Here is a 52,272-nt window from a genome sequence, read left to right as displayed (position 1 = left end):
GCTGCCGCCTGTCGCGCTGCCCCGCCCGAGCTCGCTGCGCCTGCTGCTGCCCCGCTGCTGCCTCGCCGCCCGGCCACGCCACCGCGTCGCTGCTGCCACCCCGCCTGCTTCGTCGCTGCCCGCTGGTCGTCGAGCACGTCGCGTCCCGACGCCCGCTCGGCGACACCGCCGCGACGACAAGCCACGGCGCCGAGCCTGCCACGCCCTTGCCTCCGGCCAAGCCCGGGCCGCTGCCCACCTGCCCGAGCTGCCCGGCCTCCCCAGCACCACCTCCCCTCCCTCGTGCGCCTATTTGAGGCCGAGCTCGGACCCTGCACGCGCGCGCCCAGAGCCACCCCGCCATTGCCGTGCCGCCGCTCGACCTCGCCGTCGAGCTGCCCCCTCCGCTCAGCCTCCACCCTGCAGTGTCCCTCGGCCTCCAAACCTCAGCCCCGCACTCGCCTCACTCTCCTCTCCCTTTCCCGTGCACACAAAGCCCGAACGCACGCCGGGAACAGAGTGCCGCTGCCAGCCATAGCGCCGCCCCCACCCCTGCCACGCGGAGCCCCTCCTCCGCTCATCCTCGCCCCCAACCGTATCCCCAGCGAGCTTCGTGGCCTCTCACTGGTCCTCCCAAGCCCGCTCACCACCGCCCCCAAGCCACCGGTGAGCTGCCGCCACGGTACAGACCGCCGCCGGCCGTCTGCTCCAGTGGAACTCCACTCCCCAACCCTCCTCCGCCCGAGATAGCCCTCGGAATCGGTCCCCCACCTCACCCCGAAACTCTCCAACCAGTCCTTGCCGCCCCTCCTTCACCGGAGCGCCACCGCCGCGGAGCTCCACCACCGCCGGCCGCCCTGCTCTGTGGAGCCGCCGCCTCGGGCCTCCTCCCCGCGAACCGAGGACACCCAGAGGTGCGGCTCAGTCCCCTCTCCCTTTTCCCCAACTTCCCCCTCGCCGCCGGAGCCGAACCTCACCGGAAACGACGCTGTCCGACCCTCCTCTGTTCTGCAAGTCCATCAGGGACCTCTAGTGAGAAGAAACAAACTTCCAGGGGCCTAAATGCAAGAGTTCTTCTCCTTTTTCTTTTGTTTTCAAAAACAGCAAACTTGTAAATTCCGTATAAAATTGTAGAAAAATCAGAAAAAGGCAAACCAAAATGTTTTGGAATCCTTGCAACAAGACCTACAAATTTTGTTACATCCACTTTTGCATTTTACCAATAGTTTATATCTAGATTAAATATTAGTTTAATCCACATTTGTATGTATCTCAAGTTCTACCCATTAACTAAGGCTAGTTTTTGGACAGTGTGCTACAACTTAGATGAATAGCTTACTGTAAAAATTTGAGAACATTTTGACAATTCTAGCTCTAGGTTTCATTAAATCTTGGTTTATGCCTGTGTTAAATAGAATTAAATCCACAGGGTTCTTTATTTGTTTTCTTGAGCTGAATTTTTTACAACAGTCTTATCTTTGTTTTTAGATGCTATAGAAAAAGTTTGGTAATTGTTAGTAAGTTATAACTAGTCCTTTTGAATTATTCACGAATAAACTTTGTAAATCAAAAGCCCTAGTTTCTTTTATTAGAAAAATCTCATGTTTTTATTAGAGCTTGATTTTCAGTACTAGTACTTACATGGTTTGATCTATACAAATTAATCTTGTTCCTAGCTGTGGCTGTGTATTTTGTTTTTCATAATTTTTCTGCTGGGTGAAACTTTCTGAAATTTATACAGTAGGACCTACACTTGTTGAAGTACAATACATAAAAATTTCAACCCTATAAGCACTGTGTAACTATAGTTTTGGACAGCACGTGTATCTCTAGTGTTTGTTAAAGAAAATGACTTTTGGTATGTGTTGGTAAATGATGGAAACCCCACAGTGACTCTATGGTCTAATAATTGTTGTTTACTACTCTATAAATGATTGCCCAATAAAGAGAACATAATCTCCAACTTAACTGGAGTTGTGTTGGTTTGCAACTTTATTAGTGAATCAAATTATGAATTGAGATCATCACGTAAACTCATGCATATGCATCTCGTGTAGATTCGACTACTCTCGCCGACGGTGCGTACGAGCTGGTGTCCGAGTCCGAGAGTGAGCAGCGTGAAGCCCAAGCTAATCTAACTGAAGCCGCCGAAGACCCGAACCAAAGTTCGGAAGAGCCCAAGGCTAACTTTGCTTAGCAAGGCAAGCCCCGGAGCATGTCCTACCTATTCTAAATTTATGCAACTATTCATATTCCTGTTTATTTGTGCATTTAAGTTGCAGGAATTGTTTGGAACCTTAGTTGCATGATCCTAGGTACCTATGTTTGAACACTAGTATGTGTAAGTCGCTAGTTGGCTATGCTAATGGTTCGGTAGAAGTCGAGTGATTGCCTGTCACTCGCGAGCTCATAGGAGTTGAATGCTTACTACACACTGCAATATAAGGATTACGGGCGGGGTTGTTGTACTTGTGATACCCCGTCTGTTTAGTCAAAATGGTTAAGGCCGCGGTGTGTGGTAGTGGTGGTTAAGCGTTTGAACGTACTAACCACATGCCGAGAATATGGTAATCGGTAAGCTTAAGTACCTGATGGAACCGGCCGTGGAACATACTCCCCACTGTCTGGTCTATGGTCACGCACGGGTGCAGGGCACCCTAGGACGGTGGGCCTGTTTCATGCCCGGGGAAAAAGGGGAAAAGTCGCGTGGGTGATTGCATTCCCCATGCGTGTGTTTAGGTCTGCCTGGCCAGGTTAACAAATTCGATTCGAATCGTCCGTCTCTCACGGATATTGAGACTGCTTAACCCTTTTGCCACATAGAGTAAGAAGTGGAACAATGATGATGAGAAATATGGTTGAATGATGAAAAATAATTGCTTTCCACCATGTATGCTTTAGGATAGATGCGAACGTAGAATGGTTAAGCCTAATAGAACTTGAAAGCTAAAATCGGAAAATAAGGACTTACTGCTTTTCGGCAAAGACAAACCCCTCAAGCCAGAAGCCTTGCATGTCTAGTTAGAGGGTTAGTTATATCCTAGTCGGGTAAGCCTTGCGGAGTATTAGTATACTCAGCCTTGCTTATGGCTAAATTTTTATTTCAGGTAATACTTTTGAGGACATGATTGCTAGCTTGACTTGGCCGTGTACCTTACCCCCTGGTTGGTCGGTGGAGTGGGATACGACTCCGGCCAACGATGGCAATGCCGAGTGATGTCATGCACGGGCTTCATCATGACATCATGTATCGTCGTTTAGAACTCGTTTTATTTCCGCTGCAGTGAACTCTGAACTACTTTCATTTCGAATGTCAAGTACCTTTCAAAGATTTCGAACTTGGTTTGTAATAATTAAGTTAAGACTCTGTAATGTAATATATTTGTGAAATGTTGTACTCTCTGGACTCACCTTCGTGTGGGTTACATGTAAGCTTTGGGTTCGATCGACGCTTAGGTGGATTCTTCGGGACTTTACCCGACAGCACTGCCGAATTACTCCGTTTGAAGTGCGTGTTAGCCAGGATTGTCTTTAAGATGATGGTTAGCGCACTTGAGCCGGATTAATTAGGGTGGTACTGCCACATCACCCCCGGGAGCAAGGTTGAAGGCTCGAGGACGTCGAGCAAGCTTCTCTCCCACACCAACGCCGCCCGGAGGGCGAAGTACGCGGTGGCGGAGTTTCCCCAAAATCCCGCGGATCTTTGGAGGATCAAGATGCACCCCGAGCCGGGGTATATTTCTCTGGTAAGTTTTGGCTTCGAACTCGTCGTGCGTCGTGTAGTTCCCCTTTCCTGACCCCATCTTGGGTATGTTTTACAGGGGTTGAGGTGCGGCACCTCGAGGCCCCCGGTCCTAGAACAGCGCCTAATCAATCGCCTCCACGCGGAGAAGATGAAGAGGCGGAAGGACGCGGCGGAGACGAAGACCGAGAGGAAAAGGAAGAGGAAGGCGAGGCACGACAAGGCGTGCAAGCTCGCTCGCGCGGAGGGGAAGCCGCAGCCCGCCACACCCGAGACCTCGGAGGAGGACGAGGAGGAGGCCTCGGACGCCGAGGACCACGCTCTGAGGAGGGACGGGGAGGGAGCGAGCCCCCCACCGTTCTACCTGTGGGACGAAGAAGAGGGAGCGACCGTGGCGCCAGAGGAGCCGAGGGCCGTAGCGGGGCCATCGGCGAATCCCTCCCTCGAGGGTGCGGCGTGGGAGTCATCCCCGCCGGCGGCTGACGAGGAGACGCCCGCGCCCCAGGTGCTGATCCGTGGCGACGAGGCTGCGGCGGGAGAGGAGTCGTCCGTGCTGGCAGCCTCGAGCCACCAGGCCGACACGAGGGGGGCGCCTTCGGGGCAGTCTTCGAGGGACAACACGATGCCCCGGGCTCAAAGGAGCGCCACGAGGAAGCGGAGCATGAGTGCTCGATCTGGGTAAGTATTTTGGATTTCGTTTTTGTTACGTATTTGGTGGATTTCTCGATCCTGCTCAACTCGCGTCTCATGATTTCCAGCCCCGGATCCGTTCCCAAGGATGCAGTGCGGCTTGCCCCGGCCAAGGCTCTCAAGACCGGGCCACACAGCACTCCGCACACGGCACCGCAGCCCCAGCCCGCCGTGGATCTCGAGGCGGCGGCCGCTAGGCTACGGGAGGCCATGGCTTGATGGGCCCATGCGGCGCAGCAAGCCCGGGCACAGGAGGAGGAGGGTGACGCCGGTCAGAGCGACGCCGGCCAGCGTGGTGCCGAAGCGGCTGCTCAGGCGGCCGATGCCGGCGAAGAGGCCGGCCAGGGCAGTGTCGGTGGCGCTGCCCAGGCGGCCATCGAAGTTGAGGCCGGTCAGGGCGACGCGGCCAGCGCCGCCCGACCGGATACGAAAGGAGAGACCGGTGGGGGCGCGCAGGAGCACCCTGCCGACCGTGTGGAGGAGACCCTCGTCTTCGAGCCCTCGAGGGCCGAGGGCGGGGGCGTCGCGGAGGAGGGTACAGCGCAAGAGGCACCGGCGGTGGAAGGAGCCCCTGTTTCGGGGCCCGCGGAGGCCCTAGACGAGGGTACCGTTGCGGTAGTGCCTGAGCCAACGGCGCAAGGGGGGTGTGACAGCGGTGGTGGAGCTGCCAGACAGCAGCGAGGAGTACGGGGATTCGATGGACATCGACCCCGCTGCTGCGGCGAGCGCTGCCGCACACATCGTCGAGTTCGCGTCGGCCAACGCGGGCGTGCTCGAAGCGGGGGCGTCCGAGGGGAGCCACCTCGGGGCGATCGTCCCGTCCGGGGTCCCCTCGGAGTTCCTCCGCAAGGAGCAGGAGGAGGAGGAGGCCTGGAACAAGCAGATGGGCGTCGGTCGCGAGATCTTGCAGGCCCTTGACTGCGCCTTCCAGCTCCACCAGAATGCGGATTACCAGGTCAGCCAGGTAAATATTTTCCCCCCGGAAATTGCTCGGATTCGGTTTTAGCTTTTACGCGTCTTCACCCACGCCCTCCCCCTTTGCAGCAGCTGAGGGAAATCTCGCGCGAAAAGAGCGCCGAGATGAACCGGCTGTACTCCCAGATGAGCCAGCTCGGGCAAGACAACACCGAGCTGGTGCTCAAAAATATCGACGCCAACACAAAAATGGCCGATCTGGGAGCGCGTCAGCAGGCGCTGGAGGAGGAGCTGGCGCGGGTTGCTGGTGAGAGAGACGTCCAGAGGGCGGCAGCGGAGCAGAAGGCCCGGGAGGCCGAGGCGCAAAATGCCGAGCTGCAGCGCCTTCGGACGGCACTCGAGGAGAGAGCTCGCGAGGCGGAGGTGCAGAGCGCTGAGCTGCAGCGCCTCAGCACGACGCTCGAGCAGCAGAAGGCCGAGCTCCTCCATAAAGAGGTGGTCGTGGTCGCGCTCACCGGGACCCTCCGGGAAAAGGGCGAGGCCCTCGAGGGGAAGGAGGTGGCCCTCCAGAAGATGGGGGCCGCCCTTAGAGAGAAGGAAGCCTCCTTGTCCTCGCTCGAATAGGCCGCCCGTACCCAGAGGGAGGAGGCGCAGAAGAACATGACAGGTGAGTACCTTCGATTTTTCGTCGATTTGTTTTCTTTCGTGGCTAATGTCGATTTCCTTTGCTCAGAGCTGAGGCAAAAGGTGGCGGACGAGACCGCGGCGAAGGAAGCGGTCCACACCGCGCTCACGGCGGCACAGATGGAGTTTGCCGAGCTGGAGCAGACCGCCGTGAGCATGTGTCAAGAGCTCGAGGGGGAGGGTGCCGTCTCGGGCAGTTCGGTGATCAGCCACCTGCGCGCGCTAGGCGGTCGGATTGCCGAACATGCCAAGAGAACCTTCCGCCTTGGTGTCCTGCGGGCTCTCACCGTGGCCTCGACGCATTACCTCATGTATCTCCAGAGGGTGTCGTCGGGGTACGTTGTTCCCGATGATGCTGACGCGGACGCCGCATCGGCCATCATGGATGAAGCCGACACAGCCGCGGAGGAGTTCGCCACCGTTCTCACCGAGAAGCTCGAGGCAGACATCCCTCCCATCGCCGAATTCGACGCCCCTGAAGACCCGCAAGGGGGGATGGTAGCCTGTAGGAAAGTTGGGCCTCGAAGCCCATTGTAAATAGATTAGTGTTTATATCATAGTCGCGCTTTGTAATCGCATCCTATGAATATAAAAGATTTTGTTTCGTAATTTGAATGTGTGGCCCGTCGAGGCCTTGTGTGTTTGAGCCTGTGTTCCTTTACTTTATTCCCGTGTTCTTGTATGCGACTTGGATGAACGTCTGCGAGGGGGTTCGCGTTCATAAGCAATGTAGGCGTAGGGTGGTGAGGGGGGTGCCGTATCCCGGAGGCGTAGGCAGCCCCACCACTCGGCCGGCCCCGTACCGTAGTTGCTTACGCCTCGCGTCCGTTTTTTCCAAGGATACGAGAAACTTAGGGTCGAGACGGAAATATTTCAAAAAACATTGGCGACTTTTTGGGGACGTACGGGGGTTCCCCCCGTGGTAGCCCCCGAGGGAGGCTCGGCTTTGCCGAGGGTAAAGCCGAGCGTGCCTCAATGTTCGTGTGCACCCGAGCCCTCGAGGGTCCGGAAGGTTCCCAAAAAGCAATAAGTAAAGCGTACTTCCTTATTATTTCGGGAAATTGAAAATACGAGTACGAACAATATACAAATAGCTTGAAATGCTAAGGATAGAAGCGACGTAGCTGTTGTATGTTCCAAGCATTGGTGAGGACTTCGCCGTTTTCGTTCGCCAGCTTGTACGTGCCGGGTTTGAGCACCTCGGCGATTATGTACGGTCCTTCCCATGGAGGTGATAGCTTGTGGCGGCCCCTATTGTCCTGTCGAAGCCTCAGCACCAAGTCCCCTTCGTTGAGGTCTCGGCGCCGGACCCTCTGCGCTTGGTACCTTCGCAAGGACTACTGGTAGCGCGCAGAGTGGAGGAGCGCCATGTCTCGAGCCTCGTCCACTTGGTCCAGCGAGTCTTCGCGAGCTCGCTGGTTTCGTTGCTCTTGGTATGTCTTGAGCCTCGGCGATCCGTACTCCAAGTCAGTGGGGAGTATAGCCTCGGCGCCGTAGACTAGGAAGAACGGAGAAAAACCCGTGGCTCTGCTCGGGGTCATCCTTAGGCTCCAAATGACCGAGGGTAGCTCAGTGAGCCACCTTCGGCCGAACTTGTTCAGCTTGTTGAAGATCCTTGGCTTTAGTCCTTGGAGGATCATGCCATTGGCACGCTCCACTTGCCCATTCGTCTGTGGGTGTGCCACAGCCGACCAGTCCACACGTATGTGGAAGCTATCGCAGAACGCCAAGAATTTCTTGCCTGTGAACTGGGTGCCGTTGTCGGTGATGATCGAGTTCGGGACTCCGAACCTAAAGACAATGTCGGTGAAGAACAGAACTGCTTGCTCGGATTTGATCTTGCCGATGGGTCGAGCCTCTATCCATTTGGAAAACTTGTCGACCGCCACCAGCAAGTGGGTGAAGCCCCCGGGCGCCTTCTTCAGCGGACCGACGAGGTCTAGTCCCCACACGGCAAACGGCCACATGATGGGGATGGTCTGCAGAGCATGGGCCGGCAGGTGTGTTTTTCGAGCATAGAACTGGCAACCCTCACAGGTCCGCACAACGTCGGTGGCGTCGGCGACCGCGGTGGTCCAGTAAAAGCCTTGCCGAAACGCGTTACCCACGAGGGTACGTGGCGCGGCGTGATGGCCGCAGATGCTAGCATGGATGTCGCGGATCAGCTCCATGCCTCGGGGATGTAGCTCATTGTCGATTAGGATGAAGGACTTGGACCTCCTGGCGAGGCGTCGCGCCTGAGCGCGATTCGAGGGTAGGACCCCTCGAATCATCCAGTCGAGGTACTGGACGCGCCAATCTCCCGAAGTGGGGGCCTCGTCAACTTCCATTGCCTCGGCCTCGTCGGCGGAGGTGGTGCCGAAACCAATGTCCATGGGCTCGACCTCGTCCGCCGGAGGGTTCCTGCCGGAGGGCCCAGCGGACGAGGGGCCTGACTCCGTCGGGTTCCTGAACTCGACGGAGGGATTAATGATGTCTTGAGCGAAGATATTCGGGGGGGCGGTGGTCCGCCCCGACGCGATCTTGGCTAATTCATCGGCGTCCTCGTTGTACTTGCGCGGGACATGATTAAGCTCTAGGCCGTCGAACTTGTCTTCGAGGCGGCGCACTGCCTTGCAGTACGCCTCCATCTTCGGGTCGTGACAGCTAGATTCCTTCATTACTTGATCGACGACGAGTTGAGAATCACCGCGTATGTCGAGACGCTTGACGCCGAGCTCGATGGCGACACGGAGGCCACTGAGGAGGGCCTCATACTCCGCCAAGTTGTTTGACGCAGGGAAGTGTAGGCGTATCACGTATCGCATATGTTCTCCGAGGGGTGAGATGAAGAGAAGGCCGGCACCGGCGCCGGTTTTCATCACCGACCCGTCGAAGTACATAGTCCAGCATTCGCCCTGGATTTGTGATGGGGGTAGCTGAGTGTCCGTCCACTCAGCCACAAAGTCAGCCAAGATTTGGGACTTGATCGCCTTGCGAGGGGCGTAGGTGAGTGTTTCTCCCATCAGTTCCACAGACCATTTGGCAATTCTACCCTCAGCTTCCCGGTTGCGGGCTATCTCTCCCAAGGGGAAAGACGAGACCACGGTGACGGGATGAGCCTCGAAGTAGTGGCGCAGCTTGCGCCGAGCCAAAACCACTGCGTAGAGCAGCTTTTGAATCTGTGGATAGCGTGTCTTAGTTTCTGACAACACATCGCTGATGTAGTACACCGGTCGTTGGACGGGCAGAGCATGGCCCTCCTCTTGTCTTTCGACCACGATCACCGCGCTGACCACTTGGGTCAGTCGCGGCTACGTATAGATAGAGGGGCTCGCCGTCCGTAGGTGGTGTGAGAATGGGAGCACGAGTGAGCGATGCCTTCAGCCTTTCGAGGGCTTCTTGAGCTTCGGGGGTCCACGTGAAGTGCTCGGTTTTCCTCAAGAGTCGATACAGGGGTAAGCCTTTCTCGCCGAGACGCGAGATAAAACGGCTAAGGGACGCTAGGCATCCCATGACCCTCTGTACCCCCTTTAGGTCTCGGATCGGTCCCATCCGAGTGATGGCCGAGACTTTGTCTGGGTTGGGTTCGATGCCCTGCTGTGAGATAATGAAGCCCAAGAGCATGCCTCGAGGCACCCCGAACATGCACTTCTCGGGGTTAAGTTTTACCCCTTTGGCTCGTAGGCAATCGAATGCGATCCTGAGATCAGCAACCAGGTCGTCCGCCTTCCTGGATTTCACAACGATGTCATCGACGTATGCCTCTACGCTGCGCCCTAGATGGTCTCCGAAAACGTGGAGCATACACCTCTGGTATGTGGTTCCGGCGTTTCTGAGGCCAAAGGGCATCGTGACGTAGCAGTACATGCTGAAGGGTGTGATAAAAGAAGTCGCGAGCTGGTCGGACTCTTTCATCTTGATTTGGTGGTAACCGGAATAAGCATCAAGAAAGGATAAGAGTTCGCATCCCGCGGTAGTGTCTACAATCTGATCGATTCGTGGCAAAGGAAAGGGAACCTTCGGACATGTCTTATTTAAACTAGTGTAATCTACACACATCCTCCTAGCTTCCACTCTTTTTCTTCACTAATACTAGATTAGCTAGCCACTCGGGATGGAATACCTCTTTGATGAATCCGGCCGCCAGAAGTTTCTGCAACTCCTCGCCGATCGCCCGGCGCTTGAGCTCGTCGAAGCGTCTTAGGCGCTGCTTCACCGGCTTGGAGTTGGGTCGGACATCAAGAGAGTGCTCGGCGATCTCCCTCGGTATGCCAGGCATGTCCGAGGGGCTCCACGCAAAGATATCTGCGTTGGCGTGGAGGAAATCGACAAGCACCACTTCCTATTTGTCGTTGAGGGTGGCGCTGATCTGCAACGCTTTGTCGTCGGAGTGGCTCTGGTCGAGGGGCACCTTCTTGATACCCTCGGCGGGTTCGAAGCTCTCGGCGTGTCGGTGCGTGGAGTCCAAGGCCTCGATCGCCATTTTGTCAAGGGTGGCTGCGAGGGCCTCGTCCTCAGCTTGGGCTTCCGTGCGCTCAACGCACTCGACGTCGCACTCGTAGGCGTGCTCGAACGAAGAGCCGATGGTGATGACGCCCTTCGGACCCGGCATTTTGAGCTTGAGGTAGGTGTAGTTGGGGACGGCCATAAATTTGGCGTAGCAAGGACGACCAAGGATGGCATGATAGGACCCTCGAAATCCCACCACCTCGAAAGTGAGTACCTCCTTGCGGAAGTTGGCTGCTGTGCCGAAGCACACAGGCAGATCGATCTGGCCGAGGGGTTGGACTCGCTTCCCTGGCGCGACACCGTGGAATGGTGACTTGCTGGGGCGAAGCTTGTCCAGTCCGATCCCCATGAGCTCCAAGGTGTGGGCGTACATGATGTTGAGGCTGCTGCCTCCGTCCATGAGCACCTTGGAGAAGCGGGTGTTACCGATGATGGGGTTGACAACGAGCGGATATCGTCCCGGATGCGGGACGTAGTCGGGGTGGTCCTCGCGGCCAAAGGCGATGGTATCCTTCGACCAGTCGAGGTAGGATGGCGTGGCTTTGGTGACGGAAAAGACTTCGCGGCGCTCACGCTTGCGCTGCCGAGAAGTCATATTCGTCGTTGCTCCTCCAAAGATGAAGAAGGCGTTCTCCAGTGGGGGGAACTCGTCATCTCCACCTTTGTCGCCCGCGTCCTTCTTCTTGTCTTCGTCGCGATGTGCGACGCGGTTGTAATACTTCTTGAGCATTTCGCACTGCTCGAGGGTATGGTTGACCGAGCCCTTGTGGTAAGGGCACGGCTTCTTGAGCATGTCGTCGAATTAGCCACCACCACCTCGAGGGGGGCCTCGAGGCCCTTTGCGGTCTGGGGCGGCAGCGAAGGCCTCCTCGGAGTCCTCTGCCCGCCCCGACTCACGCTGGTTCGGTGGGACCGGTTTCTTTCCCTTCCTCCCCCGCTTCAGTTTCTTGGCGGGGGCGTTGGGCTTGACGGTGCTGCCCTCCGCGGGCGCATCGTCCTTGCGCTTACTAGATTTGTCGTCGAAGATGGCACCAACAGCCTCCTCGCCGGCGGCGTAGTTGGTGGCAGCGTCGAACAACTCATTGGTGCTGACGGGTCGGCTTCTCGCAAGCTCGTGCACCAGGTTCCTGCACGTCGTACCCTCGAGGAAAGCGTTGATGACCTCGACATGGGTGACGCTGGGGAGCTCGGTGCACTGCTTGGAGAAGCGTCGCACGTAGTCACGCAGGGACTCGCAGGGCTTCTGGCGACACCCTTTGAGGTCCCAGGAGTTCCCAGGGTGCACGTACGTGCCCTGGAAATTGCCCACGAAGATATGGACCAAGTCGGCCCAGTTGTGGATCTGATCCGCAGGCAGGTGCTCGAGCCAAGTTTGTGTGGCGTCAGCAAGATGAAGAGGAAGGTTTCGGATGATGACCGCGTCCTCCATCGCACCGCCTAGCTGGCACGCTAGGCGGTAGTCGTTGAGCCAGACTGCTGGGTCAGTCTCCCCCGAGTATTTGACAAGGGTGTTGGGTTGTCGAAAGTGCGGGGGAAAAGATGCAGTTCGAATCTCCCGGCTGAACACCCGGGTGCCCGGAGGCTCCGGTGACTCACCCCTGTCGTACTCAGGGTCGAAGCGTCCACCCCGTCGAGGGGTGTACCTCCTGCCGTTGATGACGTTGCGGGCGTCGCCGTCGCCAGCGTGCCCGCGAGTGTCACGGATTCGCTCCCTTACGGGAACTCTCCCGATGCGCTCATGCACCGAAGGTGCCTTCGCACCGGGCACTACGGCTGCCTTACGCTTCCCTGGTGGGGGTGTGTGCACAGAAACCTCGCGGTCCTGGTGCGCAGTCCCATCAGGCTGCTCCGGGGCTTTCGAGCGCATACGAGACACAGAACTCTGGGCCTGCTGCACGGCAGCCTGCTCGATGAGCTCCTGTGCCTCGCGGCGCAGGTTGCGGCCCGAAGGCGTCGATGGCTCGGGCATGGCTTGAAGTAGATAGGCCGCAGCGACGAGTTTTTCGCCGGCCGTTTGCAGTTCCGGAGATTTGTCGACATTGTCGTCGGCCAGGATGCGCTCCCGGGCAACACGTCCCGCCGCCTGGGCATGTGTACCACGCGCGGTGAGCTGCTGCTCGAGTGCGATGCGCAGCTCCAGGGTTCGTTGACGCTGCTCGTTGAGCTTGGCTTGAAGCTCTTTGAGCTGCGCCAGCTGAGCCTGTTGCGCCGCCGAGCTTGACGAGGAGGGGGCCGCAGGCGGGTCCACCGGTTGCTTTGCCCGCGCGTCCGCCCCGGTGTCCCCGTCGTTGCTTGGGGCGTGGTCGTTCTGTTCATCCGCAAGGTCCACCATGAAGCATTCCCGGGAAGGATCGAAATCCCCCCCGCTGGAGTCTTCGGAGCAGGTGAGGTAGTAAGCCGTCGCCAGTTGGAACGAGCGAAGAGCGTCGGGGTCGCGAACCCCGATGTAGTCCTCGGCCTCCTCGACCTTGAAGTTGTTCATGAAGAAGTTGACGTCGTCGGCGATCGAGCTCGCCGTCTCGGGGTAGGATTCGTCGAGGGATGACGCGATGAGGTTGCGGATCGATAGAAGATGATGACCCGGCAGATCCTCATATTCGGTGAAGTTAGTGCTGATTGAAGAGGCGTAGGTGCGAGCGGCAGTGTTGCGCGTCCCGAAGGGGAAGGGTGAGGGCGAAGTCGAGCCCCCCCTGGGAGGCACTAGCGCGGCTGCAGGTGATGGTGCCGGCACAGATGATACCGAGGCACGTGATGACGAAACGGTGGCCCCGTTCGCCTCGATGCTGAGTTGCGACATGCCAGCCTCGACCCACGTGGGGGGGTTGTGACGTGCCGCGCGACGCCGCTCCGCGCGTGCTTGTCGTGAGCGCTGACCCGAGCGCCTGTTATGCCAGGCCGGTGAAGTCGGGTGATGGGGTTGCGTCTGGGCGAGAGGAGCCGCATGAGGTAGCCGTTGCCGGTCGCTCTGAACTCGAGACTCCCGAACCAGATCACAAATGCAGCAGGAAGCGGATCCGAGACACCCATAGGGTATGGGTTGGATCTGCTCGCCATCCCTGGAGATCAAATGGGAACAAGAGAGAAAAATGTCACGCAGCGGCCCCTACCTGGCGCGCCAACTGTCGGTGTCCCGACCCGGGGGCCCGGATCCCAACTAGTAAATACTGCGTGTTTCCTCGTCCCAGATGATGATGCAAGAGGCAACACAGTAACACACGGTTTATCCTAGTTCCGGCCGCGGGGCCGTATGTCCAGCAAAGGGGGTGTGCGAGGGCACTGTATTATCTTGCACCCGGAGTGCTTGTAGTAGGGGGTACAAGCAAGGCGAGAGAGGGAGAGAAGCTGCCAAGTCTCAATTAGGAGTGGAGTCGGTTGAGATGAGTGCTCAGTAGTCCCTGAACGTCCTCTTGAAGAGAGAAGCCAGAGAGACCAAGCAGACTAGAGTCCAGCAGCCCCGGCTAAAGGAAGCCCACCCCCTCCTTTTATAGTCACAAGGAGGGGCGGCGTACATGAGTGGGGCATGGAAGTCGCCGTCCTCCCCTGAATCGTGGGGTACAGTGGTCGGACACTGTAGGAAGTACACTGTGGGAAGGCGGCGTGCGTCGCTGTCGTCCCGGATTTCGTCCTTGGTACAGCGAAGATGACGCCGGTCGTCCAGTAGTGTCCCGGCGGTAGAAATGGCGCGGGACAGCCCCGAACCCCCTGGTCGGAGTGCGGTCGTGTGCACTAGAAGGTCCGGGGGACACGTGGAGGTCCCGGGCTCCTAAAAAGGGGAGGTCCGGGGCCCCGGCCGTGTACGCTGAGCGCTCCGTTTGGGAGGACACGTGACGTTACCGGACCCCTTCCCCAGTGGGAGGTGAGTCCGGATGGTCGGTGTCGGCAGAACAGGAACGGGGGCCGTGCCGGGCCCGTCTTGTCTCGCGTTGCATGTCCCACAGTGCCGCTACAGCAACTAGGGCAGCGGAAGCGGTGATCGAAGTCAGCGGATGGGACCCCGGTCACATCCACTGTGGGAGTGGTGGCCTGACGCCGCCCGTCCTTTGAGCCGTGGCGGAGTGGCTGGCCTTTAATGCCTTCGTACGGCGGTCGGTTGGGGCGGCGGGGCCGTTTGACCCTTGTGCTGAGAGACGGCCTCGAGCGAGGCGGAGATGAGTCACCGCTCGAGGGTAGATCCGCTACCCTCGAGCGAGGCGGAGGTGCGTTGCGTGATCGAGGGTCCCGAAGGGAGCCCTCGAGCGAGGCAGAAAATGAGTCACCCGCTCGAGGGTAGATCCGCTACCCTCGAGCGAGGCGGAGATTGTCCAGCGGGCCCGAGAGGGACCCTCGAGCGAGGCGGAGATCGTTCCGCGGGTTCGAGGGGGATGTGAATGGGCCGCGTGCTGGGCTTCATTGAGTCCTTTCCTTTCTTCCAGATTGGAAGGAGGCCGTGGGCCTAGTTGCCTTAATAGGTGTTTGTGTTTTTAAAAGTGGTCTTAGTACCCCAATTAGGATGTCCCTAATTGTGATACCCGACAGCCAACAGTTGGCTAAATTATTAACCTTGCTCTAATACCTGCTCGGCACCGTATCCTATGGAAACCAACCATCTTGTGTAAACTTTGGAAACTCCAATCCAGATCACATAATCCTCATTTGAGGGCTATGAGTAAAGGTGGGTTATTTTAGCACTTAAACCCTCCCACTCATCCCATCCTAATCATATTTTTTTTCAAATCACCCCCTCCATTCGGCCCTAGCCCACCCACCGAGCCGACCCTCGCAGGTGTCGCGCGCCGCGCACAACAGGATGGACACGCCGCAAGAGTCCAACAGCGCGCGGCCTCCTGGGCAGGCTCGGACACGAGGGCATGAAGGCCAGACTCCATGGCTGCTCGGGCGGACCTTGCCGGCCTCACGCAAGGACAGAAGCGGCGTGCGGACGAAATCTGGGAGCGGCGCCTGACGAAACGACGGAAGCGGCGGCGGACGAAACGACGGAAGCGGCGGCGGAATCGATGCCGGCGACCCTTGGCGGTCAAGCACTACGAAGCGACTACCGGTTTTTCCAACCGGTACCCGAAAAGTGGTACCAATGGCTAGGGTCATCAGCACCGGGTAAAAGAACCGGTGCCTAAGGCTCTCTTACCAAAATATTTTTGTCAAAAAGGTTGCCTAAGGCTCTCTTACCAAAATATTTTTGTCAAAAAGGAATATTTTTGTCAAAAAGGGTGGCCGGGATTCGAACTCAGGATCTCTGACTTCACATGCACTTTTCTTACCATCTCACCTACACATCACTTCTGATGGGAAGAGAGATATTTTCCTTTTAAAGTAATCCATGGATGAGTCTAAGGTACCGGTTGGTAACACCAACCGGTACCTAAGGCTCATCCATAGGCACCGGTTGGTGGTACTACCCGGTACTAATGTAAAAATTACCACCCGGTGTCTATGGAGAGCCTTAGGTTCAACCGGTACCTAAGGCTCGTCCATAGGTTCCATTTAGTATAGGTACCGGTTTATCTTCACACCAGTACTTTTGGGGTGGACCTTTGGCGTGTTTTCTAGTAGTGTAGGATGGGATGAGTGGGGGGTTTAAGTGCTAAAATAACCCACCTCTACCTATAGCCCTCGGATGAGGATCCTGTGGTTTGGATTGGAGTTTACAAAGTTTGCATAAGAGGGTTGGTTTTCATAGGATATGGTGCCTGCTTCCTCTTAGCTTGTTTCAAAAGCGAGTAGTCAGTTTTCTTGATCGTAGGTTCCTTTTTTATTTTTCCTGGTCGTCCCGGGCACGTTGTGTACTAAATTTTTTTCTTCTCTTAATACAATAATGCGCATCTCCCCTGCTTATTAGAGAAAAAAAAGAAATTGTAGGTTATACTGCCCAGGGATTGCATTGTTTGCCCTCAGAAAGCATTGTTCAGAGGTTCAGTAAACATTTGTCTTGTCGCATAGGAGGGGACGTCAAGGTTCTTTAGGTGCTCAATATTCTCTGACCACTAATTAAGACGACCAAATCGCTCGCCTCATGGTACCCTTGAAGCGACGTACAGGTACAGGTAAACCCTACTCATGCATGATGATGAGCCTCTCGTGAAACCGCTGCAAGAAAACCAGCAGCCTCCGGTTCGGTCGATGCATGCCTGCCGCCACGATGAGCGATCGAAAGCAATCGATCGAACACGCATGGATGGACGACGATGCATCTCTGATCACTCTTCGACGACTCTTCCGTCAGCATATTCCATGGCAGCTGTTAGCAACCCACTGGACGATCCATAGCTAACAACGGGACGCGAGCAGCGGATTCCATGCAGTGGCGGATGCAGGATTGGAGGCAAGGGGGGCTGAAACAATAGAGATATTGATTTGTGTGAAGATTTAATAGTGATTTAGAGATCTTACTACAGTATTTTACGTGTAATTAGAGGAGCTTAGGGGGGCTTCAGCCCCCTAGCCCCCCTCCTGTATCCGCCCCTGATTCCATGGCCGGCGTTCTCTTTTCTGTACCGAGACCTAAATTTGGGCCAGGGTTTTGCACCTTGCAGGCACATTTCTCTTTCTGCAATGCAAAGCCAGACAGCAGACGACGATGGCCGAAAGGGAGGGCCGGGAATGCGCAGTTGCAGTAAACTAGTCCGCCCGGCGGCGGCGTTTGCATACATTCCTCGCCTTTTAGGGAGATGCATTTCGAAAGCGTGATGCTCGCCTAATCATGGAAGACTTTCGCTAGCTCGGTGCGCCTTAGCTTGTTTTGGTAATGAAGATGGGGCAGGGCAAAATTTGCCTGCTCCATCAAAAAAAGGGAAAAGTTTGGTTTACACTCTTGAACTTTTGCCTGTTCCACAAAAAAGAGGGGGAAAGTTTGGTTTACACTCTTGAACTATCGCAAAAGTCTGATTTTTAACGTTAAACTACAAAACCGGATAAGATAGACCATTCAACTATCAAAACTGGGTAAATTTGATCCTTCAGATGGTTTCAAAGGTTGTTTTGTATTTTTAAGAAAAATAAAAAAATTCTAATAAAATCTATAAAATCAAAACTAATTCATTTTAAAATAGAAAAATATGAAATTAGTTTTTAAAAAATAATAATGTAATCTATCTATTATTGCTCTATTTGAATCTTACTTATTAAAAAATAATAGGTATAACTACAAGCAACCAAATACTATGAACATAAAAAACGGATTCGAATAAATGACAAGTATAGTGCCAATAGATATTGTCAGCGTAATGGGAACGGGTCCCCATAACCCCGGACTCAGCCGCAATTAAGAAGGACGGGCCCGCCGGCCGCGTCAGCCGGCGACGTCAACCAAGCACGGCCTTGGGGCCCACCACGACGTCCCCGCCTAGGGAGTGGGCGCCCATCCAGAACGGGCTGGGCCTGGCCCGGCACGCGGAACCCGGAGAGACGGTTCCTTCCCCTCGAAGACACCTGCCTGGTAAAAAGGACTTTTACCAGGCAGTTACGGCGCCTCGCCGCTGGATTCCATGCGGAGCCCGAAGGGGTGCGCGGCTTCCCCGTGAGAACATCATGTTTACGTGGATGCCGCGCGCTCAGAAGATAAGCTGTCCCATCTCCTTGAAGATGAGCGGTGGCTGGGACCCACCTCCATTTACCGAAAACCCGACATAGTAGTCGTCGTCGAAACCTTAGGCAGGACCCAAAGCTGACAGAAAACGAAGGAAGCGGACACCACCACACCAAGAAAGCCACCGCCATGCAGGACCCTTCGCCGCGATGCCGCTGCAACAACACACACCTCCCGACGGAGTGAACAACATCGGATCCGGGCCACTTGCAGACTGCCTCGCAGTCGCCGCTGCGACACCACAACGCGCGGGGGCCTCGCCGCATCCGCCGTTGGACTCCACCTCTCGTGTCACCTCGAAGAGAACACCACGCGCGGGGGCCTTGCCATGCCCGCCACAGTACTCCCCGCCCCGGATCCGTCTCAAAGGTTACCATCGGATTGGTGAGCAAAGATGCCCCGCTCCCTCAGATCTCCGCAAACCACCAAGCCGTCGCCGTAGGTCGACTTCGTCTCTTTGCTTCACCCTCACATTTAGCCACCGCCGCCAAAGCAGCAAGACAAGGAAGTCGCTTGCGCCGTCTTATGACGTTGTACCCCACCAGGTGGCCCCAACCAAGCTGAGCAACCCGCCATAGTCCGCTGCAAGCCCAGTTGTCGCACGATGCCGTTGCCGCAAGCGCCGTCCTCCAACGCAGTCCCACGCCGCACTGACCGTTGCAAGCAGCCAACCGACCACCAGGCGACAACCCCTGGCCGCCACCAAGTCAGTGATCACCTTCGCGAGGAGATGTCGACTCCGACTGAACCCTCAATGGACAAAGGACCGGCAAAGTCACAAACCGAGCTAGGTCTCAAGAGACGAGACGACGCCTCCAAAAAGGGCACGACGCTGAAAGCGCCACCGTCGCTCGTCCAGAGGACAAGGTTTTCACCCAGAGAACCCCGTGCAGCAGGGTTGTCGCTCCAAAATGACGCCCCCAACAGGGAGAACGACGTCAAGGACGCCGCCGTCATCCCACCAGCAAACGCCGGCAAGGGCTTTCGCCCGGAGCATCCCAAACCAAAGCTGCACACGCACGGCATAGCAAACCGGCACCAAAGCCGGTGACAGCCCCTCCAGGACGACACCGCCACTGCACCACCACGCACCATGCCGCAGGAACCCCACCTCCGCCTTGCTCGCCACCAGCAGCGCCGAACATGGCGCCGCCACTGCTCCTCGCAGGCCTGCACGCCTCCGCTCCCGCAGTCCACAGGCAGCCGCCGCCGCGCCGCAACCGCTCCTGCCGCCTCCGCGACCGCAGCCCAAGCCCCCACCACGCCCGCCGTAGACCGAAGCTGGCCGTGGCGTCTGGCCACGCCGCCTCCTGCGCGCGTCCGCCTACTGCAGCCCCAAGCGCATCCGCAAGCCGCGGCGACACGCCGCCCGCGCGCAACCGCGCCAAGGACGGCCAGGAGAGCCGTGCACCCCCGGCGGAGGCCGGCGCCGAGTCTCTTCCCGCCGGGCAGCCCCCCTTCTCCTCCTCCGCCGCACGGGAGCAACCTGCGTCCGTGTCGAGCCCACGATGCACACAGCACCACGCCGCCGCCACCACGCCACCTCCTCGGCGCCGAGGCCCACCGCGTCGCCAACGGCATGAGGCGGCCGCCTTCGCCGTGCACCTCCGCGCGCACCACAGCACCCGCGCTGCCGTGTAGATCCGGCCCTGGGGCGCCGGATCCGCCGCCCCGGGTCGTCGCCGCCGCCGCCGCCCAACAAATCCGGCGCCGGCACACCGAAATCCGGGGGCGAGCGCACCCCGGAAGAAGGGAGAAGCCCCGCCGCAACCGCTCCGGTGCCCTGCTCCGGCGGCGGCGAGGTGGAGAGGAGGCCTAGAGGGTGGTGGCGGCGGTGGGGCTGGGGCGCCGCCCGAGTCACCCCCCAGGGAGACGACGCGGGGGCCGAAAGGGGATCTGTTTCATCTCGTAACTTTGCTGCTTTCAGTTTTCTGTGCTGCAACTTGGACACACTGCACAGAAGATGGATCGATGATTGGACAGTACCTGCATGCCCGTGTCATGTGGCTCTTCAGTTAAGCTAATGGCACGCAACCTTCCCTTTTGACTGGAATCAGATCTGCCCACGACGTTTGCGAAATCTGGCCTCTGGCGGCCAAAATGTGCTCGTTTTGGGCTGCAGATTGGTTTCCAGATATTGCCCAGATAAATAAGCACCGTATCGATCGATCGCCTCGCCTCTTGCAGCGACAGCGATGGTTGGATCATGTCGTCCCGTCAGCAAGGGATGCGCGCATGATGATCTGCTGGGTGCTCACACGAGTTCTTGTCCGGAACACAAAGAGACGATGCGATGCCATGGCCTGGCCGCTTTGCAGTGTCCAATGACGATGCGAAACCTCGCGCACATGGGCGGGCGAGCTAGCTCTTTCTTTCTTTCTGGCCAGTCGTCCAAGTTGCTTGGTGCGAGACCCTGGGACGACGAAGACCGTTACCAAACTGTGTACGCTGAACCCCTGGACTGAGAGAGTGGTTTCAGACCGTTAGGCCATGATGCAGATGTATCTGAATGTAATCCTTGCATCATGTACGAAATTAAAGTCTGTTCTGACCACTGCTTGGTTGGGGAAATGGTGGCACGTATCTAGAGTGAACAAGTGGGAGTGTGTACGCATGCTTCTCATCTGCGTATCATACATGTATGCTTTGCAGGTTCGCCCGGCCAACAGATCGCAGTGACCGGGGTTACTTCTGCGTCGCAACCTCGGCTAGCTCTTCGTTTGAGCTTGGCCATGGCAATAGCAAAGCTGGCCCCCTGGAGGCCTGGAGATGCGCTCACCTTAGTTCCGCGGCAACAGTGGCATCCTGCTATCCTTGTAAATGGATCGATCTAGATGAAAGTTAGGGCGACTGTTAGTTAAATCTGAGAGGAAACGTTGGGATAACAATTATTCTGTTCATCTTCTAGAGAGAAGTACAAGTTATATAGCAGCTCAACAGATGATGAGAACTCTAGCAGTTCTGCGTATATGCAGATGCCTTGTAGCAATATACAAGTCGGAGTCTCGAACAGAAACATGTTCTGTTGCATATGTATCTGATTTGCCTGAAGAAAAAAGGGTAGATAATATTATTATATTTCCTGATTATTCTCTATATGCTACACTTTGCTTTCAATAATTCAAAAGCATGACCAAAGCCTTTGGTCTCTAGCAGTCTAGATTATTCTGCGTTACATCATCTTTACACACTCTAGAGTCTAGATCAGCTGGCTACATTTTCGTTGTACACGTAGACGTAGTACGCTAGCCACTGCCGACATGGCTAGTTGGCTTTGGCCGCCGCTGCACCAGAAAGCTCCGCCAGAATATAGCTTCCGACCCTGCCTCCGCCACCGGTTTCGGTGACGGCGATGCTGCGGCTAGCTTTAATTTTTTCATGTGGAATGAATGGAATGGTGGAAGGGTACGAAATGTGCGCGCCCGCGTGCCACCGCTGACTTGCCAGGCTCCAGGCCTATAGGAAAGTGATAAGATCGCGATGCCTGATGCCAACGCACGCCACGCCAAGGTAGCAGCACGCACCGGGGGAATGGCGTAGCGGCAGCAAGCGATCATGTTCATATCCATCCATGGCGCCTGGCACTCGGCTCGAAACACCGGCGCCACTCCATTCCATTCCACTCCATTCCATTCATGGGCAGCGCTGAGGCGGCGACCCGGCCTGCAACTTGCTTACACACCACGGCAACCAATGCAGTGCCGCACGTACGCCGCCCCCCATCCAGGGCCCCTCGTCTTAGCTTAGCTTAGCTAAGGAGGAGGAGGAGCCGTTGCTTTCAGCAAAGGGACGGGAATACCGGCCGGTAGATCAAGTAGCGCGCGATGCTGGCCGTTTCCAGAAGGATTCTCGTCCTCCGCCGGATTCCCAGAGCGCGATCTTGATCGGTTCAGCAGCCATCGTTGCTCTTCAGGCAGTGACAAAACAAGCAGGCAGTAGGTAGACGGCAGCAGTGTATAGGATGTTAGGTAGAGAAGATGGTATATACCAGCACTACCTGAAAACTGCTATACATAGGCTGTCATTACTACACTCTTCACATACCAGAGCTCGCATTGGAACAGTTGATCAAACAACTTGCGATGACAACTTGAGTCAAATTTCTTCAGGAATCTTTCCTTTTTTTTGATGTAAGGAACCCTTCCAACTTTGCGAAATCATGAAAGAAGCAGGCAATCCAGTTTTTTTGCCATCAGCGAGCATTGACAGGGAAGTGAAGGTTTTCTGTTTCTTGAAATTGTTCTGTACACTGTACTCAGTACTATTCAATGAAATTCCGGCGCTCCAAGTTTCTCTGTCAAATGTCCATTTCCGAGCTTTAGCAACCCATGTGAAGTACAACTTTTTTTTGCAGTCACCCTTGGAGTGGCGGGACCAATGGGATATGCTCATGTGAAGAGAAGAACTGCTTTATTCGTTGGTCAAGGATCAAGAATGTGCAATGAACCAGTCATTTCACGAACTTTGGCGTTCGTAGTCAATGCACCATCGTGTTAACTAAACTCTTTCAGTTCCATGTTCGGAACTTGCTGAAGTTGCTGAAGGTCTGGTATTAAGGATTGGGAGACAAGTTTCTACTTTTTTTTTTGAACCGGAAACACAACGAGGGAGACCCCCACTGTAAAGATTTTTATTAAAAACAAGTTAAAGAGCAAGTTACAAGAAGATACTTACAGAGGAGAGCTAGGCTGTAAAACAGAAAGAAAGAAAAGGAGTAGAAAGGCCATATGTACAAGGATTCTAAACAGTAGTGTTGAGCCAGGTTAAAAAAGGATTCTTAAGGGAGACTTTCATCCTATGAGCTTGATTTCGGCATTCATCCACAAAATTGCTTTTCCATCTGCCAAAGCTAACTGAACAATTTTCAAAACTTAGACCATTTCTTTGCTTCCAAATTTGCCATGCTGCAATAGTGAAGATCTCCATGAAGAAGGTGCCATTGAAATTGTGCTTAGCAATCTCCAACATCTGGAAGAAGGGGGTTCCATACTGCCATTGGATTCCTATCGTTTGCCAACATCTGATCGCAAAAGGGCAAGTGAAGAAGAGATGCATAGCTGTTTCTTCTCTTTGCGAGGTACAGAGGACACAATTATAATTGTTCCCTTCAATTTTGAAATTTTTTCTTTTTAGTAGATTTCTAGTGTTGAGTCTATCCATTAGCAGTAACCATGTAAACACTCTCAATTTGTTGCAACACCTTGATTCCCAGATCCAGAGAAAGGGCCTTGGAGGTTGAAGGTATTTGTACATGTGGTTATAGAAACTTTTTGACGTATATTTTTTTGTACCCCAAATGTAGCTCCACTTATCTTTGTCCTCCTCTCTCAATTGGATGCCCTGTATGATTCCTTGTAATTCTATATATTCTTGATGTGCTTGCTCAGACAGAGGGAGGTGAAAGTGGCTGGTCATGTCAGTGATTGATAGAAAGGCAGCCACTGAAATTTTTTGATTCTTAGCAAAGGAGAATAGCCTTGGCAGTTTTTCTTGGAGATAGTGTCCATTCCATACATCTAACCAAAACAACACAGATGTGCCATTCCCTACAGCACAACTAGCCACACCTCTGAACTTATCACTCAGGTGAAGTAAATCCCTCCACCAAAAGAAACCCTTATCTGCAGTAGCGTGAGGGATTTGTCCTTGTTGAATAATAGGATTGCCAGACCATATTAACCCATGGAATGTCTCTTTTATTGTAAAACTTATCAAGGTGTTTTAAGAGCAGTGCATCATTTTGAGTTCTGAGATCAACAATTCCCAATCCTCCTTTGTTCTTAGGCTTTAGTGTTTTGGGCCATGCCACCAAAGATTTATTCTTTACATTGATTTCAGAGCCCCTCCATAGGCAGTGTTTCCTGGCTCTATCTATAAATTCCAAAACTGCAATGGGAATCTTCAAACTACACATTGCATAGGTTGGCAAGGAGGAAAGCACCGAATTAACCAGCTGTAATCTCCCAGCCTGGGTGAGAAAGGAAGATACAGAGGTTAGGGTTTAGGGTTAGCATCACCGTTTTAATGCACAGTAGAGATTCTCTAATCGAATTTGAGCTTCTTGCCTCCAATGCAAGTAGTGTCACCTTTCAGGGTTTCGGCGCAGAACTGAAACATGAATACCTGATAGCCTGCACAGTTCAAGCAAGCTGAGAATGTAACATTAGACAAATACAGTTCACACAAATCTTGCGTAAAGTACAAGGACAATATGAGATTCTATGGTCCCTTACTAGCCGAGATCATTGTAGACCTTACCTGTCATAGCTCTGCCACCTCTCTTTGAAGACCATATCAGCTGCCGTAGGCAGTTCATTTCCACCAAAACAAAAGATCAGCAACTGGGAGCAGAATTTTCCATTCTGTTATTCCGGCAGAAATTTGAGAGGGCACATGGGTCAAAAGCAAATGAGTTTCAGCATCAGTCCACATGAACTTACACTTGAAGCTCCTCCTCCAACGGTCGTATTCCATGATTTAACTAGAACAGAAGTCAGAAGAGATGAATGCAGGTATAATGTAGTTATACCTGCATTTGTAAAACATGCACATCAGACACCAGAATATATATGTAGCTTTCAAGTGAATTTTTCAGAATGATATGGAAACTTGAAGTTGTGAATAGTCAACTGTACTAATATGTCTTCGGGTACGTGGTCCTAAACGTCGAGTGCATAGAGGGGCTCCCAGAAGACCTATGTTATAAGGTACACAGGTACATGCAGGTATTCAGAAACAGAGTGATCTAGGATATAACATTAGTACATTATGATATGGCAACATTTGTTCTGAAAGATATAACTTCAGAATATTGTAAGAGGCAAAAATCAAATGGATTTATGGCTTTATACATTCACTGGCACATTTGTTCTGAGAAATAAAATTGTAGAATACAAAGAGATAAAGATTATCTTTGACCACTACTCATGTCGGCAGATCAGAATAGATCCTAAAGTAATCCATTACAAACATATCATATTTACAGTATCATGCTGCAAAGAAAGAATAAAGCTCAAATCCCCCTTCTTTACAGATATAGAAAAGAAGAAGCTACTTCTCAGTGGAAAATTTGCATCAGAATTGATAGAATGAGTGCTGAAACCCCACATAACAATCGTTAAACAAAAAGAAGAAGTTCCTACTTATGATGTTTGCAGATGAACAGAACATGATTCTGAATTCTAGATGACAGCATGCAGTGAGATAGACCATACACTTGTACCACAAATTAGCATCTTGGGAATCTAATATTGAAATTATTATCTTAGGAGCAGACACTGAACAATTATTGCATTTGTGAAGAAAATCCCCCACCACCTTCTATCATTGCAGTATAGTATGCTCGTCCCACCAAAGCTTCTACCCTGGTCAACAAAACCTCTTTGTTATTCATATTACTTAGAGGGTTCATCCTTGTTAAAAGACCATCAACACAATCATTTTTCAATATGCTACAGAGCAGATAGACAGAGAGATAACAACCAATAAGGCTAAACGTTGCTCGTGCAACCTATTTGGGGAAAAAACTGAAAACTGAAAATGAAGAAAATAAGGCGTTAGTCTAGGAGATTACAGACAAGTCAAAAGGCAATCTACTTTTTGGCCATGAACAACTATTTAATAGGTCCTAGATATAGGGAATAAGTGAATGTGATACATCAGATTTTATTCACCTACGTGGAATTGCAGTGAGCACCTATATAACCCCGATACTTCAACACGACCCCGTATCACGTATCCGATACGTATCCGCGTATCCGTATCCGATACTCCGATACACCTTTGTGCCTTTAACTTTTGCAGAAATTTGACGTATTCACGTATCCGTATCCTTCCGATACCGATATGCGTATCCGTATCCGTGCTGCATAGGTGAGCACTCCTTCCATTGGTGTAGGTGCAGAGGGTGGACAACTCGAAATATTTTCAGTGATGGCAACCCATATCATTCTTTGCAGTATAAAGCAAGATACCATGGCGTCCAGAGCTAATTTTCAGTCATCACGAATGGTGGCTCATTGGGGACCTGCAGTATATATAGAGCACCAGCCTGCACCCTTCACTTCACCCAAGCTCATACTTCAGGCCAAGTTAGCTCGTCTTCAAGATTGCCAATCTTAGCTAACCATGTCAAGGGACCCACTTGTCGTTGGCAACGTAGTTGGAGATATCTTGGACCCATTTATCAAATCAGCATCACTCAGAGTCCTATACAAAATAGGGAACTCACTAATGGATCTGAGCTCAAGCCATCACAAGTAGCCAATGAACCAAGGATTGAGATAGCTGGGCGTGACATGAGGACCCTTTACACTTTGGTGAGTTCATTCCCACATGTCTACTTGCAGCATGCTAGGATTTTAAATTAAAGTAAACTGCACTTTGTGCCACATAAATCGTATTTTGTTTGCACCTGGTTTAGTGTGCACTTTCTTTTTTAAACCATGGTGAGTTATGACTTTGCACTAGAGTATATCATAAAACCTATAAAGAACACAAGAATTTTCATAAAACCTTAATGAAACCTTATAAAACATAATTGAGATTCACGAGTTCTCATGCGATTTCACTCATATTTCATAAGGTTCCACTCTGGGTTCACAGCATAATTCGTTAAAAAAGTAAACTTATTTTGATTTACATTGGTGCAAAGTAAAAGAGTGTGCCAAACATGATGCAAAGTGAAACAAAGAACTCTTTACCTGGTGCATGATGCAAGTCACTCTTTAAATTAAGAAGCCAAGTTGGATCACTGTTGTTTTTTTTGTCCAAAAGAAACATGGTATATCTCTTAACTGCAATATCAGTTCAGAGTAGATCCACTTGAAAGTTGCTTTCAGTATCTATAGATTATCGAAAGCCATGAATGTTGACATTGTAGATTTGAAAGTTGTTACTGTTGTTTGAAAAAAAATACAGTTCACACTTCCACATTTGGTTCAAATTATAACTTATAGAGATGCCCACCTTACTTTTTTGCTAGTGTCAGAAAATATACCAGCATGTTTGGACGCAGGCACTGATTGAGAATCAATATTATGTGAATTACGTAAAAATCTTTCCATAACAAAACCCACTAGCATTTGAGCAGATAAGGTTCAGAGCACTTCAATTTGTTTGAAAAAACTGTCAAACTAGTCGATGGCTCACATGGCTCAGAATCTTATCATACATTAAGATTAGTACAAGGTCAAGACTAATGTAATTTTGCCTCAGACGACAGGCAAATGTTGTGCCATTTTATAATAAAGGTATTTGCATCAACATGATTTACTGTATGCATTGGAGCATTATTGTTTATGTTTCTAAAGGAAATAACCAACTTATAACTAGGTGATGGTGGATCCTGACTCACCGAGTCCAAGCAATCCAACCAAAAGAGAATACCTTCATTGGTAAGACCTGAAAAATATGTGATGAATGGAATTTACTATTACTTATATATTCTGCTAACATAACAAATAGGAAAAAGAATTACTTACGGTGGTAATCATGAATGCAGGTTGGTGACAGACATTCCAGAATCAACAAATGTAAGCTTTGGTGAGTTGCCCTCATATCTTACATCTCATATCCCTATTTGAATGTTTATTTCCAAGAAAATCAACAGAATAGACCATGCAGTACTTTTTTACACCTAAAGAAATGCAAGCTATAACTTGTCAAAGGTATATATATTAGTTAATAGAATAGGACAATATGCAGTGTATATTTACATATTTACAAATTTTGTTGCAGACAATATTTGAATAACTGGATTAGGCTTGTGGAACATGACCGTCTATTAGCATTTGGCAATGTCTACTTGTGATATGGACTAATTTATGGTCAACTTTAAACCCTGGAAAGACCAAAGACAAAATCTTGAGTAACTACAGTTCTAAACATGGGAATGATATCTGCATGAACTTGCTCTAATAAGTTCTATTCAAAATATATTTCAGGAAATGAGGTAGTAAGCTATGAAAGTCCAAAGCCAACTGCTGGAATACATCGCTTTGTCTTTATCCTCTTCCGCCAATCCATTCGGCAGACTATTTATGCACCAGGATGGAGACAAAATTTCAACACAAGAGACTTCTCAGCACTTTATAATCTAGGACCACCGGTGGCCTCAGTGTTCTTCAATTGCCAAAGGGAGAATGGGTGCGGTGGCAGACGATACATTAGATGATATTGGAATAACCTCCTCTACAGGAGGACTGATGAAATTCTGCATGAGGCCAAGCGCACCGAATGGGTAGTAAATGCTTGACCGTAGTATAGCTTAACTAGATTAATTTGGCACCTGTACAATCTCCGACTACCTAGAAATGAATTTCACTTACAATGTGGATGCGGTTAATATATGCCGCTATATCTCTGGAGTGCTCAACATTGGATATAAGATAGCCAAATGCAAGAGAATATCCATCATGTTTGTATGCCAACTCAGAACAATTCCAAGTTGCAGGTAACCTGAGAAAAAGCCAGTTAGCGAGAGTCCCTGTGCCGGGTCCAAAAGCTTGCTGGCGCGTAGCAAACTTGCAATGTTACGACCTGCAAGGCCTTTTCACAACTTGACATGAAATGATTACCAGCCAGGACTGATGCCAGTGACCTCACAGGAATGGAATCAGAATCCAGAGGGGCCTTCCCCCATCCACCAGTCATGCTCAATCATTCCTGTATTCCACCAACACCATAGCAGCAAAGCTACCTGATAAATTGTGTATACAAGCAACACGTTATCAAAGGCATAAATCATGAAATCCTTATCTGGCCCGACATGCGAGTGCAGTCCTTGTCAGATTATGCCACAAAACCGATTCCACGAACCGAATGACAGAAACCTTGGTGTCGCCTCTTCGTGTGCCTCCAGTTGGCAGCCTCTAGGAGAAGAGGAGCCCCAGGTGCTTGACTGAGTGTAACGGCAGAGCATATTCCTCAACATCCAGAGAGACCTGATCACCTGAAGTATAAAAGTTCATTGCCTTTGACAGGATGTGATGAGCACAGCACAGAGCAAGCCATCGGTTCCAACTCCCAACCTCCATCAATATCCATCCGTATCAGTAAGCCTGATTGGCTGATTCAGCTTCTCTGCCCTTGCTATGGCACGCGGGACCATGCTCATGTGGAATCCTGCCGGCGATCCATGGCCCCCCGGCTGCCGGACCCCCGCGGCTGCGCCCACATTCTTGGCCGTCACGGTAGAACAGCCAGACCCGCGGCAATTTTCAACCAGCCAAACGATGCCGTGGCCTTGTAGGTTGCCCCGCAGCGGCATTTCATCGAACACCTTCGTTGCGCCAGGGTCCACGGTGTGCTTGCCTCGGCGGCTTGCGTGGTAGCGCGGTCTTGGCGTTGGCGGGGACGTCCTACGCTCCGTCCAGCGGCAACGGCGGAGGACAAGTGAGCTGTGCGACCCAGGCGAGGAGGAGAGGAGGCTACCAGTGGCAATGGCATTCGCCGTCTGATTTGCTGCTCTCCCCCCTCTTCTACCGTTGACAGTCACTTCCTTGCGGCTGTGTTGGCTGTCAACGCAGGAAACGATCGTGGCCCAGTTTAAAACTGGGATTTTTTTCTCGTTTCTTCCTGAATTAAATATTTCCTAGCCTCCTAGGTAAATGCTTAAAAAGATCGGATCTGTTGCTAAAGCTGTATGCACTGTATGCCAGTTCTTATTTGATTTGTACTCCAGATTGTAATTGCCATAGCCGCCTATGGCTGACACCAACTCTGTTGCTCTCAAGTCTGAACCAAACTAAAGCTTGGACACTGCTGTGTCAAGCTGTCTACCAGTATCCGTTTGAGCAAAAGAAGGCTCAGAGAATCCATCCTCCAGATACAAAAGGATAGGCAATCAGTACATTGATTTTCCATCCAGAAGCTGGTTCAAAGCTTGCAGCTTGGAGAACATTCAAACAAAAACCAAGGAGACGCATAATCCAGCCATTATTTAGCCAGACAGCATCTTCATCTTGGAATCTTGGCACCTGTTATTTCAGATTTCTTCATCCTTGTCAGAAAATGGGAGAACAGGTGTTCAAAAGGTACCTGTAAGTCTGTAACTTCATAGCTCTGTGGAGCAAGAAGAAGTCTTGTTTGAATCTTCTCAAGGCTGCTATCCAGGAAGCCTCCAGTTACATGTTGCAGAATATTTAGCTCTCAAAGCATACAGCACCGCAAATCACCACTTTTTCTCAATTTAGAATAAGTTCTCAGGTAAAAAGAACCAAACTAATTCTGAACCGCAAGATTCAGATAGATAAACAGGTCCAATAATGCTCTCACTTGTTTCTAGGAATGACGCATTCACTGACAGCCTTATAGATTATCAGTCTGTTCTACAAACTATCTACAAAATCACATTTCCTAGTAGTAAGATATTATAATCGTTAAGCAGGGCGACTGAAACCATGGGAATGAGATGCACTGAAGCAACTAAGGTTGCAGTTCCTTGCTTCAGTGTGAAAGTAGCATCAAGTCCCTGCTTAGGTTCTATTCGAGTTCTTGTCTAGCAAAATGTCATGATACTTTCACCTATCTTCCCAGGTAATGCTGTATCAAGCCAGGCCTAGCCGACAATCGGCCAGGATGTGAAGCACCCAAGGAATTTTTTGCCCCAATTATAGGCTCAATGGTTGAAGTACCAGCTCTAGCAGTGTCACCCAACCCAACATGCCCAGTTGCAGCGCCACAATGACTTGGTGGTGTGCTTGATGTGCCATGAATCAGCGAAGGGGCCACAGGAGCTGCACCAAGGATACCAGCGCCACCTGCAGGCACATTCTGACGAACGGTGGCCGGGGCTGAACTGCTTCCCTCGGCCGTCAGACCAACCAGCTGATTCGATGAAAGCACCGACTGCTTGGATGTCAATGCAAGGTCCTTGGCCTGGACAGAGGGCAAGACCGCGGCAATAGCGGCGCCACCATTGCTCTGGACACCTGTGTCCACGGGTGCGGCGGCAGCATGCTTCCTATTGGTCACCTTGTATGCGCGCCGGCACTGGAGCTCGCACCCGTCGAACACCTTGTTGGGCTCCTCGAGGGCCTTCCTGAGCCCCTCGGGCGTCTTGTAGAAGAAGATGGCGTAGCCTCGAAACAGCCCGGTATTCCGGTCGGCGCCGAGGGGCCCCTCCTCGATCTCGCCGAACTTGGAGAAGAACCCCCTCAGGTCGTCGTGCGCGGCGCGCTCGGGCACGTTGTCGACGAAGAGCTTGCGGTCGGAGCAGGAGGACTGTGCAACCGGGCCGAGGGCGGCGAGCTGGCAGGCGACGGGCCGGCCGTCCACGCGCTTGGAAGAGTCGGCGAGAGCGCGGCGCGCGGCGGAGCGGCGGCGGAAGGTGACGAGGCCGTAGCCTCGGCAACGGCCCGTGGCGCGGTCGGCGACGGCGTGGCACTCGTCGACATCGCCGAAGGGGGCGAACGCAGCGGCCAGCGCGGCGGAGGTAGCGCCCGGGCCGAGGCCGTGCGCGAAGAGGCGGCGGTGCGCGGCGTCGGAGGCGGCGGAGGCCGCGAGGCGGGAGAGCAGGGCGGGGTCGCGGAGGCAGGCGTCGGTGAGGAGGTCCAGGAGCTCGTCCCTGGTGAACGGCTCCAGTAGCTCACCAATATCTTCCTCCGCCGCCTCCGACGCCTCCTCTCGCTCGCCGGCCGCCGATGGTTCCGCCATTGGTGGGTTCGTTGCCACGAAGTCCTCGCAGTCGACTTCTCCGCCGGCGGTCTCCCGATGGACACGCTCCGCCGCCGGCTCGACCTCGCGGGGCCGCTTCCGCTTCCGCTTCCGACCCATGAGGGATTTCAATTTGGGAGGTGGGGTTTTTTTTTTTTTTTTGAAGCTCACTTCCGTTTCTTTTCTTTTGGGAAAATTGGCCGGGGGACATCCTTCAAATGTGGCATTTGCTCTGAACCACTAAAAAAATTTCTCTTTGCTTGGAGACACCATTCAATCAATTTATTTGCCACAAGACACTGAAGGTCATTGTTTATTCAGATTAACTGTGAATGAACGCGAAATGTCTAAATTACCCCTGCTGCTGCACACCTATCCCGATCCCCATCCCAGCGCCATCCATCTGCCTCACGCTTCCACTCCAGTGGCCGCTCCTCTCCTCCCAGCGGCTTGCTCCGGCGACCGCCCCTCCTGTTGGCTGCCCGCCGCTGCAGAGCCTCCTGCGAGTGCCTCCTGCAGGGTCTGCTAGCGCCGCCGGCCAGCACTGCGCGGGGGCGTCGGGGCGGCCTGCGTGTGGGCGTGGGGGGCCTCGCTGCGCGCGCGACTGGGCGCGTGGAGGCCCCTCGCGGCGCGCGCGCGACTGAGGCGTGTGGAGGGCTGGAGGCCCCTCGCGGCGGGCGAGCCTGGGCCCGTGGAGGCCCCTCGCGGCACGCGTGATCCGGCGATTTCAGACATAATTGATAGAAGATGGAGACCCCTCGATTCCTCAGTGACATTTTCCCGCAGGATCAAGCCGATCTTTCTTGGATTCCTAATGGGTAAGTGCTCTGTCATTTGTCCCCTAGAGTTAATGCTAACTATGGGTTTCAATTTGGTAAATAAACTGCTCCGATTTGTGCCATTGTTCTGTAGGATGGATGTCAATTCGTCCTACAGACTTGCTATGCGTGTAGGTGCTTATGTGAAGTTTAATGATGATGGGAGTCGCGGGTATTGTAATGCATGTAACATTCCAAAAAATTTCGACAGAGATAGCACAAATTGGAACGATTTGCTACTTGACATTGGTGCTGAAATTAAACTTGGCCATAAACACAAGTTGTGTGTCACCTTTTGGAACAAAATGAGTCGTGTTTATGAAGAGATTACTTCTGACCAGAAACTTCTTGATGCAACTGAAATTTAGAGCCTCCCATTCAGAGCAGCGGGTAGACCAAGGGAGAGAAGGTACAAATCAGCTGCAGAAGGTGGAAATGGAAAGAGAACGACGAGATGTAAAAGGTGCAAACAGCTTGGACATATGGAGAAAACTTGCAATGAATATGTTTATGATTCTGACGCACCACCACTTGCTCCTCCAAAGCCAAAGAGAAAGAGAGTCAAGAAAAAAGTCACTTACAACTGACTTGCACCCCCAATTGTAAGCTTTCAACTCAGATTTTGAATATTTCATAACTTGCTCCTATCTTACCACTGACTTGCACTCTAAAAAACTTACAGTGCTACACCACCTAGACCAATCACTTCTATGCAAACAACCAGCCCTATGACAAGAAGGTACAAGTATAATGGATACATTTTGGGGTGAAACAATTTATTCCTTCCAGTTTGTACGTCATGTCAATTCCTTATATCTCCTCCATGCGATATGACAAGGAGATTGCTGGAAGTAGAACCATTTACACCAACTAGAGCTATCAGTTATGTGCAAACTCCTAGCCCTGTGACAAGAAGGTACAGTTCCTCCAATTTTTATGCCTTACTTGCTATCTATATGCAATTGACATATTTTTATTACTATTTACAGTCGTAAGAGGGTGTTGGAACTTGAAGGATATATAGAACCTGTTGCATGTCTTGCTCTTTCTCCAGTTGCTGGCACGCCGAAGGGAAGGGTAAAGAAGTTGAAGGTAGTTAGGTCTAAGATGAATTAATCTTTGTAGTGTGCTATTCAGTTATGACTATGTAATGGTAGAGTACTTGATGGTCAAGCGTGGCTGGAGAAGGTTATTTTGTGACCTGTTCTATTCTGCTGTTAAAATATGCCATATGTGGCTAAAACATGTAAGTTTAGTGACCTGTTTGGTGAAATATGGTGTGTTTGAAGGGGTAAGGGTAAGTCTGTCCAGAAATTGTGTTTATGACCTCTTTGGGCTAGAAATGATATTATATGAGTTATAATGTCCTGTGGCAAATTACCATGGTTGTAGAGTGTTTTCTGGCAAAGGGATCTTTTTTTAGTGGCTACCGGCAAAGACCACGTTTGAATGGTGTCCTCCAGCCAATTTACCCTTTTCTTTTCTTTTTGAAGCTCACTTCCGTTTCTATTGCGCAGAAGATTTTGGTTTGGCCCCTGAAATGTTCGGGCAAACCGGAAATGTTTTTTTTAGATTGCAGTACAGCGCCATAACACGCCTTTTGTAATGTTTGCGTGCCTGAAATCTCATGATTATTCAGTTTGTAATGTCAGTCTCAATGGAAGTTTTATGTAGAGTTTTATGATATTAAGTATCATCAATTTTGTTAACATGATAAGGAGATAGAAGGATGATGTTTTATCAGATGTGAGAAGAATTTCATCACCATAAAACTCATCTGACACGATTACCTAATTCTCTGTCAGGTAACTATGCCTATAAAACTCCTAGTGAGACTAACCTAATGTCACGTCGAGGTACTGGGATGACGCTTACTCGTAAGTCAATGAAATGGTTTTAGCAAAAAAATCAGAGTTTGCTAATTATTGCTGATATTCATCAATTTCTAATCCAGAGAAAATTCACATGATTACGAAATGTAAATACATTTTATAAGCCCTTCATTGGCACATTGAACCATTCTCGTTCACCAAAATAGACATTATTTAAATTATCATATGTGGCATCATTATCTAAAAATAGGCAAGATTTAATTGAATCATTGTTTTTTAAACGAAAACTGAATCATTGTGATCTAATTGTAGTTGAGAGGTATGGCATCCTTTTCCCTCCCTATGTAAATTGACTAAAAAACTTGAAATCTTTATAAAATATAGACGGAAGGTGTAGAAATTTTGTAATGGTAGGATACCCCTTTTCGTCACATGGGCTCACCGAGCTGATTCATGACCAATTTAATCCCTATCCCTTTAATCTTGGCAAACTCGACACCAACAAGACAAACTCGAGTACTCGACGGTCGACACCAACAAGACATATAATGCTTCTCGTTCAGCTTCTAAGATAATGAATGCCATGAGAGGCAGTCCTCTATGCAGAAGGTTTAGGATCTATTTTGTGAAGATCCTCCTACTTATAATTCACTATAAAAAGTAATTTCTCTTAGATAAATAAATATGTGTTTGAAAATGATCCTTTAGCGGAAAGTGAATATGAAGAACCTGCATTTTTCACTTTTGAGCATCTTACTTCATTTTAGAAAATTACTTCAAAATTATTTTAGAAGCACTTTTGTGATTTTTTTTGAGGAATTTTGTCGCAAACTCTTTGTCTGGCCACCACATCGGCTCAATCAAATACCGTATGGATTCCTTTAAGAAAGCTTGATATGATTCAGGTGAGTAGTGTTCAAATTTCTTAGATCAATGTTGCTTCATGATTGCTCAAGTTTGTCAGCGCAATGTTGCCTTCGAACGAAGAAGTTGGTAACTTGGTATTTTGCAGTCCTTTGTATCTCCATCGACCTGGACCGTTGGATGCCCATCGGACGCCGCCTAACCGACTAGGGAGGCTGGATGCTTCACCCAGGCCGCTCCGTAGAACAGGATCTCTGCCCCGTCGAGCCCAATCCCCCAAATCCCAATCGAACCCGCCCGCCGCTCCCCCCAAACCCTCGCCCTGCTCGAGAACCTCTCCGCCGCCGCCGGCCGCCGTCTCCGCCCCACCGGCCGCCATGGCTCGCAACGAGGAGAAGGCGCAGTCGATGCTGAACCGCTTCATCACGATGAAGCAGGAGGAGAAGCGCAAGCCCCGCGAGCGCCGGCCCTACCTCGCCTCCGAGTGCCGCGACCTCGCCGACGCCGAGCGCTGGCGCTCCGAGATCCTCCGCGAGATCGGCGCCAAGGTCGCCGAGATCCAGAACGAGGGCCTCGGCGAGCACCGCCTCCGCGACCTCAACGACGAGATCAACAAGCTCCTCCGCGAGCGCGGCCACTGGGAGCGGCGCATCGTCGAGCTCGGCGGCCGAGACTACTCCCGCAGCTCCAACGCGCCGCTCATGACCGACCTCGACGGCAACATCGTCGCCGTCCCCAACCCCTCCGGCCGTGGGCCGGGGTACCGCTACTTCGGCGCCGCCAGGAAGCTCCCCGGCGTGCGGGAGCTCTTTGACAAGCCGCCCGAGACGCGGAAGCGGCGCACCCGCTACGAGATCCACAAGCGCATCAACGCCGGGTACTACGGGTACTATGATGACGAGGACGGCGTGCTGGAGCGCCTTGAGGCCCCTGCAGAGAAGCGCATGCGGGAGGAGGTTGTTACAGAGTGGCACCGCGTGGAGCGGGTGCGGCGGGAGGCCATGAAGGGGGTGGTGAGCGGCGAGGTGGCTGCTGCCGGTGGGCGCAGTGGGGATGCTGCTAGGGAGGTGCTGTTTGAGGGGGTGGAGGAAGAGGTCGATGAAGAGAGGAAGCGTGAGGAAGAGAAGTGGGAAAGGGAGGATGCTGGGAGGGAATTTGTTGCACATGTGCCGCTACCTGATGAGAAGGAGATTGAGCGTATGGTCTTAGAGAGGAAGAAGAAGGAGCTGCTTAGCAAGTATGCAAGCGATACCCTGCTCGTTGAGCAGGAGGAGGCCAAGGAGATGCTCAATGTGCGACGATAGAAGAGACGGCCTGTTCTTGATTTACATGCCTCCAATGAAAACTTTTAACTTATGTTAGTGATCTTGACTTTAAGTACTGTATGTTCAATATGCTTTAGAGCTAAGATGAGTGTTCTTATTTTTTTGCTGCTGTCTGAATTATTTGCGCCATTACTGTTGGTGTAGTCTTGCTGCAAAGAACTCATTTGATGACGAGTGCCTCTTTTTATATTTTTAATCCATTGTTTGCATTGTACTAGTATATTGTGTTTCTGAATGTTAAAAGCCATGTTCACCTATGTATCACCAATATTCACTAACCCAGCTGTACCCATACCCGATGCTTTGATAATCCACTACTTCCTATACATCACGATCATGTTTTGTCAAACCCATATCCTATACCGGTAATATGTAGGTGTTCTGTATTGCAGTATAGATGCCATAATGTGTTTTTGGATGTTTAAAGCTGTGTTCGGTATTGCACTATAGATTTCTAAAGCTCTCAACCTTTACTGCTTGTGTAGAACTAGAAAATTGACATTGTTCTGGCATTGCTGTTTGTGTGGCTTAATCTTTGCTGGCACTAATTAGTTGTGTTCAGCTAACTTTCTGAGACCTGGTTAAATTTGGTTTCAGGGCTCCAACAAGCTCTTGCTTTAGCACAAGTCATGCATGAGCTGAATTTTTTTTTGCTGTAGTAAACATATACCTTAAACCAAATAAGCAAGTAAGAAGTGGAATTTTTCATGTTATTTACTTCTTTTAACTTTTTTATTCCAATTAGTTCCATAAGCATTGCGAAAGCATTTGCCTGTCATGTAAAAAGTCCATGTTGAAATTCAACTATATTTTTTGTGCTGACTGTTGAAATAGAAAATCACCATTCAAGCAGAAATTAAACACAGCTGCTTGGGTGAACTGCCTTACAAGCAGATTCTTGTGCAAGTATCCTTCTTTCTTTTCTTTTCTTTTAGTATCCTTCTTTCTTAATAAAATCAATGTATCTTCCTTGTGCTCTGATTTGTGAAATAGATTGTGTTTGCTCAAGTAAATCAGATTTGTGAAATAGTGTAAGACTTTCTACAAGGAAATTTGAACAATTTCCTGCGACGTGTGTATCCGTCCTGATCCATTGTATCATTTGTGGTATGTGATATTGTGTTCTGATTTGTTTTTACTATGTTGTACTGAAACACTTTTCCATGGTGTGTGGTATTGAGTGACATCTTGCTTGTATGTCCTATTGTGCTCCTTTCTTTATGATGCATCAGTGAAACTGCTTGATCTTACCGCCTTCATTTGTGTATTCAAGTATGAAGAGTTACTGTCTCACGGTCTCAAACCTGGTCCATTTAACCAGGTTGTCCAATTGCCGCCTTGGTGGTGGATTCTTCATGGTTTCAAGCTGGGCAGTGAGCGCTGAAGCCCACAAAGGAATGATCTTTCAGTGGCTGGCATCGACGCAAACCTAGAAGTCTGATGTTAAAGAAAAGGGGTTTGCCTGAATTGCATCGGTGTGTTTAATCATCCTGATTGATGACTGGTGCCTGGTGGCAGGTTCATGAAGGCTAAACCAGCGGCATGCGCTGTGTATATTAGCACATGCACTGTAACTGTTATCATGCACTTAGCCATTGGCTACAGACCCTCAGAATTTCAGTGATACAAGAGGATCTGAAGCTATCTTTGATTTAGCTCGCCAGGTGTTTTCACACTGTTTACATCGTATGCAGATGCACTCTCTGGAACCTACATCGTAGGAAATTTCCGTGAAACAAGAAAAACAGACGTTTAAGTATTATTTCGGTCTCATCTCGTATATCAGTCTATCGGCGCACATAGCCCATTGCCCCAATTGTATGGCAGTACTGCTCGAGTGCTCGTGCAATTGTATTTTGGGAGCTACTGTTGAAGCAAGCGGGCCATTAGTAAAAAAACTCCTGAACAAACTTGTAGAATCAGCAGGCTTTTTACCGGCGAACAGGGGGATTCCCAGATGCTACTAATTGCATAACTGAGCATCAAATACTCTGAATCTCTGATCGATTCGAATCATAACAGCCACAAATGGCATTTTCTGAGGGATATTTGTCAAAGTTGACTCCTTTGCAAAAGTTAACCAGGTACCCAAATGACAAAAGTTAACCAGATACCTAAATGACCCTACAAGAAGCGGTTGCTAGATCTCGTTGTAAACAGCCAGTGGTTTTTGCAGTCTTCAAAGTCACATAAAATTGCAGTCTTCAAAGCCTTGTTTGGCGATGATGTCAGTGTATTTTTCAAGTTTCGGTGGACGACGAACAATCGGATGAAGAAAATAACTAGAGAACTCTTCGATGTATTTTTTTATTTTCTTTATATTGTCTTGTGTTAAATTGTTCTTTTATACTACCAATTGTTTTTTCTTGATATGAATCAGATATGAGACACCTTTCTAGTGTCTTTCTCAAAAAAAAAACCCTACAGGCTAAGTTATACATCAAATTGTCCAGGGGCGGAGCTAGGTAGTCTCCGGGGGGTGCCTGGGCACCCACGCCGAAATAAAAACTCAATGTTAATCATCAAATTTTCACCTTATAAATTAGAGAGCTAGCAGCAGAACCATGGACAGGGCACCCCCCTCGATTCAACTCTAGCTTCGCCCCTGAAATTGTCTGCTTTCAAATTTTGTGTACCCATCTAGCCCAACACAAAGGTACTTGCTCTGAAAAATTAACGCCACATCAATCCCATAAAATATGCTGTGGTGATGATTGTTATCAAATGCAATGCAAAATTGTAACTATCTGTAATTATCATCGTCTTTTCAAACTCTGGTCCTCTTCTTTTCTAGAATTTCCTCAAACCTGGCATCAGAAACTGACAGCATCTGGTTCAAAATCAACCTAACCCCAGAAGCAGTCATCTGAGCATACCGTGGTTTTATCCGTTGCTCCAAGCTGTATCCAAAGTACTGTGGAAATTTCACGAGCTCACTCCTCGGGTACTCCATCGTCAGGAAGAACTCATATTTCGGGAGTAAGTTTTCTTCTAAGCTTAACGTATGAATAATTCCAAATCTGTTCACCATAATGCCAATTTCCTCTATGCTAAACTCCCTCGCCAGGAAGAATTCTGTGATTGGCTTCAGCTTCGCCTCGACATTCAGACCAAAAGCCTGCGGACTCTTCTGAATAAGAGATGCAGCATCTGCACCAATAGACCGGAAGTACTCAGCAGTTGGCCTGAGATTGTCGTCCACGCTGTAGCTCATGATATGAGGGCATCGTGTCAGGATCTTGCCAATGTTTTTCTTGGAAACTCCTAGCTCAGTAAGGAAGCTCACAGTTGTCTCCACCTTGTTCCTGCTATACGTGAGAAATGCAGGGAACCGGGTAAGCACCTTGCTCCACTGAGCTCTGTTGACACCGATGTTTTCCAAATAAGCCATCATCGGTTTAAGATTGTCTGACATGCTGATCCCACAGAGTTGAGGCCTCTTCCTTATGATTCCTGGTATGCTGGACCTCGGCACACCAAGGTCAAGCAATAGCTCCACAAGGGGTTTTATCTTGCGATCCACATTGTAATATGCAAATGCTGGGAACTTGCGCACAATATTCTTGATCTCCTCATGATCCATACCAAGGTCTAGTAGGTAGACCACTAGCTCAGGGAGGGCTCCCCCTGAGGTTGGTGTGCTTATTCGAGCAACTGCCTTCTGTTTATTTGAGCTCGTGGGTGTAAGTACCATTGAAGAAGACAAGGCTTCCCTTTCCACAGAAAAAGGATCAGCGAAATTCTCCACCACCTCAACCAATCTATCACCATGTTCTATGGAAAGAGCTTCAAGATATGGAAGGAGAGCATCTCTGATCTCAGGTGTGCTCAGCTCTCTTCCTGAAAAATAAATATGGTGTCAAGTTCAGTATCAGTAAGAAGACACATGAATACAGAACAGCGTAATAAAAAATCGCAACCTTCAGCATATCGAGATCTGTAAGCAACCTGGAGCTTTGACACCAGGTGCTCAATAAAACCATCTGATTTGTTGACGATCCGTGCAGCTAGTGTACTTCTCAAACCTTTCTGTCTCAAGAATAATGACAATACCGCTTTTGCCTCCTCTCTTTCTGCAGCAAGTAACCTTGACCGAACCGATGCACGGCTCTGAGGAGCAGCTACCCATAGTTCATCAGCATCTGCATCGCAATTCGCAGAGTAATTGTGTATGCTACAAGGTTAAATTGTGTTAACCACATACTTATATGTAGGAAAAATCATTAAAGGGTGAACAGGCAATCTTACATGACTGCGCATTGCAAATTGGAAGCTGTCGGGACACTAGAGTACAAGCCCTGAATGAACAGAATGCAGAAATCAGTAAAGTGGAGCCAACGCGCAGTGGAGCATGACATAAAGTTTACGAAATCATTGAGATGTTTATATTTAGGATCCGACCAAGGGCTGAAATCATGGAGGCACACACAATTTATACACATCTAAATTCTAATACAACTATACAAATACAGTTTTTATACGGTGGAAAACTGAATATTCACATTGTATCCTAAGATGAGTGCTTTTTGAATCACAACCAGAAATTTGACACCTCCAAGCCTGTTTGGTTTCAAGAGTGGGAAAAGGTGCGGAAATTCAGCTCCAAACTATCCAGTCTCCAAAACTGAAACTTAGAGTAGCACACATGGTAAAGGAGATGCTCACTGCTGAACGCCGGCCAGCCGGCCAGGGGCATCCGCCACCGGGAACCTGTGCTATCCTGGGGCAAGCCCCAGGCAGCTGCCGCACGCCCACACCCTCGCGGCCGCGCCTCGCACGCTGGCGCAAAACAAGCTTGAAAACGATGTGAGGAGCTTACTTGCACGAGGAGGAGCTCGGCAGGCTGAGCCGCCATGGCTGCAGCTTTCGGCCGCGGAGTTGGCCCGTGGCCGTGCGGAGGTCGAGGGGAGAGGGCGCTTCCAAGCAGGCCATCGCCCGGAATGGAGCCAGGGGGACGATAAAACACCACAGCCGCGGGAGAGAAGCGAAGGTTTGGATGAGGATAATGTTGTTTTCCGCCCCAGTAAGGTTATTTAAATTTTTGTGATCTTCCCGAATCACACACTCTTCGATTGTCATTCTAAAAATGACTTCTACATATTTGCCACTTCTCTTAATTAGAGTCTACATATTTATCAATTTAGTCTACGTGGCAAGCCACCTCTCCATGCCAGCGTGGATTGGCTGCATGAAATGTCTATGCTGTCCTGTCTTGGTCTTGTTTGGTTCCTTAGGGTGTGTTTAGTCTATACTATAAAAGTTGAAACAATTGAAAATCTAGTCTATACTATAAAAGTTGAAACAATTAAAAAATTTTCTCACCAAAATTAGACTCACCATACCCCTCAAGTAGGTCCCACTTGTCAGGCCAAAATGTTTGATGAAAAGAGGTGGAGTTCCATTTTTCGATAGATAGAAAATATTTCCACCCAAAAAACTTGTTTTTTTTTCACCAAAAATTTTACATACCCACACCCCGTAACCCACAAGTACCTTCCAAATAGGGAAAAGTCCTATTTTCAACCCTTAACTATCACGATCGTCCGATTTTCAACCCTGAACTCCAAAACCAGACATCTTGCACCCTCCAACTATCGAAACCGTGCAAAATACACCCCTAAACCAAATCCACCCCGGTTTTCAGCCACGTCACCCGTCCACGTGGCGCCAATGGCCACGTCAGCTACCCTCTCCTCTCTCTTTCTCTCACAGACAGGTGGGCCACCACCTCTCGTCTCACTGCTCGCTGCCGTCACCTGCTCTGTCTTCCTCCTCCGCCATCGCAACCACCGTTCGCGAGGAGGGGGGAGAGGGAGAGGGAGGGAGGAGGGAAGAGGAGGGGGCGCGCCATGGCCTCCGCGAGCTCGAGCCCGCCGCCGCGCCCGGCGCGCGCGAGCCGCGAGAGGGGAGGGAGGATGGAGGTGCGAGCCGCCGCACCGGAGCTGAGCTCGAGCTTGCGGCCCGCCGAGGCCCCCATGGGACTGCCGCCGTCGGGCCCGCCATGGTCCTCCGCTGCGTGCCTCCGCCCCCGCCATGGCCGCCGCTGCGCGTCTCCGCCTCGCCATGGCGGAGCTCTGCGCGCCCCTCCGCATGGCAAGGAGGCGGCGGCGGCGGGCCGGATCTGGCTGCCGCGCCCGGTCGTCTCCCGCGCGCGGACCGGCGAGCCAGCTCCGCCACGCCTGGCGCTGCGCCTGGCCGCCGCCGGCACGCGGGCCGGCGAGCCAGCTCCGCCGCGGCCCGCGGCCGGCACGCAAGCTAGCTCCGCCGCCTACGCGGGGAGGAGAGGAGAGTGAGGGCCCGCCATGGCCCCGCAGGGAGGAGAGGAGAGTGAGGACGGCGCCTGGCGCCGGCGAGAGGGGGTGCGAGGAGCGGCGCCGGCGAGGGCGTGCGCCGGGAGAGCAGGGGGTGCGAGGAGAAAGACAGAAGAGAGAGGAGAGGTGGTGGCCCACCTGTCTGTGAGAGAAAGAGAGAGGAAAGGGTAGCTGACGTGGCCATTGCGCCACGTGGACGGGTGACGTGGCTGAAAACCGGGGTGGATTTGGTTTAGGGGTGTATTTTGCACGGTTTCGATAGTTGGAGGGTGCAAGATGTCTGATTTTGGAGTTAAGGGTTGAAAATCGGACGATCGTGATAGTTAAGGGTTGAAAATAGGACTTTTCCTTTCCAAATATATGCACGCCGGCCCAGAACACGCACGGCGCTAATGACGGGACCTGATTTGGCACTCATGACACGCATGGCACTAATGACGGGGCCTGATTGGCTTTCTTCCCTTATGCAGACGCACACGCATGATTTATTTCTTTATGCATGGCGCACAGGATGTGTGTTTTGTTTGGAAGGTGTCAATCAGCACATGTAAGTCTCCCTGCCACCATCGGCGTCCGTGTCGGTCAATCGGCACACATCGATGTTCTGGCAACGGCGGCCCTGGCCACCGACGCCCCAAGCCTCCGGCACACCTGTCTACGGCGCCCGTCGATCTGCTTCCCATCAGCACCCGTCGATCTGCTGGCCGTGAGTTTCCCTGACCACCGGCGCCATCGTTGTGCTTCCCACCAGCACCTGCCGATTAGCTGGCCACCATCGTCCTCGTCCAGCATCGTTTTGATGCTGCTAGAGGTAAACTTCTATATGGTCTTCGCCGCCGGCATTCCCCGTCGCACCTTCACATGCTGTATGTTTTGAAGGAACGTCTACGCTGCCACCGACATCCAGATCAACCTGTCAACCGTCGTTCGTTGCAGTTCTAGCCACCCACACCCCCGTCCACTGGCGCTCGTCGATCTGCTGTTAAAGGTTGTTGCTCGCCACCATTGCCCCTGACGATAGATCGAGCTCTTTGGCAAGCTAGAGGTAAGATTTAATTTATTCTCATGTATGCTGCTTATAGAGAATCATGTATTTTAGAGGCCTGTGTTAGTAGAGATTCGTGATCCATGTAGATTTTGTTATCATGGCTCAACGCAAACGGTATGCTTTGATCAGTTGAATATTTTTCATAGCAAATGGATGGCTGTTGGCCATTTGGAGATATCACAAACATGTTGGGCCATGGTATTTTTTCGATTTCTTATTTTTTTTATTAATAAATGTAATTATAAACTTTCAGCTTCACGTTTGTGATGAATAAACAAATGATCTATTCAGGATTCCTTTACAATTGTAGATGATTCCACTCATCAAAGGGAAGCTAAGCGGCAAAGGGAAACAAAGAAGTATGAAAGCATAAAACAATCATACTTTCCTTATTCCATTTTTCTGTTTCTTATTTTGTTTTATAACTATCTTATAGCACTATCTACATACTTCCCTTCTTCGAGTTCACCATAAAATAAGGCCGAGAGATTTATGGGAAGGGTTTGCCCCCCATGTAGGGGTTTATAGCACAATTTACATACTTTTCGTCCAGGCTGATATGGGTGAGTATGATTCGTAGATGTCAATTTTGTAGAACAATAATTTGTAGTATTTAATTTTTCATACCAAACGTATATAGAGTAGGATGTTTGGCTGCATCCCAGCACAATTCAATCTCTTTAAGGTGCACAAGAGGAATTGTGGGAATCAGCACCAGAAGGAAATTTAATGGTATTTGTTATCAATTTATTTATTCATCATTATTATATTAATATTGATATATTGATTGTTAATATTAATATTATTTACTCTCTCTTTCTCTGCGTGAATATATATTTATGCATTAGATATGCTATGCCATCAACCTTTTTATTTTTCGTTGGCATACGTACAGATCCTATTTTGTGTGATGGCATCAAATGTGTGGTTGTCACTCGAGCTGAAGAGCTAAAGAAGTTCCATGAAGTACCACGCTAAGGTGCCAAAGGCCATAAATCCATATTAAAATAGGGAACGTATCTGGTGGAAACCACAGTCTTCGTGAAAATTCGTGCAAACCACAGCAAAAAGTCATCTAAATTCACAAAAAAAATCAAACATGTAGATGATATGATGATACACGACCTTGTAAAATATTCTGTCCAAACTCGAATTCGTTTGTGAGATATAAAAACAACAAATTTCAAGCCAACAAGTTGTCCAGATGATTTGTTAGAAATTTGTTATTTTAATATCTCACAAACGAAATTGAGTTTGGACAAGATATTTTACAAAGTTATGTATCATCATATCATCTATATGTGAATTTTTTTTCGAAAATTTAGATAACTTTTTTGTCATGGTTTGCACGAGTTTTCATAAAAATTTAGTTTTCACAAAATATGTTCCCATTAAAATATGTGTATGGGTATATAAGATGTTAAGACTTCAAGGAATCAAAATTGAAGAAACTTCACATGAGAACCTTAATTAGACTAGATTTAGAATGGAGTGGATTGCTAAGTTTTTAATTAAAATGATAATTTAGTTGTTTTAGTAGTCATTCGATATAATCCAACATTGCTTTGTTATATCAATTTTGAGTCTCATATTATTTTTTAAATATGCAGTATTTTTAAATATAATTATTTTTAAACACGTGCATGTGGCACGTGCATCTCCGCTAGTTGGTGAAAAAATTTGAGTTTGGTACTATAGCACATTTCGTTGTTACTTGACAAACAATATCTAATTATAGACTAATTAGACTTAAAAATTCAGCTTATGCTAATCAGTTAGACTGTGTAATTAGTTATTTTTTAGTTGCATTTAATGCCACATGCACGGGTCTGAAGATTCGATGTGACGGGTACTGCGCAAATTTTTTGGAAACTAAATAGGGCCATAGAAACTCTAGAACACGATCCCCGAGAAAGAAATCTCGCATGCATGGAGTAATAAATGAAATTTATTTGCAAAATATTTTTAGAGATGGGTGTAACTTTTCGCGACGAATCTAATGACGGTAATTAATCTATGATTGGCTACAGTAATGCTACAGTAACCATCCTCTAATTACGCGGTCAAAAAACTCATTAGATTCTTCAGAGTTCCTAGCACAGAGGTTTTGGGTTGATTTTGTAAACTGATTTAATTTAACACCGTAACTAGAGATCAGTGTTAATTTTCTAGAATTCTAGAAAACACCAAACGGGCCCACGCCGAGCTCCTGCTCTATCTCTCTGGTCGTGGGACCCACCCATCATCTCCTACATCCAGCAGCCACCAGATCCCATCCCCTGCTTCGCCCGCAAGCCGTTCTCACCGCCGCTGCTGCGATTGAGGCTGCAGGGACCCTCGCCGTGCGCCGCCGCTGCATGAGTGGAGCTTGCCGCACCTGGAATTGAAGTCACGACGTCCTAAGCAAGCTCCGAAGCACTGAGTTCGCGAGCTCGCCATGCTACTAGGAATAGGAACTCACCTTCTAATCCAACAACTTGCTTATTCAATCGATCAAAAGTGGCTCCAAAGTCCAAATCAGGTGATGCTCTACCCAAATTGAGCTTGGTTGTCGGTCTGAGCGTGTGGAAGATGACTAAGAGGCGTGAAGGGGAGCACCTCAGGCAACTGCAAGCTTCGTCGCCGTAGGCCGCGGACATTCATGCGGCCCTTGGCGGCGGCCGCACGGCGGCATTGTGGTGTCCTCGAGCACCGGCCACGGCGACGGCTGAGGACGGCGGTCGAGGATGGCCGGCCCGGCCACAGCGCACCGCCAGGGCGTCGCGAGGAGGGCAGAACGGCAGGGCGGCAGGCGCATCGAGGGGGGGGGGGGGGGGGGGGGTTACATCTTTATCGTTATAAGCGAGGGCACTCGTCCGTTTTTTTAACACTCGCAGTTTTTATATTTTTACCATATTTATCTACATAACACGCTGGCGTACGATCAGTAAGAATATACGAAATGTCCTTCCTACCCCACCCCATCCCTCGCCTGCTCCTCTCTTCTCTCTCCGACAGCTGGTCCCACAGCTCTTCTCGCTGTCTCATTTGTCAGATTCATCTTCCACCTCCGCGCACCGAAGCAGGGAGGGCCCGTGCGCGGGCTACCCGCGCAGCCGCCGCCCCAACCCGCGAGCACGCTCCGCCGCCGGTCTGCCGTCGGCCGCCCGCGTGGCCGCCGCCCCAACGCCCCGCGCACGCTCCGCTACGGCCACCCGCGAGGCCGCCGCCCCCGCCCGTGCGCCTACTCCAATGCCGACTCCCCATGCGGCCGCCGCCCCAGCCCGTGCGCCCGCTCCGGCGCCTTGCTAGCCGCGCGAGCGAGGGTTGCCGCAGCATCGCCCGCCGCGGAGGCGGCCACGGCCGTCGCCATTCATGGACGGAGCTGCATGCTGCTACGCATGCCGCCGCCCGGGCCAGTGCCCATGCGCCCGTGTCCCGTCAATCCCATGGCTGGTAGGGATCCAGTGCCCGCCCATGGCACCGGTGGCCCCACGTGAACAGAGATTGGTGGACCAATCGATCGGTCCCGTTCGGCCGTCAGAGACACGGGAGGGACAAGGACGCGTGCGGCGGCAGAGAGGCAGCAGCGTGGCTGGTCGAACTGGAAGGAAGGGAGCGGCGGAGAGGACGACAAGCTGCGGTCGTCACGGTCCGCGAGTGCCGTGCGCGCTCTCGCGCTCGTCGGCCGGCAACGACGAGAGCAGGTGGAGCGCGAAGCGGGCGAGGAGGCGGCGGCGGCGCTCAAGGCGCGCGGTGATGGCATTGCAGGCGTCGAGCCGGCGGGCAGCGGCGTCCAGTGGAGCAGCGGGAGGTGCGGGCGAGCGGGCAGCGGCGTCGAGATGGAGCAGCGGGAGAGGAGGGTGGCGCGGAGGTGGAAGACGAATCTGACAAGCGGGGCCCACCTTGCAGCGAGAGGAGCTGCGGGACCCAGCTGTCGGAGAGGGAGAAGAGAGGAGCAAGAGGGGGTAGGAAGGACATTTCGCATGCTCTTGCTGACTGTGCGCCAATGTGTTACGCCGCGTGGCCTGCCACGTAGGCAAATGTGGTAAAAATATAAGAGTCGCGAGACAAGAGTGTTAAATATGTAGGCGTCATTTTAAAAGTGTTAAAGTCATTTTAAAAGTGTTAAACGGACTAGTGTCATCCGTTATAATGGTAAAGATGTAAAAATCCTGCCCATCGAGCGTGTCGCCGGCGGCGAGGATGTTGCCCGCACAAAGAAGAAAGGGGAGAACTGGGAAAGGGGTGCGGCGGCCGTTTACCATAAGGTGAGGGTAGAAGGGTCATTTTCCAATCCTAGTACACGCTGGCATGAGGATGTGGAACGCCACATCGCGAAATTGACAAATCTATTAAATTCTCAGTTTCACGATGGCAAAAATGTAGAAGCCATTTTTAAGAATGGCAATAGGAGTGTCATTCGGAAAGATAATAAAAATTTAAATAACCCCCCGGTAGTATCATCGACGATGGATTCTAGTAGAATATTAGGAACAAGGATTTCCACATGAATCGGTAGTTCGGTACAAATGGCGTCCCAACTGTGTCTTAGAATCTGGTAAGTGGATGAACGAACCATTTCACTGCCAACAACAGCAATCCAACCATAACCTGCCCAAGTTTACACGCCAAAAGACGACGAGCCACAGGTCAACAAAAGGACCTCATGCTCATCTAATCGTGGATTGCAGCTTGCAGTGCAAACTAGAACAAATTTGTTTAGAATTGTAATCAAATTGTAACAAGCTTGTTATAGTCACTGTCCATGTACACAGCCGTTTAGCCCGTGTACACACTACACGGTAGCTTACCGTGTCTGTTTAATCACCGTTTAGTCCATTAAAATAACCGTTTAACCCAAATAAATAGCTAAACGGTAGGTGACCATTTAATCCGTTCAGATTAACACTGATTACAGTCCAACAATCTATTTAACATTACGAAAGCTGCAATGTATATTTTTTGAAAACTCAAATTTACAATTTGCAAGCTAAAAAAAAAGGGTCATCTAGCAGACCATTCATCACTAATTCGTACGAAAATTACCATGTTCCAGCTTGCGGTCGGCGAGACTGACTACAGAAACAAGTCTCAGCTGCAAAGATGCTTGAATCATGGCATACAGTTCCAAACTAGTGTAAGGAAGCGAACAACCAAGTTCTGTGCAGGAAATACAGAAACAGTTATGTATAGCTAATACATTTAATAGTCCTAAAGTACCCCTAACCAGAAACTTTCCCAAGATTCCAACTGTCAGATGCAGAAGATTTTCTGATCAAAGTTCGGACCGTGACAGAACCATCACTCCTTCCTGTTGTCTGGTACACTCTCATCTTCATCTGCATCATCAGTCATGGTTCCCTTCTGAAGCAGCTCCTTCATCTTATGATATTCATCGTAGTGAACCTTCCGCTGCTCCTCAAAAGCTACAAAGGGACATGGATTAGTTCTTCCTTGCTCCAAACACAAAATAATCGATAGGAAAAAATACATGGGAGAAATTTTCTCCAGTTACGATAATCAATCTTAGCTGAACCACTGTTGATTACCGATAAAAAGGGCTAAATATCATATTAAACCAAGTTGGCTTCATCTTTTCACCATGCAGTTAATAGCTGAAAATCAGTGGTTTAGAAGTAGTCATAACTGAAGTGAAGAGACAACTGAGCAGCCTGAAAAGAGTTTGATATACCATACATAGCAAGCAAATCATGATAGGAAGCATCTCTATGTACTAGTATCTTTTGAATCCAATAATGTAAATAAGTCGAAGAAGTCTACTACAGCTTACAGGTAGGTAAAATTGATTCACAGGTAATAAATCGTCACACGAGATTTAACAACTTATGTTACCTCCTTTAATATGTCACTTTCGTTTGATTTATGGCAATATAAAGGAGTGTAGAAGATAAATTGTAACATGGCAATGGAACATTTGGAGCTAGCATAAGCAGTGGAATATGGTATGAAGAGAAATTAGTTATCCAACTTTAGCATTAGAATGGATAATAGAATCTTGTTGAAGAAAGATGTCAGATTAACAACCTTTGCCTTGTTTTATGGCTTCTTCATTGTCACATGATTCCCAACTATTTCTGTCGAAAATCTTTCCACTGGAAACAGCTTCAGCTAAAGCAGTCTTGATGGCATCAGCATGAGCAGATTTATCCACGGACTCTTCACTTAGTTGTAATGGTGAAACAGGCCCTGCCCATCAGAGTGAATAATCAGATTCATGCCATCTGAGAATTTCCAACGGCTTTATTTACAGAAAAGGAGGAATGTGGATTCAGCGTGCAAAACCCAGATTACATACCTTCGTCTTCATCGATCATTGGGTGGTAAGGCGTCTTGGGCTCGTTGATCTTCTCTCTTTCTGGTTTGTTTGACTCAATGCCATTCAAGTTCTCTTCATCCCATTTGACACAGCACCTGAAACACGTCAATTATAGCATCTTGCTTGCCAAACATTTAGGCCGCGTTTAGTTCCCAAAAAGTTCCAAACTTTTCCGTCACATCGAATTTTTCAACACATGCATGAAGTATTAAATGTAGTTAAAAAAAATAACTAACTACACAGTCTGACTGATTACCACGAGATGAATCTAACGACGTTAATTAATCCATGATTGGACATTAATTACCAAATAAAAACGAAACATGCTACAGTGTCGTAACCCAAAAATTTTCGCGATCTAAACGCGGCCTTACATTGAACATAAATTGGGACTGCACTAACCTTGTCTTCTTGGGTTCTTTAGCTTTCATTGTGTACTAACAAACCGCACGACAGATTCAAGAAAACAGACTGAGAATCTGCAATAGGTTACCACCTAAACGTGAACAAACAGAAATCAAATTAATATCTCAGGAAATGGGATGATAAGTCAGGGGCGGACCCAGCATAGGACATGGGTGTACCCATGTACACCCGATAATTCTTGTTCTTGCAAACGAAATCCAAGTTAGTAGGTAGCTCAATATATTGTAACTGGATTCAGATCCGAATACAGATAGTTTTGTTAGGGTTTGAGGTGCTCCGTCTCGCACAGCACAAGGAAAGAGAAGGGGCGGGCGCGGAATACCTGGAGGATGCGCTCGTCGCCGGCAAAGGGCTGGGCGGCCGTTGGCCCAGTCGTCGCCGCCAGGGAAGGAAGATCTCAAGCAAGGGAGGAGATCAGGAGAAAGTTTGTCTTCGAGAGAAGGGAAAGGTTTGAGAAGAGAAACAGAGAGGAGGACATGAATATATTGTCAATGAGCCGAACTCGAGCCGAGCAATGACACTAGTCGGCGCCATATTAGAAATAGTACAATAAAATTATATGCTAAGATTAGTCTAAAAGATAGATTTAATTGATAAATAAATAAATCTGGATATTTAGCTTTATTTTCTCTATTTTATTTTGATAATCATATTTTCAAAACTGAACTATTCTAATTTGAAAATAGTATGGATGGTAATTCAACTTTCTTGTAGAGTAACTCTCTTAAAAAAATATTAGTGTAAGTATAAGATAATATCAAAAATAAGGAATCATGATTAATGAAATAAGCAAAGTTCTTCTTTTTTATCATTATACTAAGGTGAAATAGAACTATCAAAATAGAAAAGAGAATAGAGAGAGTATTATTTTGTAGTCAACATCTAGATTGTAGTCTCCTCCTATTTGGAATCGATGTCACCTTATGTTCTTTATATACAGGTGATTAGTAAGAGAGGAAAGAAAATGACATGAGAAGGATGAAGTAGAGCGCGCCACCAACACGAAGATGGCCTTCACAAGGTAACCACACAAGAAAGTCGGTGATAACATCGGCGAGCGAACAATTTTGACAAGCAAAAGAAGCGTTGGCTCGCTCATCAAACCATGTTGTCATGAGAGTATTATTACTTTACCTTAGTATTAGAAAACATATCCTGTAACAATTAAAATCATATAGTGGAGCAAAATATCACACTGATAAATATTTCATGTGCTAGCTATATAACAACTAACATAAGCTATAAATAAAGCAGTAGACATACATACATAAGACATATGAAATCTTAATTATCTAATTTTGAAAAGTTTTTTTCTAAAGTGAGATATAATGTATATTTAAGTAATGACTTTTAGCTTAGAAAATAGTATATATATCAAACTAGCCATAATAACTTTTATTTAGAATATGGTTAAATGCAAAAAAAATTAGAGGTTTTGTACACCCAAATTTTAAATTCTAGGTCCGCCACTGAGTAGCACACAGTTGTGTAATGGTGTAGCTAGGAATTCAGGAGATACGTAATGCATATTAAGTTTTGCATAAATCGCAAGTTGCAATCAGGCTTGGAGTTGGGGACTGATTGAGATAT

General features: G+C 50.0%; 6 protein-coding genes, 1 long non-coding RNA gene and 1 pseudogene across 18 annotated transcripts; 3 read left to right on the top strand and 5 right to left on the bottom strand.

Moving 5' to 3' along the window:
• Window positions 1–22,476: 22,476 nt before the first annotated feature.
• LOC120656348 lies at window positions 22,477–28,031 on the bottom strand. 6 transcript variants are annotated; one of them, XR_005667876.1, is made up of 8 exons: window positions 27,566–28,031; window positions 27,439–27,485; window positions 25,401–25,447; window positions 24,719–24,778; window positions 24,524–24,612; window positions 24,342–24,445; window positions 24,093–24,232; window positions 22,477–22,667 (listed from the first exon to the last, which is right to left on the bottom strand). XR_005667876.1 is itself a non-coding variant. In XM_039934413.1 (8 exons), exons 1-8 carry the CDS (start codon window positions 27,575–27,577, stop codon window positions 23,985–23,987), a joined length of 489 nt encoding a protein of 162 aa, XP_039790347.1. In that variant the 5' UTR covers window positions 27,578–28,031; the 3' UTR covers window positions 23,832–23,984. The 6 variants fall into 6 exon arrangements, 4 of the variants coding, with proteins under 4 accessions (XP_039790347.1, XP_039790348.1, XP_039790349.1 ...); XR_005667877.1 differs by having other exon boundaries at window positions 24,093–24,214; XM_039934413.1 differs by lacking the exon at window positions 22,477–22,667 and adding an exon at window positions 23,832–24,051 and having other exon boundaries at window positions 24,170–24,232.
• On the top strand, window positions 25,633–28,443 carry LOC120656346 (annotated as a pseudogene).
• A 1,889-nt stretch (window positions 28,444–30,332) lies between these two features.
• LOC120656344 (RNA-binding protein P-like) lies at window positions 30,333–31,920 on the bottom strand. Its single transcript, XM_039934406.1, has one exon. The coding sequence runs from the start codon at window positions 31,857–31,859 to the stop codon at window positions 30,609–30,611; it is 1,251 nt and encodes a 416-aa protein (XP_039790340.1). The 5' UTR covers window positions 31,860–31,920; the 3' UTR covers window positions 30,333–30,608.
• A 207-nt stretch (window positions 31,921–32,127) lies between these two features.
• Window positions 32,128–33,934, top strand: LOC120656345. Of its 6 annotated transcripts, none has more exons than XM_039934411.1 (5): window positions 32,133–32,557; window positions 32,940–33,159; window positions 33,240–33,296; window positions 33,396–33,473; window positions 33,547–33,934. In XM_039934411.1, exons 1-5 carry the CDS (start codon window positions 32,554–32,556, stop codon window positions 33,671–33,673), a joined length of 486 nt encoding a protein of 161 aa, XP_039790345.1. In that variant the 5' UTR covers window positions 32,133–32,553; the 3' UTR covers window positions 33,674–33,934. The 6 variants fall into 6 exon arrangements, with proteins under 6 accessions (XP_039790344.1, XP_039790345.1, XP_039790342.1 ...); XM_039934408.1 differs by having other exon boundaries at window positions 32,926–33,159; window positions 33,399–33,473; XM_039934407.1 differs by having other exon boundaries at window positions 32,926–33,159.
• Window positions 33,935–35,509: 1,575 nt separating this feature from the next.
• On the top strand, window positions 35,510–38,314 carry LOC120656343 (pre-mRNA-splicing factor ISY1 homolog). The gene is made up of 2 exons (XM_039934405.1): window positions 35,510–36,610; window positions 37,900–38,314. The coding sequence occupies exon 1, from the start codon at window positions 35,631–35,633 to the stop codon at window positions 36,555–36,557; it is 927 nt and encodes a 308-aa protein (XP_039790339.1). The 5' UTR covers window positions 35,510–35,630; the 3' UTR covers window positions 36,558–36,610; window positions 37,900–38,314.
• A 645-nt stretch (window positions 38,315–38,959) lies between these two features.
• On the bottom strand, window positions 38,960–41,583 carry LOC120656342 (transcription termination factor MTERF5, chloroplastic-like). Its single transcript, XM_039934403.1, has 4 exons — window positions 41,398–41,583; window positions 40,827–40,876; window positions 40,499–40,720; window positions 38,960–40,418 (listed from the first exon to the last, which is right to left on the bottom strand). Exons 1-4 carry the CDS (start codon window positions 41,508–41,510, stop codon window positions 39,346–39,348), a joined length of 1,458 nt encoding a protein of 485 aa, XP_039790337.1. The 5' UTR covers window positions 41,511–41,583; the 3' UTR covers window positions 38,960–39,345.
• Window positions 41,584–46,049: 4,466 nt separating this feature from the next.
• On the bottom strand, window positions 46,050–46,721 carry LOC120656341. The gene is made up of 2 exons (XR_005667875.1): window positions 46,399–46,721; window positions 46,050–46,314 (listed from the first exon to the last, which is right to left on the bottom strand). It is a non-coding gene; the product is annotated as an uncharacterized LOC120656341 (long non-coding RNA).
• A 2,110-nt stretch (window positions 46,722–48,831) lies between these two features.
• LOC120656339 (protein phosphatase inhibitor 2-like) lies at window positions 48,832–51,211 on the bottom strand. Of its 2 annotated transcripts, none has more exons than XM_039934401.1 (5): window positions 51,005–51,211; window positions 50,659–50,752; window positions 50,236–50,351; window positions 49,965–50,126; window positions 48,832–49,345 (listed from the first exon to the last, which is right to left on the bottom strand). In XM_039934401.1, the coding sequence occupies exons 2-5, from the start codon at window positions 50,685–50,687 to the stop codon at window positions 49,221–49,223; spliced, it is 432 nt and encodes a 143-aa protein (XP_039790335.1). In that variant the 5' UTR covers window positions 50,688–50,752; window positions 51,005–51,211; the 3' UTR covers window positions 48,832–49,220. The 2 variants fall into 2 exon arrangements, with proteins under 2 accessions (XP_039790335.1, XP_039790336.1); XM_039934402.1 differs by having other exon boundaries at window positions 48,857–49,345; window positions 50,659–50,735; window positions 51,005–51,185.
• Window positions 51,212–52,272: the final 1,061 nt, after the last annotated feature.

Source organism: Panicum virgatum, chromosome 1N, assembly GCF_016808335.1.
Source record: "Panicum virgatum strain AP13 chromosome 1N, P.virgatum_v5, whole genome shotgun sequence".
Lineage (NCBI taxonomy): Eukaryota > Viridiplantae > Streptophyta > Magnoliopsida > Poales > Poaceae > Panicum > Panicum virgatum.
Note: the sequence above shows the minus strand (reverse complement) of the source record. Positions and strands in the feature narration are given on the sequence as shown.

What these genes read in the sequence shown, in the direction of transcription:
- LOC120656348 (XM_039934413.1), bottom strand. An exon ending in CTATACTGCAATGATAGAAG is followed by an intron (nt 24,779 to 25,400) that starts GTGGTGGGGGAT and finishes CTTATAACATAG; the next exon opens with GTCTTCTGGGAGCCCCTCTA. An exon ending in ACGTACCCGAAGACATATTA is followed by an intron (nt 24,613 to 24,718) that starts GTACAGTTGACT and finishes TTACAAATGCAG; the next exon opens with GTATAACTACATTATACCTG.
- LOC120656344 (XM_039934406.1), bottom strand. Translation starts at nt 31,859, where the DNA reads ATGGGTCGGAAGCGGAAGCGGAAGCGGCCCCGCGAGGTCGAGCCGGCG.
- LOC120656345 (XM_039934407.1), top strand. Translation starts at nt 32,487, where the DNA reads ATGGAGACCCCTCGATTCCTCAGTGACATTTTCCCGCAGGATCAAGCC. An exon ending in ACTGACTTGCACCCCCAATT is followed by an intron (nt 33,160 to 33,239) that starts GTAAGCTTTCAA and finishes AAAAACTTACAG; the next exon opens with TGCTACACCACCTAGACCAA. An exon ending in CCTAGCCCTGTGACAAGAAG is followed by an intron (nt 33,474 to 33,546) that starts GTACAGTTCCTC and finishes TACTATTTACAG; the next exon opens with TCGTAAGAGGGTGTTGGAAC.
- LOC120656343 (XM_039934405.1), top strand. Translation starts at nt 35,631, where the DNA reads ATGGCTCGCAACGAGGAGAAGGCGCAGTCGATGCTGAACCGCTTCATC.
- LOC120656342 (XM_039934403.1), bottom strand. Translation starts at nt 41,510, where the DNA reads ATGGCCTGCTTGGAAGCGCCCTCTCCCCTCGACCTCCGCACGGCCACG. An exon ending in AATTTGCAATGCGCAGTCAT is followed by an intron (nt 40,721 to 40,826) that starts GTAAGATTGCCT and finishes ATTGCGATGCAG; the next exon opens with ATGCTGATGAACTATGGGTA. An exon ending in CAGATCTCGATATGCTGAAG is followed by an intron (nt 40,419 to 40,498) that starts GTTGCGATTTTT and finishes TTTATTTTTCAG; the next exon opens with GAAGAGAGCTGAGCACACCT.
- LOC120656339 (XM_039934401.1), bottom strand. Translation starts at nt 50,687, where the DNA reads ATGAAAGCTAAAGAACCCAAGAAGACAAG. An exon ending in AAAGAACCCAAGAAGACAAG is followed by an intron (nt 50,352 to 50,658) that starts GTTAGTGCAGTC and finishes GACGTGTTTCAG; the next exon opens with GTGCTGTGTCAAATGGGATG. An exon ending in AGCCATAAAACAAGGCAAAG is followed by an intron (nt 49,346 to 49,964) that starts GTTGTTAATCTG and finishes GTCCCTTTGTAG; the next exon opens with CTTTTGAGGAGCAGCGGAAG.